The sequence below is a fragment of the Syngnathoides biaculeatus genome, chromosome 15, assembly GCF_019802595.1.
Source record: "Syngnathoides biaculeatus isolate LvHL_M chromosome 15, ASM1980259v1, whole genome shotgun sequence".
Lineage (NCBI taxonomy): Eukaryota > Metazoa > Chordata > Actinopteri > Syngnathiformes > Syngnathidae > Syngnathoides > Syngnathoides biaculeatus.
The window spans coordinates 6,716,212-6,788,300 of record NC_084654.1 but is presented as its reverse complement, the minus strand read 5'-3'; the positions used below and the strand labels follow the sequence as shown (position 1 = coordinate 6,788,300).

Below are 72,089 nucleotides of genomic sequence, written 5' to 3'. Positions count from 1 at the left end.
TTCATTATATATATATATACACACACACACAAATTAGTCATACATTAAGTGAAATGTCTCATTTCCTCTTTTGTATTCAAAATTGTTCTTAAACCACGACAAAACACAGTTTATCTAAATAATAGTTTATTTGACGCATTAATTGGAGACTCTAAATTGTGAGTGCGACTGTTGTCTGTCTCCATGTGCCCTGCGATTGGCTGGCAACCAGTTCAGGGTGTATTCTGCCTCCTGCCCGAGGACAGCTGGGATAGGCTCCAGCACTCCCGGAACCCTCGTCAGGATAAGTGGTTCAGAAAATGGATGGATGGATGGATGGTTTTTTCAGTAGGCTACACATGTACTAAAAAAATTGTTAGCTGCAGCTGTACACTTAACGCCACAATTATACTGTCATACTCTTGTTTAAAAAAATTCTTGCTTCAGCCCCCCCCACCATGCGATTAAGACAGAAAAAAATTGCACCTCAAAATAAAATGATAATGAATATCGTGTGTTCGCATTGCCACCAATACGTCGGACATGTTTCCGATGAGAGTTGGGCTTCGCCAAGGCTGCCCTTTGTCACCGATTTTGTTTGTAACTTTTATGGACAGAATCTCTAGGCGCAGCAGAGGCGTAGTGGCCACAGCATTGCATCTCTGCTCTTTGCAGATGATATGGTTCTGTTGGCTTTCTCAAGCCGTGATCTCCAACACTCAGTGGAGTGGTTCACAGCATTCTGTGAAGCTTCTGGAATGAGAATCAGCACCTCCAAATTTGAGACCGTGGTCCTCAGTCAGAAAAGGGTGGCGTGCTCTCTCCGCGTCATTGATGAGATCCTGCCCCAAGTGGAGGAGTTCGGGTACCTTGGGGTCTTGTTCATGATTGAGTAAATAATAGAGCGGGAGATCGACAAGTGCAGCGTCTGCAGTGATGCAGACTTTGTATTGGTCCATTGTGGTAAAGAGGGAGCTAAGTTTATAGGCGAAGTTCTCAATTTATTAGTCGATTTACATTCCTACCCTCACCTATGGTCACAACCTGAGGGAAGGACAAGATCCCGGATACAAGCGGCCGAATTGAGTTTCCTCTGCAGGGTGTCGGGGAGATAAGGTGAGAAGCTCGGTCATCCGGGAGGTGATCAGTGTTTTGTCAATGCTGCCAGATGAGGTGGCGCTTGGGGAATCTGATTCAGATGCCTCCCGGACGCCTCCCTGGTGGTGAACCGGGCACGTCCCACGAGAAAAAGACCCCAGGGACAAGAGAGTACGTCTCTCGGGTGGCCTTGGGATCTTCCTGTAAGAGTTGGATGAAAGTGCTGGGGAAAGGGAAGTCTGGGCATTCCTGCTAAAGCTACTGCCCCTGCAACATGACCCGGAAAAGGGGTAGAGGGAGGGATGATGGATGTGGAGAAGCACTCATCATTTCGTTGTATGCACAGTATATAATGACATTAAAGGCTTGTGATTTTTTTATTTGATTTGAAAGGAATAGTACTCAGTTTTGTTTCCCTTCAAAAGAAGGGCCTTATGTGTGTGTGTGTGTGTGTGTGTGTGTGTGTGTGTGTGGTGTGTGTGTGTGTGTGTGTGCGTGTGCATGTTACAATCCTTCCCTTAGCCACAAAACCTCCATCGTAGTGACTGTGGTGTGCCTTGTGAAAATGGAAAACTGCAGCCTATTCTCTAAAAATGTCTTCCCACCCAATCTAATGTGCAGGAAGTAAATAATACCGTGAATCCAGAAACTATTCTGTTTAATGCTGTAAAGGAAAGGTGGTGCCTCAAGTGTTGTGTGTGTGTGTGGGGGGGGGGCGTGCACAGAGTTAGACAGCACAAGGGGCCCCAAGCTAGATGAGGCCCATTTTTAAAAGGGTGAGGTTGTTGCTTTTAAAGACAGAAATGGCATTGTGTTTGTCTGATCTAGTTAAGCGGACGAGCCCAACAATTCAAATCACAGCATCAGAGCAAATCTGACTTCAATTACAACACCTAGTATGGTTTGGATTAGGTTACATTATTAACTGTCTGACGTCACACGTCCAACATAATAATAAGGAAATATTAGGGTGGAAATATGGCTCAAAACTTGAACAAAATGTTTGTGATCAAACCACCGCCAGGCATGAGGTCAAGGGAGACCCCCTCAAGCATACCTCGTGAGGCTTATGAGGCAGCAGCTGAAAGTTACAAGGATGGCAAAAAGGAGGATGATAACGATTACGTAACCGGAATAGGACCTTATTGCCATGGCTGCTTAGTACAATATGGCTGAAGTGAAAACAATAAGAATACCATTAAACAAAAGGTCTATGTAGTATGCTTATGTTCACCGGTTTGTGTTTCTTCTCAGAATCGTGTCAGGAAGGGACAGTGCATCAGTTTGGTTTTCAATATTATTTCAGGTGAAGTCACCTTCATTTCTCACTGACAGTATTTAGAGTGCTTAATGTATTAATCCACCACCCAATGTAAGGTTTATGCCTCAGCTATCCCAAATTAAGAGCAATGTTAATTACCAAATTATGTTTTATGTATCCATCAATCCATTTTCCAAGCTGCTTATCCTCAGGAGCATCAGGGAGTGAGTGTGACTTAACCTATTAACTTGACTTAAACGATTTAAAACAACGAAGAATGTTACTTAAAACATAGTCTATATGTTAATGTTTGATGGCAACAGTTTCACCAGATTACTAAATATTGTAATATCCATTAATTCGATGCAATAAATAAATAGAGCGCTGGCCTCACAGTTCAGAGAACAGGGATTCAAAGATTTAGCCGAGTTTGAGAAAAAATGCCCAGACGCATCTCTCATTATTCCAAATTTTAACAAAGCTCATCTCAACCACAAACTCTCTAAATACAAACACCACATGGACTGTCTGATGAAGGAAAATAACACTTTGAACCACTATTATACCACAATAAAAAAAAAACCATAGCACCATTCCCCGGACCACCTTACCCTCCTCTGATCACCGCTTTGTCTACTTAATACCTGCATATAGGCAAGAACTTGTGGAAGCCTTTTGTAAAATCAATGAAAAAGTGAACCAACAGGACAAAATTAGAACTTCAAAGCTGTTTCGACTGCACAAACTGGAGTGTCTGAAAATTCGGCAAGCCTTGATGATACCTCCAGCAGACAACAATAGTGGCCTCGCTGACGAGCTGAACAGCTTTTAGTGCTGATTTGAACAGGAAACTTTCACGCCACACACCCACCGAGTCGCACCACCTCAACATCTCCGACTCTTCAGTTGACCATCCACGAACAGGACATGGGATGCATCTTCAAACAACAAAAGATTAACAAAGCACCAGGCCCAGAGCTTGTGCCCCTATCCTGCCTGAAGTCTGTGCAGCCCAAATTGCTCCAGTCTTCACCAAGATCTTCAGCAGGTCTCTAGAACTGTGTGAACTGCTTCAACCACTCCACCATCATCCCTGTCCCAATGAGAAACCTGTAATCTTGGATTTAAATGATTGCGGCCTGTTCAGGGTTCATACTCAGTCTGACCCAAAAAATTTAAGGACTGATACGAAAAATTTAGGGCCGACACGGAAAAAATTTAGGGCTTACACGAAAAATTTAAGGCCATCGTGGGAAATCACGAGTAAGGAAAAAAGACTCACCCAATGGTGCCATCAACCATTCTTGGTTCATCAAATGTTCCAGTACCTCAGTACCTGTGACAGTGATCACCTGTCGCCCCTTGTGGTAGTTCTCATTGGTATGACCATTGTCAATGTCTTCACATAACAGTCTACAGAAAAACAGATTTTAACTACAATTGCAACTATATACACAAATGTCTTCTACTGATGTCTGTCTCAGCACCCCTACTCTAGCTCCTTGAGCCTACCCAGTGCCTCCTCTATTTGTTGCTGCAGAGGTGCCAAAGTGGCTCTCTTGTCCTTTGCTCTCCCTCTGAGTGCATTGGCCTCGGTGATAAAACTCAGCTTCCTCTTTTCTTCTGCCTCCTCACCACAGCCTGTCAGCCTTCTCAATAAGCGTAGATATGTCAGTCTCTATACTGGCTTTTTTGGCTTTCAGGCAGTAGAGATGAAAAGTTGGCAGGTATGAAGTCTTCCTTTCCCCACAGTGGTAGTTTTTAGCAATGTCACTGTCTGGGAACATGACTGCAAACACTTTCGAATTATTTTCACAAGATTTGTAACTGTAATGGCTGCAGATCACTTTTAAAGTCCACACGATCTCTGCCATTAAACGAGTCCGTCTTCGTGCATTGAACTACGTTCATAAAGCGTGACTTCCGGCTGGTTGAAGTCGATTACTGGACAACTGTAGGTGCGCATGCACTGCTAGTACCACTGCCTGAAGTTGATGCTTCACTATCTTGATATTTTAGAAACAGATTCATACCAATGGAAGATGAGAGAGTCTTCGCCAAATCAGCGTGTCTCCTATATTTCCGGTTCGACTCCAGCGCTTTGACGCCCATCTTTTCAAGATGGTAATTCTGCTTGCACAGATGTCAGTAAAACATGTGCCGATCTTTTGCATCTCGACGAACCCAGCACCCAAACTCCTTACTTTCAATCCAAGCATATTGAAAAATGCACTTCCCCATGATACAAGTTGGATTGATGAAAGAACTACGCTACGTCGTAACGAAGACGAAGTGAAATGCCTACTCACGGAAACAAACAATGGAATATCGACAAGTTGTCAACACGGTGACTTCCGTTGACAATTTCCGGCTGTTTTGGGCGCCAGACGGATCGCTATTTTTTTTAAAATAAATGATAATTTTTTTTAGGGGGAATTTTGGCAGTAGAGGTCCTCTTTTTCATTTTTTAATTTAAGGCATTTTTAGGGGCTTGACCAGTTTTCGCGAAATTTTAAGGACTTTCATGAGCCCCTAAATGCACCTTCGAAAATGTAGTGTTTTTTTAGGGACTTTTAGGGCCGCGTGCAAACCCTGCCTGTTGCCTTGATATTTGTGGTCTTGATGTCCCTTGAATGCCTCATGCTGGACCAACTCAAGAGCGTAACAGGTCCCCAGCTGGAAGCACTGCAGTTTTCAGATCGAGCTAGCAGGTCTGCGGATCATCAAAGACAGTAACAAATCTCTGTTTCAACAGGAAGTGCAGAGGTTAGAGCTTTGCTGTGGTCCTCACAACCTGGGGCTGAAGGTACTCAACACTATATGAGATGATTGTGGATTTCAGGAGGCATCCTTCACCACAGCAGCACTTCACAATGTCCAACTGTTTTGTGTTAACAGTAGAGATCTTTAAGTACCAAGGAATTACAGTTTCACAGGACCTGAAGTGGAGGACAAACATCAAGTCCATCCTCAAAAAAGCCCAGCAAAGGATGTACTTAATGTGGTTTCTGAGGAAGCACGGGGTGTCACAATTGCTGCTGAGACAGTTCTTCACAGGGGTAATTGAATAAGTACCTCCATCATCTGGTTTGGGGCTGAAGCAAAAAAGGAGAAAGTCCAACTGCAACGGACAATCACAACTGCTGAACGGATTGTCGGCACCACCCTACCCTTCCCTAAGGACTTGCATGCCACCCTAACTCAGAAAAGGGCAAGCAGGTTTCTGTTGGACCTTAAATTTATTGGTGGTCAGATATTCACAGTACTATGTCAAAAGACACGTGACAAGATTAAAAATAAACTAGCTTTTGGATTTGAATATACTGTACATGACGATGATGCAGATGAAATATCTTTTGCGGAGCCAGTCGATTAGAGAATTATGACATTTATGATGATCAGCATAAAATGCCAATTATTGGGCCATACCGTTCAGACCAATCCAAACACCGGAGGCCCACTGATTTCTGTGTACAAAACTCAGATCGCAGGTTTATTATGATGATAATCCTATTTTTTGTTCAGGTTATGTCAACAGTACTCGCTAGTCGCGACTGATTGTGTCACTTAAATGTAAAAAAATAATATATATGATTCAGATTTGCCTTGATTTGTTTAACAATTGTCAAAGCACATTTCTCTTTACTGTATCAAAAACAACTGTGCACCCAACTGGGGTTTATCACAGCACTACTTACTGTGAAACATTTCAACCGGAAAAAGCTGGTACTATGTCCAGTACCTGACCAACCATGTTGAGCAAAAAACGTACGAGTGGTGGAAACCATTGCAAGTCGCCCATTAATGAAGAAGATCAATGTTACATATGACAAATATACACATACATGATCATGAGTGTACCGCGTTATTTCTCGACTTGCTCACCCATTCTCCACTTTCTTACTGAATACAATCTCTTCCCATTCTCCACTCTCTTACTGAATACAATCTCTTCTTGGGTCCTGAATACAGAAAATCCTCAATCTCATCCAAGTGTGTCCCTTTAGAACACTGGTGTCAAACCCAAGTCCCGGCACCAGAGTCACCCCACCACATGATTTTATGGGGCAAATAATGTGTATTGACTTCAATGATTTTTTTTTAATCTGCACCAAAATTTTAAATTGCCATATCACAAATAATAATGTTAAGATATTGCAAGCATTTTTGCATTACCAACCATCAACAAGAGTTGAAAAAGCCATTACCCTTGATTTCTGATTCCAGAAAATTCTGATTCTAAAACTAGTTCATAAATTCTTTGTGTAAATATGATGAGGCCGTTAAGTGTTGTATGGTTTTACAGTCAGAACGACCCTTTGAGGGTAACTAACTACCGTGTGGCCAGCGACATCCCTGCTTTAGAATGCAGGCCTTCAATGTGGCTTGGAATTGACAGTATCATACAATACTATATCGAAAACACCTGAGCCTGCACTGTTCAGTGGAAGTCACTGTGTATTGTGATACCTACATCTACAACTGTGAATGCTGCATTTTTATAAGGAATTTGGTTCCTTCATTTCATGAGATAGCCAAAGTATGGCTAAAAATATGTCCAGTAATATAAAAAACATTCAGTCTAAACAGTTTAGTTTTCATATTTTAATAAAACCAGCTCAATCGACACCTTGTTCCTTTCATCTCCTCGAGAATGAGGATCACAGGAGTGACGAACTGTTACACGTTCTCCGCAAAAACCCTAACTGGAACATTTTCCACAAATTAATCCTAATCTGTAGACACTACCCCCCGACTTCAAACTGCACTGTCTATGGTCAGTCTTTTACTCTGGCCTACTCTACTGTAAACCACTAGATTGCCATTTCCATTAAACACACGATAGTGGCGAGATCTAATTATAAGACTGACTGGAAAAAATTGTTTTACGAAGACAAAGTGAACGAGAAAGAACACGAGCAGCAGTCTCCCTAATAACAAGACAAAGCGAACAGTTTAAACAAGTTGAGTTGGCCCAATAACCAACAAAACAGTACGTGTATTTAATATACAATTGAAAAGTCACATTTACATGCCAACAGCAAACATTACTTTCACGGCGCTCAGTTTGTGTCTCGCGTTTCTGGGAGCATGCACTACTACGACATTGTTAATAATGCAGAAGATGCGTTCCACTTGACTTACCAGCAAACTTTCCAGGTTTAACGCAGACCTGGGGTTTCTCATCATATCCTCCAACTTCTTCAACCGGCTTTCCATCCTCCTCTCCGCGCCTTGAGACATGTCTGCGGCGTCGCTCGACAAGTAACGAGAAGGAAAGCCTTTTTTTGTCCCAAAGTCCTTGGGTTTACATGTGAAACTTGGTACTTCGAGCCTAGCGGGGCACCCTTGGGGCTCCCAGCCCACCCAGATCGTCTCTAACAGGAATAGTGTGCAACAACGAGGAGGGAAAATATTTCAACAGCAATGAGACTTGCTACAACTCTGGCAAACCTTAATTCAACAACACGCGAGACGTTAGTCTTTGAAAAAAAAAAAAAAAAAAAAAAAAAAAAACAGACACGACGTTCCAAATTCCATCTCATCTCCCGTTAAGTGGGAGATGCATTTTGAAGTCGACGATAAAGTTTGAATTTGGAGATAACGGTAACAGGCTGTGGCAGCAGGGCGTTTTCTTTGCCGCTCTTCACCTCCCCTTCCCTTCCGTTTTTTTTTTTTTTTTTTTTTTTTTTTTGGTACCTCTACAAATGCCTGGGACTGGTTTGTAAAAAAAACGTAGATTCAATTCACCCCATTCGGTAAAGCTTGGCAGCCAAGTTGGTGTCAAAGTCTCTCCTCTGCGATGCCACAAGTGTTACGAAGGTACAGGGAGATTCGTGGCTGCTCTCCCGCTCGCAATTTTTAATGGCAACGCGGTCTTTTCCTGGATTCCCCTTCGCATTTTCGAACGTGTTCCAACCGTCGTCTCGTCTGGAGTTTTGGCTTTGATCGTGAAAAAACAACAACAACCCCAAAAAACTCCTTGTTCGCTTGGAAGAGAAAACGGTTCAAGGTTCGGTCACATCTCCACAACAACACACATGCATTGCAAACACTGATCCAGACTGTATTCTGCCTCCTCCCATTGACACAGAGAACTGCATTTCCCGTGACTCCCTCTGCCAGTCACCCATCTCCTGATTTACTCATTTTAGAAAGTTCGTATTTTTTTCCCCACTTTATTTTGCTTTTTTTATACAACGGACTATCAAAAATATATTTAGGATGTAACTCTTATTCACGGTTTAAGTTAGGATCAAAACATGTACAACAACAACAGTACATTTCCAATCACATACACGCAAACACCTAAACTGAACAGGTGTATACTTGAACGGTTGTATGTGTAGGCTAAATACAAAAGTGTATGTTGAAAGCAAAGTTCCAAACAGACGTTTAATTATATGGCCAGTCCAGGATGTACCCAAAATTCATCTCCAGCACACGTGACACCCCTTACAGCCCAAATGGGGATGTTTCATGTTTGAAAACAAACGACTGAACACTCACATGTTGGCATGTAATGGCTACGCAGAGAGAAAAATAGTGCAGATATCTCAAGAGAAATAAAAATATATTCATAACTTCACAACTGAAACATTCAGAAAAGAAGCCACCATGTTGAAAGCGTGTACTTGACAAAGGAAACCTATGACTACTTTTGGTGAGGTTATTGATTTCTTGTCTTTCACCAACTGATACATCAATATAGCCGAAAACCTCATCATCTGGGCTAAAGTCAACCTCCCTTCTTGTACACTGCATGATTCTGGCACGATGATGGACATTGACCCTAGTGTTTTAGTGATGTACAAGAAAACTTGTTTGATAGAGCTGGGAAAATACCAGGATACCAGATATTGGTGTCGGGTCAGTACGGACGGTATTTCCAGATATTGGATGCTCATGAAAGCTTCCGATACCAGCCACCTCATACATGTCCACCTGTTCAATGATTCAGTAGTTTTTGCACAACTTTCTTTTGCCAATCAAAGCGCTAAATAACATAATTCACAACAGATGTTTTTTTTTTTTTTTTCCTAAAGACGTCAGCTTTCCTGCCTTTCTGTGACTTTTGTTTTCCTGACTTCTCTTGCAACTTGCCGTTGAAGTGGACCGTTTAAATATCAGTTCTAGATAGAACCAGAGCCTTTAGTGGTCGAATCTTGAATCAAACAACCTTATGTTCTAAGTTTTTCCATTTGTCTTTGTTAGAAAATGGAAAGTTGTGTAAAAGGATCAGGCGTACTTATGCACCTCATGCACAACCATTTTAGTTGTTGCTGCTGTTGTTTTTGTTACCACTGTATGTTGAGTCATTTGCTGTTTCATATTAATAGAGTAAATGTTTGTGCAAGTAAGCACTGCAACCTCAGCATCTTTTTTCAGTCCATTTTTCAAATATTTAACTGGGCAGTTTCATTGGATTCTTCCCTCTAGTGAAGAAAGTGTTGTGTCACCAAGAGACATTAATTAATTTCTCCTATGAAAGAAAACGCTGTACTTTAATTGCAGTACATATCCATCCATCCATTTTCTTAGCCGCTTATCCTCAGGAGGGTCGCGGGAGTGCTGGAGCCAATCCCAGCTGTCATCAGGCAGGAGGCAGGGTATACCCTGAACTGGTAGCCAGCCAATCGCAGAGCACATGGAGACAGACAGCTGCACTCACAATCGCATCTAGGGGGAGTTTAGAGTGTCCATTAATGTTGCATGTTTTTGGCATGTGGGAGGAAACCGGAGTGCCCGGAGAAAACCCAGGCAACCACGCGGAGAACATGCAAACTCCACACATGGAGGGCTGGGATTGAACCCGGGACCTCAGAACTGTGAGGCCAATGCTTTCCAGCTGCTCCACCATTCCGCCTTGCAGTACCCATTAAGCATCAAATCAGCACTTATAGAAGCCATACGATGGCGCTGCAATACAGCTAAACCATTTTTCCCCCCACAACACCATGACCTTGAATCAAGTCCCCCAAACCCTCCAAGTACATGTGCACACGTTGTTCTACTCCACTCCTCTAAATGTTAAATGAATTTTAACAAGTCCAATAATTAAGTCCGTAACGTGATAAAATATAAGGATAGGGCATGGTATAGATTTCATCTGCTTTTGAAATGTTACTTTATCCACACAATATTCCTAAATATTTACGTGGCTACAAATTAGATTTTTTTTTGGGGAGGTTTGTATCTGTAGTTTTATATTTTGATTTTGTTTATATTTTGATTGTGTCTTTAGGTATGAATTCCAAAGATGCAGTAAGTCTTTAAAATATCCTGAATGTAAAAGTTCTGGTATTATAATATTATATGGTATTGTTGTCGATGTATTGTCTATGCATCAAAAATATATCAAAGCGATATCAAAATATTGTAATTGGTGTGCTAATGCCCTTCATTGTGGAGGGAAATTGTGCTTTTGTATAGACACGACCAATGTGAAACAGAAGTGTGTCCCTCTTGTTTATTTTTCTTCATAAGCAAATCACTAACAAATACTGTAACAACACAAAAAAAATATTGTCCAAAGCAACTTTGGCCACTTAATAAAAAAAATTTCTCATACTGTTGTTTCCTCCATTTTAATTATTACAAAAGAATTTCACTCTTTACCTGGCATTTACATTGAAATAGAATGTTCCGCTGAAACCCTTGACAGCGTTTGTTATTTGCTAATGCAAAACATGTCACCAATAAATAATAATGTAAAATGTACACAAAAAGATTGACAGTTCACAACAAGGTAATTTGAATGATTGGTAACAAGGACAATTGGGTTGAGGGCAAAAGTGTGACAAATTATACAAGTTACAGGAAAAAAGCTGACCATATATACAATGAAACAAATAAAAATTCTGTTAAATTTAATTTAGTACAAAGAAAGAAGAGTCCTCTTCAAAGTGTGAACATCATTGTCTTAACTGTAGAGATTATACAAGCAAGAGATAAGGCAACTTCTTTTGTATCTATTTTTTTTTTTTTTTTTTTGAAAAACAATTTTAAGTCTTTGATTCGTTGTCTCTTTTAGGGTTGGTTGTCATTGCATAATTGACGGTGATGGAATTGCCCTGCTGTCTATCATCGAAACAGATTGATAAGATTCGTCTACCTTAACAATGAGTCAGTGCCACGGCATTGTCATGTAATAATACTTGGATATCTTCAGCATCCCTTTTTACTATGGCACCCAAATATTTTCCAAATTAACAGCGGACCAGCTATTTGTGTTTTTGTTTGTGAGAGAGAGCAAGAGAGAGAGGAGAGAGAGACTGTGTGTGTGCTTAGGTGTTTAAAAAGGAGAAATAGCATATATTTGAGTACAATTAGTGATTGCACCTCCAAGAATGTAAATTTATGTCACAAGTGATGGTGACACAAATAATCTGGAAGAAAAATGTCTCCAAGACATTTGTTTTTTAGGGACTGAAAATTTGAATGTTTAAGTAAACATAAAATTTCACCTTTCTTACTTGTTGAAAATAAATTGAGCTAAGGCTCCTTAGCTTAGCTCGGGACAAATATTACAAATTTACAGGGCATAATGTAATTAGACATTGGAGTGCACAGATTTCTTAATATATCAGTTTTTAAATTGTATGCTGTATACTGTTGAACCTCCAAAGCTGAATGGCCCTTAAGTCATATAATTCTGACCTGTGCTTAAACATTGAGGGAAGTGCCTCTTTAAATGTAGCATAAAATTTAAAAAAAAGGTTAAACTGCCATCATGCACTCATATATAACCTTGGCCAACTTTGTGGGAATTCAGCTACGTGAACAGAAATTTCCCAAGTGTCTTTTTCTTTTTCTTTGGCTTTTATACATGCTATCACATAAGGGTAAAAAGCAAAGAGAAAATGTGTTGATGAAAATACAACAGGAAAGAAATAAATTTATTTTAAAGTAATTGGAGAGTGGCACACAAAGCAGTATACAAGTATACAATATGGCAACATAAGTGGACAATTATAATGAATGCAGAAAAAAGAATGCACTCATCAAAACTTTAGATACATTTGGTCTTTTTTTTAATTCGCTATTTCGTTTGTTACTCAAGATATCACATGTCATTAAATTCTATCATTTCAAATTGTATTGTTTTTAGACTTCGTTTAGCAGCGGTTGACACTTTTTTTTTAACTGTGATATATGGAACATGAGAATGTAAAAAAAAAAGTGAAGTGCAGTGCACTTGGTGTGAAATGATTCTTTAAACAGTGCCTGCCTGGGCAGTTGATAAAAGTGGTGTGGCAGCAATAGTTTGAGCCTGGAAATATTTTTTGAAAGTCAGAATAATGTACCAACAAATGAGAGGTCAACCAGCTTTCTCAAAAGACCGTGTGTCAACCTTGGACGCCTCACCATATTATCTCAGACTGTATAAGGCTGTTTTTGTTTAAATTGTGTTTTGTGTATGTCATTTATGGAGGTGATATTGCCTTCAGCGTGTCTTTATTGAAAAGGTCAATGCAGGGATGAATGAAAAAACCTGTATTGTCTTCATTCTACTCAGATACTGGCAGGATTAACATGGATCAGTCTACAATGCCGAGAAAGAACCCCTTTTCTCTTTGACTAACCTCTTCCTCTTGGAATGTCTCACTGCTTTTCACGTTTAGCTTATGCGGAACTGTACACTTAAAACTTTGAGTTCTTTACAGTGCTCTTAATTAACCAATGACAGATATGTTTGATGTGAAAAATAAAATCATGATGGATAGTCTGATGAATAGAAAAATCAGTTTCAAACCAGTCTTATCAACATGGCTCGAATAAATTGGATTTAAGATCGCTTCTGATAATGTATACATTATCATGAATATGGTGGTATTTAATGGAATACAGAAAAAAAACACTGCAAAAACAAGCAGAAGAGGGCAGCTTCAGAAGGGGTTTTACACTGGCATTGACATTGATTGGGGAGAAGTGAAAGAAAATGCTTCAAGTGACACCAAAACAAAGTCTTGGCAAGCAGCTAAGTGAAGCTAAATGCATGACTAACAGCCGGTGGATGATTACACTCTGCAATCTGAACTTGCGTTCACACCCACCTCCCTTGCACATTCCACATGCAAAATAAAGTTTACGCCATTTACTCTATGAAAACCCATACTGCTGATGTGCTCTTCCAGAAGTACGTAAGACCCAGAAATGCTTGGCTCATTTGAACATATAAAAGCTGCACTATGACAGTCAAAATCCAAACAGTAAAGAAAGAAAGAAAGAAAGAATGAATTAAAGAAAAACAAGAAAATGTAAGCTTATTCCTATTGTCATACACAGCGGGCATTTAAAATTACAAGTGCTTGATATTTTGGCAACACCAATTCTTCTGTCTATTTTTTAATATAACAACACAACACAAGCTCATGGTATTTGGTAAAATATGATTTTCTGACACAAGCACAAAATTGCCCATTCGTCGAAGTCCAAACTCAATGCAAGATTATATCATGGTTGGTGCTGGTTCTTGAATTGGATATAAGACATACAATACATTTAACGAAAAAACAAATTGGCAATAAATAAAAGATGAGATGAAATGTCAAGCATGATGCAAACACGTATTCTTCTTAATAATATTTCTGTTGCTCAGCAGGTGCCAAGAGAATTAGTCATAAAAGCTTCTCTCAGCCCTGTCGCAATTCAGAGCATCACTCTCAAAGTGCCCTGTGACAGTAACAGCAGTGCTAATGTATTATAGAAAAGTATTAGCAGTACTGCAGTGGAGTCTCCCCAATACAGGCTGCCATGCCTTCACAGCTTTCAAATAGCAGGGGTCTGTACTAATTTGCTCAGTTCAGTGATGTCCTAACAAAAAACAAAAATAAATGAAAGCAACAGATAAAAAAACAAAACAGAGAATGGACAATACTATGATGTCGTCTTTGCTGTGTTAATATTTGTGTATGATTATTCATAGACTCATTTGTCAGCGTGCACTCATTATATTGTTGATATTTGCAGCTACCCCATCAAAATCAGAAAACAGTATTGGGTTGCCAAGTGCACTTTTCTGGTTGTCATAATAAGTCTTTAAAAAAGGAGAGCAACAATTCTGTTTTTAGAACTGGGTGGGTGAAGAAGCTACAGTAGCACACTGCAGCAATTATTTCTGTATTGTGAGACTCCAGTTAAACCAGAGTTTAGTTGGATAAAATTATGGATTTTAACAAACTTCTAAATAAACAACCTCGCGCACCATGGTGCACTCTATAGATAATAGAACATGGGGAGAACACCTGAATCAACACGGACCATTGGTGGAGTTACTATACATGGGACCATGCAGTGAGATTTGCTGTCAGGTGGTCCCACTGACAGATTCCTCAAGATGATAACGTCAGTTCCATGGTGCTGTCATCTTTTCTATGATACGCATGTTTCATTGACTTGAGAAAGTCAAAGGCGAGTTGTGATGCTGGTAGATCGGATGGTGACAAGTGCACGTGCATTTGTGTGTATGCAGTGTGGGTTGTGGTGTGGATGGCACAGCGGTCCTCGGAGTATCCATCTGTGAAACACAGTTGGAGGAAAACCAGTGAGTGGGCAAATAAAGGAAGTACTCCTCTATTGGAAAAAGTTAGGTCAATGAACACATTCAGTTGTAGCCATTTGATATCTAAATTGGTTAAATAAGTATTATCCACACAAACATGTATTTGTGTTGTCATGGCACTACTTTGAACATCCAATTTGTATCTATTGCATATGAGTATTCAAAATACTAAGTTCATGCTACCACAATGTGAATAGGCTCAGAGGTCTATTAAATACAAATGTGATTTAATGAAAAAATCACAAAACATATTGGCACCACTGGCTTCCCAATACTGTCTTGCATATAATCTACAATTAATCTCCAATTAATGTATGTTTTTGGGAGGTGAGGAATCCAGAGTGCCGAGAGAAAAACCACACAGGCACAGGGGGAAACTCCACACAGGCGGGGCCGGGCTTGAACCTGAGTCTTCAGAAATGTGAGGTCAATGCTTTACAGCTATTCAACCATGCCACCTATTTAATACATATTTGACTAAAAATATCCTTGGCTCACTTTTCTGGCATTTAGCAAATACAAATAATTTTGACAAGTTAATTGATCTAAAATAGGGAAAGTTTCATGAGATTTCATGACAGATAACCTGTCTTTTTTTATTGACTGTACCATTGATATTGGAAATATTGAGCAAATCCATTGACATAGCCACTATGATAGGAACCACAGTGGTATCTGCTTATTAGGGTACTACTGTCTCGTCAGCTTATGTTGAAATACCACAGTGCATTTTTGGGCAATATGTGCTGTTTAACTACAAACATATTAAGTACTGTACAACACCACAATTGAATGTCTGTCTCAAAAAAGATTTTTCCAATTCCATGGAGACAGGAAAACACATACATAACTGAATAGAATCCAATCAGTATTCCAGGTATGTTTTGAAATGTGCTGTATTCTAAATATCTAACTGGGCTCTTCCAAACATTGGTAGATTTTAAATGAAGCACCACATTTACAAATTTACTTTAAATGGAAGTACAATAGGAAGATTTTGTAAAAAAATTGAACCGTTACACAAATTTGGGATATGTTAAAAAGCTAAAACATATTTCAACATTGGGCAACCCACAAGTAAATTATGGAAAAAAAGATTGTGATAGTTTATTTGGCATATAGCATACCAATACTGAAGAGAAAAACAACTCATTATTTGATCCCGAACAGGGAATTACCAAGTACCTTATAGAAATTCATACATCATATTACAGTGCTATATATACAGTACTTTGTGAGTGCTAGGATGCATGTGTCTGAAAACAATGACTCTCTCCCCTGGAATGATGACTCCATCCATCCATCCATCCATCCATCCATCCATCCATCCATCCATCCATCCATCCAACCATCTTCTACTGCTTATCCGAGGTGGAGTCACGGGGGTAGTAGACTTAGCAAGGATGACCAGACTTGCCTTTCCCTAGCCATTTCATCCAGCCCTTCCTGGGAGATTCCAAGGCGTTCCCAGGCCAGCCGATAGTCGTAATCTCTCTAGAGAGGAATCCATATCGGATACTCCAGCAACCTCATCTGGCTCCTCTCAATACATAGGAACAGCAGCTCTCCTTTGAGCTCCTCCTGGATGACCGAGTTTCTCACCCTATCTCTAAGGGAGAGCCCAGACACCCTGAAGAGAAAAGTCATTTCATCTGCTTTTATCTGGGATCTTATTCTTTCGGTCATGGCCCACAGCTCATGACTATAGGTAAGGTAGGAATGTAGATCGACAGGTAATTTGAGAGCTTCGCCTTTCAATTTAGCTCTTTCTTTACGACAATGGGCCAATACAAAGATCATATCACAACTGATCTGCCTGTCAATCTCCTGTTCCATTCTTCCCTCATTTGTGAACAAGACCCCAAGATACAAGAACTCATCCACTTTGGGCAGGATCTCATCCATGACCTGGAGAGGGCACACCACCCTTTTCCGACTGAGGACCATGGTCCCAAATTTGGAGATGCTGATTCTCATCCCAGCTGCTTCACATTCGGCTGCAAACCACTCCAGTGAGTATTGAAGATCACGGCTTGATGAAGCCAACAGAACCACATAATCTGCAAAAAAGCAGAGCTGTTATACTGAGGCCACCAAACCAGACACCCTCCGAGCCTTGACCGCACCTAAAAATTATTTCCATAAAAGTTATGAACAGAAACAGTGACAAAGGGGAGCCTTGGTGGAGTCCAACCCGCACTGTAAGTAAACGAATCTGATTTACTGCCTGAAATGAGAACCAAACCCTGACACCGGTCGTACAGGGAACGAACAGACCGTATGAGAGGGTTTCACACCCCATACTCTAATAGCACCCCCCACAGGAAGGACATGGTCAAATGCCTTCTCCAAGTCCATAAAACAGGTAACTCATGCATCTTACCAGGGAGGCTGAGGACCAACTTATTCGACGGAATACTAGCGGGCGAAAAGATGCCTGAAGAATGGAAGAAAAGTGTTCTAGTTCCCATTTTTAAGAACAAAGGCGATGTTCAGAGCTGTGGGAATTATAGAGGAATAAAGTTGATGAGCCACACAATGAAGTTATGGGAAAGAGTAGTGGAGGCTAGACTCAGGACAGAAGTAAGTATCTGCGAGCGACAGTATGGTTTCATGACTAGAAAGAGGACAACAGATGCATTATTTGCCTTGAGGATGCTCGTGGAAAAGTATAGAGAAGGTCAGAAGGACCTTCATTGTGTCTTTGTGGATCTAGAGAAAGCCTATGACAGAGAACTAAGAGAGGAACTGTGGTACTGCATGTGTAAGTCTGGTGTGGCAGAGAATAATGTTAAAATAGTACAGGACATGTATGATGGCAGCAGAACAATGGTGAGGTGTGCCTTAGGTGTGACAGAAGAATTTAAAGTGGAGGTGGGACTGCATCAGGGATCAGCTCTGAGCCCCTTCCTGTTTGCAGTGCTAATGGATAGGCCGACAGACGAGGTTAGACTGGAATCCCCTTGGACCATGATGTTCTCAGATTATATTGTGATATGCAGTGAAAGCAGGGAGCATGCAGAGGAACAATTAGAAAGATGGAGACATGCACTGGAAAAGAGAGGAATGAAGATTGGCTGAAATAAAACAGAATATATGTGCGTGAATGAGAAAGGTGGAGGGGGAAGAGTGAGGCTACAGGGAGATATCGAGGGTAGAGGACTTAAAATATTTAGGGTCAACAATCCAGAGCAATGGTGAGTGTGGTAAGGAAGTGAAGAAACGGGTCCAAGCAGGTTGGAACAGCTGGGGAAAGGTGTCTGGTGTGTTATGTGCCAGAAGGTCTCTGCTAGGATGAAGGGCAAAGTTTACAAAACAGTGGTGAGGTCTGCCATGACGTACGGATTAGAGACCGTGGCACAGAAGAAACAACAGGAAGCAGAACTTGAGGTCGCAGAAATGAAGATGTTGAGGTTCTCGCTCGGAGTGAGCAGGTTGGATAGGATTAGAAATGAGCTCATTAGAGGGACAGCCAAAGTTGGATGTTTTGGAGACAAGATTCGAGAGAGCAGACTTCGATGGTTTGGACATATTCAAAGGCGAGAGCGTGAGTATATTGGTGGAAGGGTGCTGAGGATGGAGCTGCCAGGCAAAAGAGTGAGAGGAAGACCAAAGAGAAGGTTTATGGATGTGGTGAGGGAAGACATGAAGACATAAAGGCAGTTGGGGTTAGAGAGGAAGATGCAGGAGATAGGCTAAGATGGAAAAAGATGATTCGCTGTGGCGACCCCTAACGGGACAAGCCGAAAGGAAAGGAAAAAGATGAGGGAGGCTGAGCAGTAATGTAGCCTGATGGGGGCACAAGCCAGTGCAATCTGTAGGCTGGTCCCAAGCCCAGATAAATGCAGAGGGTTGCGTCAGGAAGAGCATCCGGTGTAAAACTGTGCCAAACAAATATGAGCGTTCTTCTAAAGAAACCCATACCGGATCGGTTGTGGCTCGGGTTAACAAAGCCTGCCCCCAGCACCGCGAACCTGCAGGAGGTTGGTGGAAATTCAGCTCATGTGGGTCGAAGACAAAGATTAGGAGGAAACTGTATTCTTCAGAAGCAGAAGAAGAGGAAGACCCTATAACTGAGTGTAGGGAGTTTGAAGGACTCGACCCCCCACTCAAAGGCCGAAGGAGGTTACCCTCTGATTCACTGATCCACGCGCCGGGCCGGGGGCAATAAATATACCCACACTTTCTTGGCATCTGGACAGAGTCCAACCCCTCTCCAGAGGACTGGTACCAGTGCCCAAGCGGTGTGTGGCGGCATTGCCAACTATTTCTCGTCAGAACGTCTCAACCTCACACAGCAGCTTGGGCTCCTTCTCTGCCAGAGAAGTGACATTCTACATCCCTAGATGCTTCTGTAGCCCGGGATCGGATGGCCAAGGTCCTTGCCTTCAGCCACTGCCCAGCTCAAAACTGCACCCGACCCCTATGGCCCCTCCCACAGCTGGTGAGCCTCTGGGATGGGGGACCACCGTTACCCTTTTGGATTGTGCCCGGCCCATGGGTGCAGGCCCGGCCACCAGGCACTCGCCTTCGAGCCCCACCCCGAAGCCTGGCTCCAGAGGGGGCCCCCAGTGACCCATGTCCGGGCAAGGGAAAATTCAATCCATTTATATTAGGTATCATCAGGGTCTTTCATATTGCTTTGTCTGGTCCCTCAACTAAGACCTGTTTGTCATTTGTTTGTTAGCTCCTAGGATCATTGGGACACAAACTTTTCCACCACGATAAGGTAACCGCTTCCAGGAGGGAGCCTCCCTTCAATTTGATATCCTATTATACAGACATAATAATCCTCGAACTGTATCACGGTTCTTGCTTCATTGCCCCACTATATTGCAGATTTTTATTACAGTCGAATTTGCAGTATGGTGGATGACTGGCCTGACCTGGGTGGAGTTTGCATGTTCTCTCTGTGCCTGTGTGGGTTTTCTCAGGGTACTCCGGTTTTCTCCCACATCCCAAAACCACGCATGATAGGTTAATTGAAGACTCAAAATTGTTCATAGGTGTGAGGGTGAGTGCGAATGGTTGTTTGTTTATATGTGCCCTGCGATTGGCTGGCGACCACTTCAAGGTGTGGCCTGCCTCATCCCCGAAGATAGCTGTGATGGGGTCCAGCACTCTCCTGATCCTTGTGAGGATAAGCAGCTCAGAAAACGGATGGATGAAAGGGTTAATATATTTTCTTTTTGTACAATATTTTGTTATAAATTGTTCTTCATCTCTCTTTCTGAATTTATTCTGTCTAGGCACATCACGTGAGCAACTTTTTATGACGATATACAGTATTTATCATAATAAGTTTTTTATGCCATTGATATAATGATGTAAGAGCATAACAACTCAAGTACATCCTTTATAAGAACAATTCACTTTTAGTTAGAATGAAGAATATTTAAGTGTCACTGTTGTATGCATCTATGAAGGAAATGCTGTTCCGCTCATGGCTCAATGCATTATGAGCACGCTCGGTGTTACCACAACAATGAAAAATTATCGAGTCCATAAAAAACTGTCCTCTCTGTTTTATTGACTTAACATTAACCCGCTCTAGTCTGCCTTTCACTGGCTTGGACCTAATGGTTGATTTCATACTTTTGGTGGACTACATCTCTGATTTGCTGTTTTAGTTCAAGAACTTCAGCAATACACGCATGCATTCTTTAGGTGTTAAGCCATGGTTTGTGTTGATGGAAACAGATTGATGATGTTTTATGTGTCCCTGCTCATTTTTGAGCATCTTAAATGCTGGGCATACATCAAAAAAGATTCCCGGAAATCTGAATAAATCCACACACAAACATCTGTATGAACAGTTAGTGTGAGGAAACAATGGTTAACCAACCTCATTTATTTTGATTGCGGATTCGCAAACACCTCCTCTTCATTGGGGGTTCAAGCTCAGTGCTTCCAGCAGCTGGTAATGGTGCACTGATGGAACAGGACAGGATGGCTGTCTTTTCAGCACCAGGCTTTGGCACAGGCTGGATAACCACACAAGCCCCCGTAGATAACAGTGGCAGGTTGTAACCATGTTCACCCTCCTCCAAGTTGGAGTCAGGGTCTGGCTTACCCTCTGTTGCCTCTACTAGCTGGTCTTGTGTCGAGCCACGCTTCACATTTTCCCATTCTCTCAAGGAATAGCTATTCTCTTTTAGGGATTCTCGTTCCAACTCACCATTTGCTAAGTCCTCACCTGTATTTCTCTCAGATACGATTTCATCTCCTGTTTTGTCCGACATGAAAGTAGGATTATGAAGAGAATGCCACCCTGTGCCATTGAGAAAGACATTACATGAGGCAGAAGGGTTAGTTTGGATCTGTGGAAGAGGTTGTGGTGGGGTCCTTGGTGTGCTGGGAGCAGGTGGTAGGGTAGTGTTGGTTTCAGTATTAGTGTTGTAAGAAAAGCTTTTTTTGCTAGAAGCTGTGTTAGATGTTTCCAGCGTTTCTATGATGGTGGCCACCAACACCTCTGTATTAGGGAGGGGTTGCTGTAGTGCAGCCTCTTCACCTTGATCATGACAGCCATTGACTTCCCTTTCAACCCTAATGACTGGTGAAGATCTTGACTCAACCTCTGCCTCTACTTTGACATGAACCTTAGGCAGAATCCTCTGAATGACGTGCTGTTGGTATGGTTTCTGGCTTATAGTAAGATCAATAACTCCTTCTAGGTGTTCACTGTCACCAGTTGGACATATGTTTCTCATATTATTCTCTACCTTCACAGTCATATTCATCACTGCCGACCTGTTTATATCTGGGCATCCAGGAGAGAGACAATCTACACTATCAGGATATCTTTGTTTGGGTATCTCTCCTCCAGAAAGTCCTTCAGACTCAGTTAACCCAGATGTTAAAACATGTGAAGATAAAAGTGTGCCGTCACGGTTTTCTTGTTGGTTATTAGAAGATTTGGAGTTGAAAGGTATTGGAATTGGAATGGGAATTGGGACTGGAAGGGGCACGATGACAGGGTAAGGTACCAGAAGGGTTGGCGGCGGTACTAATGGTGCTAAGGAGGGCATGCCATAATTCATCATTGGTGGCAAAGGGATGGGTCCATTGGGCATCATGTTGACTGGGGGGAATGGGTGAAATCCTGGTGTGTGGAGTCCAGGGTGGGGAGGGATCATACCAGGATTGGCATTGGTTGAGGGATGGACAAGTGGGGACATCATGGGTCTGTGCATGGCGCTAGAAGCAGGACCGAGATTCCTGGGAGGAGGGGGGGGACCTATCCCAGGGATGATAGGGTTTGACAGGGGACTGTTGGGTCCACCCGGATGGACAGATGGACGGAGAAATGGTTGCCGGAGTGGCTGCATCATCTGATGTTCCATAAAGAGAGGTAAAGGCATTGGCCCTCGAGGAGTCATCACCATTGGAGGACTCCCTGGAGGGACCCCAACTCCGGGATGCAGAGTAGGGATGGGAAGGGGTGGTAGTGTAGAGTTTTCATGAGGTCGAGGTGTGGGGATCTTGGCAGAGGAGGAAGAGGAGGGTGGAGAACATAGAGCATCTGAGGACGAGGTGGCAGATGAAGTGCAAGGAAGTGAAGAGTTGGGGGGGCCTCCAGGTGAGGGAGCTTTACGGCGAATGTCTGATAAAGGTGTTCCCCAGGATTCAGGAGTGAGCAGTTGTACACCACTGCACTCTGCTTTACCCTCACCTCCCACTCCATGTCCTGGGTTACAGAGAGCTCCAGGCAATGCTGCTTGGGTCTCCTTATAAAAAATGTCCATTTTATATTGGTTCAAGCATTTGGCACTGCAAAATTGCAGTCGTCGTTCACCAGCCCCAAAGTCCAGATACTCCTTAGTGTGGCGGATATGCTTGCACCAGTCACATACCTATGAAAAAACATACATATTATACATTCTATATCAGTCACACTGCTTTAAAAATAATTCCTTGTTTTGAATTAGGTCACATTCTCCTTTGAAGTAGCCTGTTAAGCAAAGACAGCATCTAAACCATCTGCCAGTACACATAAAATACAGGAAAATGAGCCATTATTTTCACAGAAAACGTTTAACTTTGACTACATAATGTTCATGCTTGTATTCAAGAGTGCTGTCTTGGATTTGTGCCCTTGTTTGTGTATATACTGTATGTCCGGTATTCATGTGTGTCAGTGTGTGTGTGTGTGTGTGTGGTGTGTGTGTGTGTGTGTGTGTGTGTGTGTGTAAGCGTGTGCGCCTACTGTATATCAATATGATATTAAACATCTCTACAATTTCTACCACACTGTGTGTGGCCAATACAGCACACTCACTGGTAAGCACAGCTTACCTTTGATTAAAATGTACTTAACCATCCATCCATTCTCTGAGCTCCTTATCCTCACAAGAGTCGCCGGAGCGCTGGAGGCTATCTCAGCTGCTATCGGGCAGGAGGCAGGGTACACCCTGAACTCATTGCCAATGAATCGCAGGGCACATGGAGACAGACCACAGTCACACTCACAATCACACCTAGGGGCAATTTAGAGTTTCCAATTAATGTATGTTTTGGGGATGTGGGAGGAAACATAAAAAAAACCTATGCAGGCATGGGTAGGCTGGAATTTGCACCCCGGCCCTCAGAACTGTGAAGCCAACATTCTACGGCTGCTTCACCGTGCTGTCTGTACTTAAAAAAACATAATTACCATGGGTGACATGTTAGTGGAAGCTTACCATCGACAGTTAAGTTCGAAATTCTTTACACCGTGGGAAAATTATTAGTTAAAGTGAATTCTGTAAAGTGAAATCCAGTGGAACCTCGGAGTTCAAAAGACTCAAATCGGACAAATCAGACATCGGACAAAAAAATCTGTGTAAAAGATGCCTCAAAGTTCAACCCAATTCTCAGAGTCTGAATACCCGAGCAAACCTGAACCCACGTTGACAAGCCGAGTGATTTCGAATGTTCACGGACAGTGCCAAGACAGTACCCACTTTGAGTCAACCAGGCAGTCATAGTGTGAGCAGGCACCTTTGTGAGTCCTTCTCAAGATGGATTTTTTCCAGTACTTTTTTTGGCATGGGCCCAAAGAAAGACAGTGGTGCTACCAGCAGCAAAGGAAAAGGAGAGTTGAGCGGAACACAGTAGATTGGAGGTAGGAGATAATCGATAAGTACGAAAATCGGATGCCCGTTTGTTACGGCTCCTGCTAGCTAGAATAAAGCTCGTGTTGCTAAAGGACTGACAAGCATTACAAAGCAGAGGCCACAGATAGAAGAAACTACTGGAGAATCTAATCATGAAGGGTGACTTCGATGTAACACTTTCTCCTTCCCTCTCTCCACATCCATCGGCTGAGTCCAACACACTGTGACGCAAAAGTTGCTTTAATTGTATGCATTTTTAATTGTTCCAATAGAGGGTGTACATGTTAATACATAAATAGAAATTAAAATAGGAATTTACCGTTTTTAGATTAAACTTGTTTACATTTTTTTTTTCAGAGGTTGAACAAATCTGGCTTTCATTTCACAAGAACAAATTATGTTCCAACTGTGAGGTTCCACTGTATATGATTTTTTTTTTTCATTTTTAAAAACGATAGTGAATAATTCACTTTCTTCTGCTCAGTCTATATGTCTTCAGTTTCCTCTCAGTGATGGTGTGAATGTGAATAATCGTCCATCTGGGTTTTTATTCAGATCCATCATTTTGAGCTTGGGTAAAGGCTGCGCCATTTTCAAAAGACCCCAATAATTCCCAGCATAATGACCATTCTGAATACAGTGAAGAAAATAAGTATTTGAACACCCTGCTATATTGCAAGTTCTCCCACTTAAAAATCATGGAGGGGTCTGAAATTTTCATCATGGGTGCAGGTCCACTGTGAGAGAGATCATCTAAAAAGAAAAATCCAGAAACCACAATGTATGATTTTTTTAACGATTTATTTGTGTGATACAGCTACAAATAAGTATTTGAACACCTGAGAAAACCAATGTTAATATTTGGTACAGCAGCCTTTGTTTGCAATTAAAGAGGCCAAACATTTCCTGTAGTTGTTCACCAGGTTTGCACACACTGCAGGAAGGATTTTTGCCCATTCCTCCACACAGATCTTCTCTAGATCAGACAGGTTTCTGGGCTGTCACTGAGAAACATTGAGTTTTAGCTTCCTCCAAAGATTTTCTATTGGGTTTAGGTCTGGAAACTGGATAGGCCACGCCAAAACCATGATATGCTTCTTACAGAGCCACTCCTCAGTTTTCCTGGCTGTGTGCTTCGGGCCATTGTCATGTTGAAAGACCCAGCTACGACCCATCTTCAATGCTCCGACTGAGGGAAAGAGGTTGTTCCCCAAAATCTCACAATACATGGCCGTGGACATCCTCTCCTTAATACAGTTCAGTCGTCCTGTCCCATGTGCAGACAAACACCCCCAAAGCATGATGCTACCACCCCCATGCTTCACAGTAGGGATGGTGTTCTTGGGATAGAACTCATCATTCGTCTTCCTCCAAACACGGTCAGTGGAATTATGACAAAAAAGTTCCATTTTGGTCTTATCTTAACACAAAACCTTCTACCATGACTCCTCTGTATCATCCAAATGATCATTGGCAAACTTAAGACGGGCCTTGACATGTGCTGGTTTAGGCAGGGGAACCTTCCTTGCCATGCATGATTTCAAACCAGGATGTCTTAGTGTATTACTGACAGTTACCTTGGAAACAGTGGTCCCAGATCTTTTCAGGTCATTGACCAAGTCCTGTCGTGTAGTCCTGGGCTGATTCCTCACCTTTCTAAGGATCAGTGAGACCCAACGAGGTGATATCTTGCATCGGGCTCCACTCCGATTGAGATTGACCGTCATATTTAGCTTCTTCCATTTTCCATTGATTGCTCCTACAGTGGACCTTTTTTCACTAAGCTGCTTGGCAATTTCTCCGTAGCCCTTTCCCGCCATGTGGAGTTGCACAATTTTGTCTCTGGTGTCTTTGGACAGCTCTTTGGTCTGGGCCATGTTACAAGTTTGAGTTTTTCTGATTCTATGGGATGGAGAGGTGTCTTTATGCAACTAACGACCTCACACAGGTGTATCTGATTCAGGATAAAACATGGAGTGGAGGTGGACTTTTAAAGGTGGACTAACAGGTCTTTGAAGGTCAGAATTGGAGCTGATAGACAGATGTTCAAATACTTATTTGCGGCTGTATCACACAAATAAATCGTTAAAAAGTCATACATTGTGATTTCTGGATTTTTCTTTTTAGATTATCTCGCTCACAGTGGGCATGCACCTACGATGAAAATTGCAGACCCCTCCATGTTTTCTAAGTGGGAGAACTTCCAATATAGCAGGGTGTTCAAATACTTGTTTTCTTCACTGTAAATATACATTGAGAACATTTCATATTCCTTAGTATATGCCTTATTATCTGAATAATTTTCAAAATGAACAAATCTAAGTTTGGGGTTCGACTCTTGTTTTCCACTGTGGCGTTGGCTTGTTCTTGCTGTGTACTTCAAAAAATTAAGTATTCAGTGAAAAGAGTACTAAAGTAGTTACTAGTAGTAACTTCTGATCTATTATCATTTTTAAATTAGAGCAGGAATCTCAAATTTACGAAAATACAAACCAGGAGTCTGCAAATTCAGATATTGGCAAGCAATATTATTTTTACTAAACCAATTATCAATTCAATCTATATAAAATAAATGGCTACATGGTGGAACAACTGGTTAGAGCATTGGCCTCACAGTTCTGAGCACTGGGGTTCCAATCCCGACCCTGCCTGTGTGGAGTTTGCATGTTCTCCCCCTACCTGTGTGGGTTTTCTCTGGGCACTCTGGTTTCCTCACACATACCATAAACATGCATTAATTGGAGATTTTAAGTTGCCCCTAGGGTGGGATTGTGAGTGCGGATGTTGTCTGTCTCTATGTGCCCTGCAACAGACTGGTGAGCAGTTTAGGGTGTATCGTGCCTCTTGCCCAAACATAGCTGGGATAAGCTCCAGCATGCCCGCAATCCTAATGAAGGCAATGTCATGGTCCAGCCCTGGCTGGGCGGGTCCCAGCACAACGGCGCTGATTAGGAAGGGCACACCTGTGCCTCATCCTAGTTGATTAACCCCTTTATTTATAGGACCCAGGGGACGACTGGTCTTCGCCAGATCGTCGTAACTCATGCCCCGTTCCTGCACTCCCGTCTTCTTGATCAAGAACCCTGTTGTACCGACCTCTGCCTGTCCTCCAACCGACCCCGTAAGCTTGACGTCTTTGATACTCCTGCCTTCTCTCATCGATCTCCCGTGTACCGACCCCTGCCCGCGGACCTGCTCTCTACGCCCGACGTCCTAACTACCGCTGCTCCACTTGACTGTCTGCCTGATCCCCGACCTTGGAACGAATAAACACTTTTCCCGAACTACCTCTGCGTCTCCGAAGTCCTGGATTTGGGACCTCCTCTGTACTGATGGGTCGTGACAGCCAAGTGTTAATGAAAATGAATTAGTGAATGAATAAAATGAGGAGATGAGTGCTCTTTTTTTCTGGCCTGACCTGTGCACATACCGTCATTTCTCGAAAATAATGTGCAATTTTTCTCCCCAAATATTTTCAAAAATTCAATAGAGTGCATTATATTTAGGTATGAATGGAAAATAGAAAAATACAATCACATTGTATAATCGTGTACAGGTTGATAGAGTGATAAAAAAAAGGTATATAGATACATTTTGATCTGATAGTCGATGTCTTATATTAATTACAGTAATGTGCGCCACCAACCTGAACTCTGACCTCCTTGGGGGGGAGCTTTGTATTTTATGATCGTAATCGTAGCATATTAGTAGCATTTGCTGCTACTGCACCAAACATAAGAAACGACTGCCCTTCAGTTTGTTTTAACTTAAACGAAGACAAAAAATGGCGACTACAAGGGGTAGTTGTGCAGCCGCTTTTAAAAGAAAAGTGTCATTGCTGCTGCCTATGATGTAGCCAAACCAGAAGCAAAACAACGTGAGTTGAAACTACGTAATACGATCATACAATCATTTAAAAAAAAGAAAAACGGTATAGCGCACAAAACTGAAATGCTCGCTTTTTAAAAAGTGGCCATTATGCTCATTTCTACGTAGTTTGTGCTCTCATTGTGATAGCGACCTGACGTTATGAAGAGCTCCTACAGATTGTCGCTGTACGAGGTCAATAGGTTGTGCTGTTAGCACAGTGGATCTTCCCCTAAAAGCGCTGACAATAATGAGGAATAAGATGGGGACCAATAAGGGAACCAAGACTCTTAGGATTCAAAAAATGTTTCCTCACAAACGCCATGGATGGCACAGAGGATGGCATGCTGTGGGAGCAAGGTGGGATAATTGTTCATAAATGCAAGAGGCACCAGAATTGGACCAAGTCATCAATGATGAGTTTGACAGTGATGCACCAAAGGTAGCTACGATGGATGTTTTTCAAATGGGAGATGAGTCAGATGCTTCTTTTGAAGTCTTGGCCAAGGATGTGTCATGTCGTGGATAAACTGGACTCTGCACAAACGTTTTATGCACAAATATGTAATGCAAAAAAAACTGTTTCAGTTAAACAGTGTTAAATAGTTCGTTTATTTATTTAAGATTGTAATGTGTGTTATCAACAGTATTAATAAAATGTTGTGCCATCGTTGAGTATTTATTTTAGTTGTTTGAGGGATTATGCTGTGACAATTGCAGGGACCAGGACAAGCATATCCTGTGGCCTGTCCCGAGATTACATTACTTCTACATTAGCACATGCAGAATGATTATTATTAATTATTGTTGTACAGACAGTTTTTTGAAAAATAATACAAGGGCAAACAAAAAAGTACAAACCTAGGAAAATGGAAATTCAGACAGATCCAATATTTTGAGCATATGGATAGCAGCAAATTGGTGGTGCGCTGCCATTAGCAAGGCTAGGCCACTGCCAAGAGAGGCGTGGCCAAGCCACTGCTCTGGGCGGTGACAACTGTCACTGCTCACAGCTGTTTTACATTGGGACTGTAATTAGACGGTTATTTAAGTTGGAGTTTTTGTCACTGGCATTTGCCAGTTCATTGCCTTGCATTAGTGAGTTGCATTCACTGCCTTTGGGACTCTCCGCATCTACGCGTAAGTTAGAGTAACCCTAGTCACAGCGATTCTGTGCCTTTTAGTTTAATCCTGTCCCGTTGAGTGAGTTAGTTTGCTTCAGAGTCATCGAACCCTTGCTGTATGTCTTTTGGATCCCGTCTAGCCTAGCGTTTCTATGCCTCGGCCTTGTCGGACTGCTACACTGTGTATGACCCAGTTTCCGGAAATAAACTTCATTGAACACTATGCCTCTGCCTTGAAGTCCTGCATTTGGGTCCACCCCCACACCGAAGGTTTGTGAAAGTGCACATTGTACATTGGTAGAAGGGTTTTCTTGATTATTTTTTTTAGGCCAACCTTGGGGGTGCTCATTATACCTCAGGCCACATTATACTTGAGAAATTACAGTACGTATTAGTGAGGACAAGCAGTATAGAAGATGGATGGATGGATGGATGGATGGATGGATGGATGGATGGGTGGATGGATGGATGGATGGATGGATGAAAATGTGTTTATCATCCATTCAACCTATTCAGGGTCACAGCAGGGACTGCCTGTACCTAGTACCAGTCAATCGCAGGGTGATCACGAATGAGACTGAAAGAATGCCAACAGTTGAATGTAACGTAAGCCATCAGGTTACCAATGGCCCCATCCATTGGCAACCAGTCACAATATAACTTCCCTTTGTACTTTGTCTAAACTACTACCATAGTTATCATAGCAATTGTTGATCTTCAATTTCAGAAGGTTCAACATGCTTCATTGACACCAGGCTAGAGTTGATTAAAAGGGCCAAAAATACAAGTAATTATCCTTGTTCTTAACCCTTGAACAACCTGTTGCTCAGTGTCATTGCTGTTTTGCACCCTGCAAACCAAGCGCATTCTTCTTGAGGAAGAGAATGAATGTGACCCTGGTAGAGCAGATAGCAGTGGGCAAGCCCCAAACAGCGTGATACTTGTTAGACCACACACAGCTCACTCTGTCAGCTCTGGAAGGAGTGCCGGGTCCTTGCTGGAGATAATTAAGGCATTAATCAGTTGTCAGACCCCTCAACGACAAACATCCATCACACACATCCTTAAGATCCCTGGGTACTGAATGTTAATAAGCCAGAGGATGCAAACAGGCGATGGAAAACGGTTTTAGCTGACTGCATAGCAACATGGTTTATCTGACCTCATCCTCTTTAGCAGCAACGAAAAGAGAGAAAATCAAAGGATCTTTCTACTGAATAGTAACGGATTGATTCATTGATCATAATTTTCTTCACTGCTCAATATTGGGAGATACAGTACCTGCTCTTCATTAGACAGTAAATATTGATAAATTTCATCAAAGAACTGTGTTTTTCAAAGATTCCCATCTAACTTAAAATATTTTAGTAAGCATCACTCAAGGAAGATGACTCCCAGCAAATGCAATTAAATGGGAGTTTACGCAATGTGATTTCTGCTTACTGCGTCATAGAGTATAAATGCTGCAGGAAGCACAAAGATTTCATTCATCCAGCCATTCTCTGAGCCACTTATCCTCACAACGGTTGTAGGAGTGCTGGACCCAATCAGAGCTATTTCGGGCAGGGGGCGACAGACAACAGTCACACTCAAAATCACACAGAGGGGCAATTTAGAGTCAACAATTAATGCATGTTTTGGAGATGTGAAAAGAAATCAGAGTTCCGGGAGAAAACCTACGCAGGCACAGGGAGAACATACAAATTTCACACAGGCGGAGCCGGGATTTGAATACCAGGTCCTCAGAAGAATGAGGCTGACGCTCTAACCAATCGTTCCACTGTGCCAGCTACAAAGATTTCTGTCCAAGATTTTATAAAACTCAGTCCCCATTTCCTGTATACCTGGTTAATGCAACCAACCATGTCTAAGTGTAAGTCAAAAAGGCCATCTTTATTCATTACATTTGATGGTAAGTCAAAAAAAATTTGAATTATAAATGTGCTAAAATGTTCCTTCACTCAGAAATACAGATGGAGAGCACTTAACGACAGTGCGCTGTGAGTCAAACTTCGCTGCACATTACGCTAATGGAGTAGTGCTCTTCACATCCTGCACACAGCTGTTTGCAGTTGAATTTAATTATGGTCATTTATTTCCACTGTGGCCGAGGAACAGACATCGGTGATGCGGTTTAACCATTTCCAGTCCGGCAATCATTTTGCTTTTCGCCAGTTTGTCGTATCAGTCAATCTTCATTTGTACACCATCCGACCTAATGACAAGGCCTAACGACTGGGTTAGTGACCTCAAAGAGTTCAGTGATCCGTTCCTGCTGAATTTAAAAGACTGGATGTGGGCATTTACTTGAGCAGTTAGCGACGGCAGATATTTCACAAGAGAAATAGACCTTGACCAACAGGTTGCAGGGGAGGATGAGGAGGTTCCGTGCAAGAAGAAATTGTTGATGTTACACAACGCTGTGGAGGAAGTGGGGGATGAAGACGGAGAAGAGGAGCTTGCAGAGGCTTACGGGGCTAAATACCCAAAGACCGAGGATAAAGAGATGCTTTTTATTGTCCTCTGTTGAGGTTTATGTCGTTATTTGTCATATTACTGTAATTTAATGCGTCAGCACAAAACACAAAGAGGCCTGTGTCAATTTCTGCAATTCTCGAAGGTTCAACCAGACAGGGACATAATTGATTTTTTGCATTAGCAGTGATGGTTATAATTACCTAAAGTAGAGCTACTCTTCCATTAAAACATATACAGAACCATGCAATGTTACATGTGATGATAATTTCTGAAGTCTCTAAAATGACACACAGCTATTGGCCAATTCTTCAAGATAATATAAAGAAATGTGTTTTGGTGGCGCAATGGTGCCGCAGCTATAAAGCGATGGCTGTAAAGCGATTCTGAGTTCCAGGGTTCGATCCCGGCCCCGTCTGTGTGGAGAATGCATGTTCTCCCCGTGCCTCCGTAGGTTTTCTCTGTGCACTCTGGTTTCCTCCCACATCCCAAAAACATGCAACATTAATTGGAAACTCTAAATTGCCCCTAGGTGTGATTGTGAGTCCGACTGTATCTATGTGCCTTGCGATTGGCTGGCAACCAGTTCAGGGTATGCCCTCCCTCCTGCCCGATGACAGCTGGGATTTGCTCCAGTATGCCAGTGACCCTTGTGAGGATAAGTGGTTAAGAAAATGGATGGATGGATGTTTTGGAAATATATCAGCAGTAGTGATTACCTTCCAAACTTGGAGAATTCCTTAGATCTTCCTCCCCTCACCCCCAAACCATGACTAATTCAATAAGATGACATTTTTTTTACAATTGTAACTTTGCATTGTAATACTATGCTTCGGTACGTGCCACTGGTTTTGTTACCAATGGAGTTGAAATGGGCTTAACAGTTTCCTCTTTTGTCCAATCAACTATGCAAATGTAAATGCATTGTCTTTTCCTTATTTGGAAAAAGGGAGTCATTTTGAGGGCGGTATGCATTTGTCTTAAGTGGACCATAATATTAATTAGAAAGTTGTGGCATGGTAAAGGACATGCTTTGTATTTAAATGCTCTTTGTAGAGAGCTGGGTAAATTTTAAAAAATGCGACTCATATTTATACATTGCTTTTGATGGTTCCAACATCCATCATCTCATTAACAGGTTTAGATTATTGACAATGTTTAATTTGAGAAAATGATGTACAAGAACTAATAACAAAATAGGTTTGTTTATAAGAGTTTTTGTAACTTCTTTACTTCTTTGCTGGAAGGATCCAAAGAATCTTTGCTGGTTCCTATAATTCCTTCCAGGAAGAAATAATGTATGTATGTATGAATGTATTGATTTATTACTTGTCAATGCATTAAAAAATGATGTCTGGATCCCATTGACTGTAGCTTATGATGGTTTTGCACTATCTCTTGCTCGGAAACTTGCATGAAACATGCACACTAAATAATGTTGTCATTTCTTCTCTTTTGCTGCCTGCAGAGTGAAAAAGGTCAACGAGGAACATTTGTTGCCTTAAAAAAATGATGTAAAACAACTCCCACAGTGCTTTCGCTGAAATGACAGATCCAACACTTCCCAATAATAACTGTTTTAATGTCAAAGGAAAAAAATGAATAGGGATGAGTTACAGAGGAAACCCCCAAAATTAAAAAATGCAAATGTAATGGAAGATGTAATAAAAAAAAAAACAAGTTGACGATAAATGGCGCTAGTGGCTCCAGTGTATGTTTAATTTTTAAATATCCTTGTACTCACTGTTCAAACTTGGAAATTTAAATACACAGGTTTAAGCTCATTGAGTTTGACCTAGACGTTATGGTGTACTTATTAATATTTGTAATATTATTACATCTCTTTCTGGTGAAAGCAAACAGCACTTCCTCATCTGTTGTAACGTGCCACGTTAACTTCCAATCGGCGTGTAAACGCATCACGACAAGACAGGAAACGTTACAAATCATAACCGACTTGAACATATTGGCTCATTGCAGTGTTGTCATCTATGAAAAGCAAAAACCTTCGATGCCATTTTGACCTCGAAAAGTGGTGCCAATGAAATGTTGAATATAACTATTACACAACCCCAGGTTATCACAAATTTATGTTTATTTTCCAGTCAGATGACATCCAGTATCTGGTAATGTATTGACAGCAGAAACATTTTGTCATCTGACCTTTTCACGCCTTGCTGTGCATTATTGAGCTTGCACAAGAAAAGTGACTTAATCTTACTCCAAATATAAAGGTACCTGTCTTTGTGGAAGACATGGCAGGAAAATGGCCCGCTCTCCTTTAATTCAGAACAATATGACAACATGTTTGCGCAGAAAGACATCAATCTGAAGCGCTATCTGGTGGTAAGTGGTTAGGGTCCTTACAAGCACATCGCTGTTTGTCTTGAAGACAAGCCTGGGCGTGTCCTGAGTAAAGCTGTGCTGGAGTAATTTCCCACCGAGGCCATCGTCGTCTCTCGCCTGGGGAGGGAGAAATAATGGCTGCTTTTATGGATGGACAAAATGAACAACTGAACAGAGGCAACAGGGAAACTTAAGAATGGAAAACAAATGAGGAACAGAAAACGTGACTTTAACATGTAAATACTTTACTTTGGTCTAAGGGTAAACCAAGAAAAAGTATTTGAAAATAAAACTGTGGGAGGCTAGAAGTGAGTGTTCATGCATTGCTAAGAAGAGGGTCTTCCAAGTAACCATTTATCTAAGGCCAGATTTTAAAAAAAATGTAATGATGAGAAAATGTAAATGATGCAACACAGTTAAACTCTACAAAAGTCTCCCGAATCTGTAAAATATTACACTTTTCTGCTGCAGTGCTGCCTCACTAAAGGACAGTGCACGAAGCAAAAGCCATCAGTAAAACGCCTCCTCGTTTATGCTGATGTAATATTCACAGAATCCCATTTGGAACTTCAGTTCTATATTTCCAGGCAAGACCAGGGACGTCAATCATACGGTCTGCGAGGCAAAATCGCCTTCCTAGGGTGTACAGGATGAATTTGAAAAAAAAAAAAAAAAAAAATTATTAGAAGAAACTAAGGATCATTTTTATGATTGTTATGCTCATGTGTAAAATGGAATGATAATCATTTCTAGTTCTACCTAACTTGGTTAACAAGTATATTACTATATTTTCCAGTTTGAAATAAAGCGCCTGTGACTTAAAGTGTTGTGCTTTAAAATACAGTCAGCGTCATCATCATCACTAATTATGCACAAAAGTACATGACAAACTAAAGCACGAAATCTGAGGTGGTTTTGTAAAATAAGAGATAGAAAAGATCATTCAGTGCAAAAATTTGTCTTGATTGGGAACCGATCCAGAAACGAAGTATTTGTTTGCGTCCAGACTTTTATACGCTTTCAAACTTTTCAGTCGAGCACATGCTGGTTCTCAGTAACCTACAGAGGTATGTAGTAACACGTTACATTTATTGCATTACACTTACTCAAGGAACATTTTCCATAAACTGCAGTTGTTAGACGCCTTTAAATGCACCATACTTTTGACTTTTACTTGATTATTCATATAAGGAAGGATCGATACTTTTAGTCTGTTACATTGAACGAGATGCCATTTCCTACTTTTATTTATTCACTCTAGCGTGTGTGTCTACTTTTATCAGACTTCATCTTTGACTTCTGTCTAGGCACATGTTGCAGCAATCAAACGGGACAAGCAATGTCATTTGATCTCAATTCATCAATCAGACAAAACAAGACAGTCACATGAGCGTGCAGGTGTCCTCAAGCAACCGATCAAAATGAAAAATTTTTTTTTTTGGGGGGGGACACACAGCCACGCTGTTGTTTATTTTAAAGACACATCCAACCACTCTGAAGCTCTGCTTAGCATTTAACATTATTGTCTTTTTGGGTAGTCCGGCCATCCCTGGGAAGGGAAGGAAAACGCTGATATTCACACAGTTGAGCTCTCGGGCAAGATGGACAATATTGGTTTGCGGAAGTAAACCAGAGTAAAAACATGCTACCATGGGGAGAACACACTAACTCCACACAGAAATGCCAGAGCTGTGATTAAAACACCGAACCTCTGAATTGTGAGGCAGACCTGCTAAACCTACATGCTACGTGTTAATTTAGCCTCTTTGCTTAGACACACGATATGTTTGTAGACCCAAAGATGACATTCCACTTGTAAATTTACTGCAATAAGACACTTATTTGACAGTGATGGGTGAAGTGAAAAATACTGAAAGACATGCATTTATATGAGATATACGATCTGAAAGACTTTGCAGTTTTCATTTTATAATACAATGGGAACATGTTGGAATGAAACAAGGGATTTACACAAACAAACAAAAAGACACGGTCAAGTGAATGAGCCATGTCAGTCTGTCTCTCTCTCTCTCTCTCTCTCTGTCTGTCTGTCTCTCTCTCTCTCTCTCTCTCTCTCTAACATACAAACACAGAGACCTTGGTGGATCTTAGTGTGGGCTTGACACCACACACACGTCCATACACTTACACACTATTATTTCATTCCCACTTTGTGCTCTGAACCGCTGGCTCAATGCCATTTTATTTGCATATTGTACTAATGAGTTCTTGGCACTCTGTGAATGGGGAGTGAGTCGTTCACTGGAAGCCACGCAGAAAGACTACAGACAGAACGACAAACAGACAGAGAGGAGGGGAGGCATAGATAGATAGATAGATAGATAGATAGATAGATAGATAGATAGATAGATAGATAGATAGATAGATAGATAGATAGATAGATAGATAGATAGATAGATAGATAGATAGATAGATAGATAGATAGATAGATAGATAGATAGATAGATAGATAGATAGATAGATATAGATAGATAGATAGATAGATAGATAGATAGATAGATAGATAGATAGATAGATAGAGATAGATAGATAGATAGATAGATAGATAGATAGATAGATAGATAGATAGATAGATAGATAGATAGATAGATAGATAGATAGATAGATAGATAGATAGATAGATAGATAGATAGATAGATAGATAGATAGATGCCATCTGGGCTCATATGGCCAAGTGTGTGTGTGTGTGTAAGCATGTGTGCTCAGTACCTGCCCACAAAGCTGCATTTCCTGCAGAAAAAGAGTGTTGACTGGCATATTCCAATATCCAAATTCAAACATAAGCAAGCACAGCAGCACTTATTCCAAATCCAGCCACCGAGAAATCAAATCAGCCATCATCAAAATTAAGGAGGATTCTATCAGGAGGAATCAAACCATTACATACATTTTTGTTTCATTCATCCCTTTTAACTGAGGGGGATCCGGAGTCTCACTCGACCCTTTTGAAGCATTGTAACTTGATTTTCTTTTTTTTGCCATATTCAATAACTAAATTTAATCATCAACTGTGACACAGTAAGGTAAGAACAAACAAAGGTTTTCCGGAAAAAGACTGAATGTTAGCAAATGAAACTTGAAATGTTTTATGTGCGTCATAACTACTTTCTCTCACAAAGCAAATTGTCAAATATCGTTGTTTGTATATCTGCTCTTTTCTCCTATATTTGAAAAAGGTCTTGAACAAGCTCTTCCACCTGCCTACGCTAATCATTCCATGTGTTTGTGACTCAATCCGCTCTTGTTTCTCATAAAGTGAGGATCACCCTACACATTAAAAAGTATTTCATCATTTTTTTTCATGCTTCTTATTATTAAGTGTGACTGCTTAATAAGGTGATATGGGTACAAAGAACGTTTTTGAATGCCAGGCCTTCTATAAAGAAAGCGAGAAGGATGACAGAATTCAAAAGATTATTAGCAGAATAGGAAAATGGCGTACATGTGGCCGATATTACCAGTTTGTATGGAAAATGTGCAAAAACAGTCAGTCATTATTTGGAATGGGATTCCTCTTCAAAACAAAACCCTCCTTGATGTCTTCCATACGCCAAAAAAAGTCTTCATTCAGGATGAAGGTATTAGTAAATGCTAAAAATCTATGTCACAACACATTTATAGCTGTTGACATTGCTCTTTTTATGCAAAGCGAGAAAATTTGTCTTTTATTCATTTTTGTGGGGTGTTTGGAACAAACATTGCATTTGCATGATTATTTTAATGGGAAATATATTTTCAGTTCTCATATCTCATGTTTTGTCAGACTACTTTAAACACTAATCGTGAAAACAGAGGTTCCATTCTAGTGAGTAGACACAAAGCTGAGTTTCATACAGTTTATGTAGTCCTTTAAATATATTGACTTGGTGACCATACATTGGATTGTTTTAGCATGTTAAGTAAGCAAAAGGTGAAGAATGTTAGTGGTCATCGATCTATCCATCCATATTCTTAGCCGCTTATCCTCACAAGGGTTGCGGGACTGCTGAAGCCTATCCCAGTTGTCAACAAGCAGGAGGCAGGGTTTACGCTGAACTGGTTAGCAGGCAATTGCAGGGCACATAGAGACAGACAACAGTGGCACTCACAATCACACCTAGGGGCAGTTTAGAGTGTCCAATTAATGTTGCCTGTTTCTGGGATGTGGGATGAAACCGAAGTTTCCGGAGGAAACCTATGCAGGCATGGAGAGAACATGCAAACTCCTCACAGGCGGGTCTGGGACCTCAGAACTGTGAGGCGAATGCTTTACCAGCTGATCCACCGTGCCGCCTATCTTTAATTTTTTTCTCTCTCCCTGGATATGATTCCACGGTGGCTGGGATGCTGAGTTATCCATCCCCAGCCAGTCAGACCATTGTGGTAGTGGTATTGACCTGGAATGTGAACAGTGATTGAACCACAAACAAGTCATTTTTGTCACATTACAGTTCTGGAACACCTCAGAGGGCCATTATGAACCCTATAAATGTTTGATCATCTCGTCATATTATCACATAGACATTGGATGCTGGGTTTTTGTACTTTCTAGTTTTTGTAGGATACTGTTTTCAACATTTATTTCACAGCTGTTTTGTCACAGTTATTGTACATCTATCTTGGGTTCCTAGAGTTGAAAAATGCTTCAAACACTAAACATATCTGCTTGCCCACACCACACGAAACTTTATTTTAAAATGTGTCATTAAAGGAGACAGCTATTGAAAACTTTGGTCCGGAAGAACATGAAGTAGATCCACATGATTTGCTCACAATGACTACATCAAAAGGTAAGAATGTTGTGCGGCCTTCCGGAAAGAGGTGAGACAGGCACTCGATGGACAACCGAAGCTCCCGGAAGACTGGACGACGACAGTCAAGGTGATCAGAGAGACAGGCAGGAGAGTACTTAGTGTGTCATCTGGTAGGAAAGGGGAGAAGGAGACTTGGTGGTGGAACCCCATAATACAGGGAGTCATACAAGGAAAGAGATTAGCGAAGAAGAAGTGGGATACTGAGAGGACTGAGGAGAGGCGAAAGGAGTACATCGAGATGCGACGTAGGGCAAAGGTAGAGGTGGCAAAGGCTAAACAAGAGGCATATGAAGACATGTACACCAGGTTGGACACGAAAGAAGGAGAAAAGGATCTCTACAGGTTGGCCAGACAGAGGGATAGAGATGGGAAGGATGTGCAGAAGGTTAGGGTGATTAAGGATAGAGATGGAAATGTGTTGACTGGTGCCGGTAGTGTGCTAAATAGATGGAAAGAATACTTTGAGAAGTTGATGAATGAAGAAAATGAGAGAGAAGGAAGAGTTGAAGAGGCAAGAGTGAAGGACCAGGAAGTGGAAATGATTACTAAGGGGGAAGTCAGAAAGGCATTACAAAGGATGAAAAACGAGAAGGCAGTTGGTCCTGATGACATACCGGTAGAGGTATGGAAGCAATTTGGAGAGATGGCTGTGGAGTTTTTGACCAACTTATTCAACAGAATACTAGCGGGCGAAAAGATGCCTGAAGAATGGAGGAAAAGTGTTCTAGTTCCCATTTTTAAGAACAAAGGGGATGTTCAGAGCTGTGGGAACTATAGAGGAATAAAGTTGATGAGCCACACAATGAAGTTATGGGAAAGAGTAGTGGAGGCTAGACTCAGGACAGAAGTAAGTATCTGCGACCAACAGTATGGTTTCATGCCTAGAAAGAGTACCACAGATGCATTATTTGCCTTGAGGATGCTCGTGGAAAAGTACAGAGAAGGTCAGAAGGAGCTACATTGTGTCTTTGTGGATCTAGAGAAAGCCTATGACAGAGTACCAAGAGAGGAACTGTGGTACTGCATGCGTAAGTCTGGTGTGGCAGAGAAGTATGTTAAAATAGTACAGGACATGTATGATGGCAGCAGAACAATGGTGAGGTGTGCCTTAGGTGTGACAGAGGAATTTAAGGTGGAGGTGGGACTGCATCAGGGATCAGCTCTGAGCCCCTTCCTGTTTGCAGTGGTAATTGATAAGCTGACAGATGAGGTTAGACTGGAATCCCCTTGGACCATGATGTTCGCAGATGATATTGTCATATGCAGTGAAAGCAGGGAGCATGCAGAGGAATAATTGGAAAGATGGAGACATGCACTGGAAAGGAGAGGAATGAAGATTAGCCAAAGTAAAACAGAATATATGTGCGTGAATGAGAAAAGTAGAGGGGGAAGAGTGAGGCTACAGGGAGAAGAGATAGCGAGGGTGGATGACTTCAAATACTTGGGGTCAACAATACAGAGCAATGGAGAGTGTGGTCAGGAAGTGAAGAAACAGGTCCAAGCAGGTTGGAACAGCTGGCGAAAGGTGTCTGGTGTGTTATGTGACAGAAGAGTGTCTGCTAGGATGAAGGGCAAAGTTTACAAAACAGTGGTGAGGCCGGCCATGATGTACGGATTAGAGACAGTGGCACTGAAGAAACAACAGGAAGCAGAACTGGAGGTGGCAGAAATGAAGATGTTGAGGTTCTCGCTCGGCGTGATCAGGTTGGATAGGATTAGAAATGAGCTCATTAGAGGGACAGCCAAAGTTGGATGTTTTGGAGACAAGATTCGAGAGAGCAGACTTCGATGGTTTGGACATGTTCAGAGGCGAGAGAGTGAGTATATTGGTAGAAGGATGCTGAGGATGGAGCTCCCAGGCAAAAGCGAGAGGAAGACCAAAGAGAAGGTTTATGGATGTGGTGAGGGAAGACATGAGGGCAGTTGGGGTTAGAGAGGAAGATGCAGGAGATAGGCTAAGATGGCAAAAGATGACACGCTGTGGCGACCCCTAACGGGACAAGCCGAAAGGAAAAGAAGAAGAAGAACACTACATCAAATGGTACGGCGGGTAAGATCTGGCCCCCGGGCCTTAATTTTAACACTGAGAAAGACAACCATTCACACCATCACTGAGAGAGAACTGAACCCACAGTGCCAGCACGGAAGTCAGGTGAGTAACACACTGCACTACTATCAGTAACAACAGTACACTACATACAACAATAATCCATCCATCCATCGATCCATTTTCTTTGCCGCTTATCCTCACGAGGCTCGCAGGGAGTTCTGGAGCCTATCCCAGCTGTCAACGGGCAGGAGGCAGGGTACACCCTGATGTGGTTGCCAGCCAATAGAAGCAAAAGGTGAACAATGCTAGTGGTCATCCATCTATCCATCCATATTCTTAGCCGCTTATCCTCACAGGGGTCGCGGGACTGCTGAAGCCTATCCCAGCTGTCAACAAGCAGGAGGCAGGGTTTACCCTGAACTGGTTGCCAGCCAATTGCAGGGCACATGGAGAAAAAACAGCCGCACTCACCATCACACTGTGGGGAACTTTAGAGTGTCCAATTAATCTTGCATATTTTTGGAATGTAGGAGGAACCGGAATACCCGGAGAAAACCCATGCAGGCACGGGAGAACATGCAAACTCCACACAGGCGGGGCCAGGATTTAACCCTAGACCTAAGAACTGTGAGGCCAACGCGCTCCAGCTGAGCCACCGTGCTGCCTAAATCAGAGAATGCCTCGTAAAAAAAAAAAACAATAAAAAACATGACGTTGCGTGAAAGTGCAGCATCTAAATTAGGTAGTGGGTGTATTTGTAGCAATTTACTAACAAATTGAACTAAGTTGCTGTGCTTCACCACAAAGCCACACATTCCGCCCCTACATACAACAATCTGTCTGCTAATTAAAAGTATTCGTGGGTGGTTTTTAGACAAGAACATTTCTATCACAATGTCTTCATGTGATGCACAAATTTGAAATTTGCTGTTCTTTTCACAGCAGTTTTTCTAATTCACTATTCGAACAAGTTTAAGAAGTGATCCAATCCAAATGCCAAGTTACTGAGTTATTTGAAGAGAATAGCTGGCAGCTACAATATAATCACCTTCCCCTCAATGCCCTGAAGCTGCGAGAGGCAAGCCCTGAGGCTTCTTTGCCACCACTCAGAAACAGCACACATGCCACACATCTTGCTCATTCAGTCATCCTCGATGCCATGCCAACCACAGGGAAGTGTAGGAGGGAGCAGACATGTCCGTGTTTGAGGCACTGTGACAATTCTGGGATGACAGGAAGCGGCACTCTGCACCCGCATGCCAGGAGGGAGCTCCTGGGGTGAGATGTTGATGGGGGCCAGGGGGGTCTGAGGTCTCCAGGATGGATATGTTGTGGTGGCAAACAAAAGATTGATGCTGTGGCAGCAACAACTCACGAAACAAAAGATGAGCGATTCTTTTTCATCTCCATCAAGTAGAACATTTCCTCTCTATTTCTACCAGACCACTTGATGACTTGCATCAGCACATATAGATCCCATCCCAATAATTTAATTGGTGACTCTAAGATTCTAACTATCACACAAAAAAGAATTTGAGAAGGTAGCAAATACTTTTTACAGCACTGTGTCGGTATAATAAGTACATGAAGTAATAAATTCTGTAGCTAAGTATATAACTACAAGACTCAAAATATACATAAGTGGTTCACTCGATAAGTCATAAGTCGTGAACTGCAGTGCTTAATAATGTACAGTTAAGGCCTGTGGAGGTGTTTTGTTTTTCTGTTTTTGAATATACTGTACATATCTGCATCTGACTGGAAATAAAGGGGAAAGCAAATCCTATATATCATTTATATTTGTTATTATTTTTTGGGATTGCAGTATTTTTTTGTAGCCAGTTTATGATAATGTTTCAAATAAGTTGGAATTTATTGAAGGGATGACATCATGATTGTCACCAGGCCTTAGAATTGTAACAATACTGAACAGGGATCGGCAGCTTTAATAACGTGGAGAGACAGTAAAAAAAAAAGTAAAATACTCTTCTGAACGAGTGTGCTATTGTCAACTTTCACCCAATGTTAAATTATCCATCCATCTATCCAACCAACCATTTTCTTAACCGCTTATCCTCACAAGGGTCGCGGGAGTCCTGGAGCCTATTTCACATGTCAACGGGGAGGAGGCGGGGTACACCCTGAATTGGTTGCCAGCCGATCACAGGGCACTTTGAGACAAATACTCGCACTCACAATCACATCTAGGGGAAATTTAGCGTGTCCAATTAACGTTGCATGTTTTGGGGATATGGGAGGAAACCGGAGTGCCTGGAGAAAACCCACGCAGGCACGGGGAGAACATGCAAACTCCACAGAGGGGGGTCTTGGATTAAATCGGGGACCCTAGAACTGTGAGGCAAATGCTTTTCCAGCTGAGTCACCGTGCCACCCAATGATAAATTATGACACAAAATACCAAGCATTTTTAACATACCTACATACAATACATCCAGCATCTCGTGCTTTGTTATGTAATGCACAACTTGATAGTTTGCTTGTGTCCTGTGATTTTGGACAATTCTAAGAACTATGAGAGCGCTAGCTTGCTTACTATACCTGGACACCAAGCATTCAATGTGCTCTACTCATGCTTCATCCAAAAATGCTGCTTATCCCTTGATGTTTTACACAAGTAATGTTTGGCACACACTTTTGGAATGTGGGCCAAACCACAGCTACAGCGTTGCAGGGGTTGTGGGCAGGATCTGCCACTCAAGCCAACTAAATCAGAACATAGTAAAACAAACGAACGTCATTACAACTAGTGTGCTGGTGTTCATGCTATGGAGTCCCACCTGTGGCACTGGTGCCAATGGTTGCCGACCTGATGTGTAGTGGATGAGGAATTAGCTTCTCCAGTACGTTTCAGAAAGCGATGATGGGTTATGTAACGGTAATTTCCCAGATAACATTACCCCTAAGAAACATCTAAGGAGATGTTGTGCTTTGGCTCTATAATACATCATCAAACAAAGCAAATCTCAACAATTTTCCATCCATATGTTTTCTGATCCCCTTATCCTCACTCGGATCATGGTTGTGCTAGTGCTTGTGTCACCTGACTTCGTGCAAGAGGCGGGGTACTCCCTGAAATGCTCACCAACCAATTACAGGCCACATGTAAACAATCAACCGTTCGCACCTAAATAATTTATAGTCTTCAGTTAAACTAGCATCCGTGTTTTTGGAATGTGGGAAATCAAACTACTTTGAGAAAACCTATGCAGGCACAGGAGAATTTGCATAATCCACACAGGTGAGGTCAGATTTGAACCCTGGACCTCAGAAATGTGAGGTAGATATGCTGATAAGTCGTCCATCGTACCATTCCATTTCCATATCGCTTATCCTTATTAGGGTCATATGTGTGCTTTAGCTAATCCCAGCTACCTTTGGGCAAGAGGCAGGATACATGTGGAATGGGCTGCCAGCCAGTCACTGGACACATGTAAACAAAAAATCATTCACTCACAATCACACCTCGGGGCAATTTAGAGTTTCCAATCAAATTATCATGCATGTTTTTGGGATGTGGGAGGAAACCTGAGTGCCTGGAAGAAGACAACACAGGTACTGGGAAAACATGCAAAATCCACAAAGGCAAGGCTGGATTCGATCCAACATCCTCAGAACTGTGAGGCGGCTGTGTGTGTTGTAGATTACACCGCCTGTCAATTAATATTCTTGTTTTAATTTTTCTATTTTCAGCATTGTCAGAAAACTATGAGGTTGTAAGTCAGTGTTATGAAATTTATGTATTGCTCATCAGCTATGGATCTACAGAACCCCCGTGGATAGCATCCTCACATACTGCATCACAGTGTGGTATGCTGGATGCACAGCAGCAGACTGGAAAGCTCTGCAAAGAGTGGTCAACAGCGCCCAGAAGATCACTGGCTGCTCTCTGCCGTCCCTAAAGGACATTGCCAATTCCCACTATCACAGCAGAGCCACTAATATTGTAAAAGACTCTTCACATCCTGGTCATCACCTGTTTAACCTGCTGCCCTCTGGCAGCCGGTACACAAAACACAGACAACCAGATTCAAGGAATATGATTTCCCGATACCCTTAACACTAGACACTAAATGAAGCATTCACACTAACAGATTGCACGTGATGTTGATGGTTGTGTTGCACGTAATCAACAAAGATAGAGATCTTTCACTAACATCCCAATTAATGAGCGTGAAATTATATGTTTACTCGCTGTAAAAGATTATGCTGTTGGAACAGGTGGAAAAGTGATGGAGACAGTTAAGAGATCACCTTATTAAAAGGGTTTTACACTTTAGAGAGCACCGCATGCACAATATAAAGTTTGAAGCGATGGGATTTGAAGAATTAGTGGAAGAGGCAAACAAAGATATTATTGAGCAGCAGAAAGGAAATCTCTCTCTTGAGGATTTCCCGTGAGTTAGCAAGCACGTAAAAGCCATGTTTTGTTGATTGAACTCATCCCGAGTATGTGGGAAATTGATGGATAGTATCTGCCCATCCTGTGTAACATTGCATTTAAAACTGCATTCCAAAAAAAATTTCTGCAGTTGGAAGGACCAATTGTCAGGTCAAACAATAGTAGATCAGCTTCCTCATTTGTATGCATGAACAGTCAAGTGAGCACAATCTAGGCCAATAGATGTCAAATAGGAGAAATAAAATGTCCTTAGGGCAGCACAGTGGAACAACTGGTTAGAGTATTGGCCTCACAGTACTGAGGAACGGAGTTCAAATCCCGGCCCTGCCTGTGTGGAGTTTGTATGTTTTCCCCATGCCTGCGTGGGTTTTCTCCAGGCACTCCGGTTTCCTCCCACATCCCAAAAACATGCATTCATGGGAGACTCTGAATTACCCCTAGGTGTGATTGTGAGTGCGACTGTTGTCTGTCTCTGTGTGCCCTACGATTGGCTGGCAACCAGTTCAGGGTGTACACCTCCTGCTCGATGACAGCTGGGATAGGTTCCAGCCCTCCCGCTACTCTTGTGAGAATAAGTGGCTTAGGAAATGGATGGTTGGAAAATTACTTTAAATTGAGCAGGCTACCACTCATTGCTGAGTGCAGCCTGATGTACTGGTAGATAAAGTTAAATGTGCTTCTTGCTTTGTGTAATAATCTTCAAATATGGGGAACGACACTTTGATGCCACACAGTTAATGTTGTGTAGCGTTTTTTAAATTCTTTTTTTCCAAATTTTTATATACAAACAGAGAAAGAAAGAAAACAGAAATTAAAAAAAAAGAAAAACTAGGGAGAAAAATATACGATTAATTTACATTCATTATCAGTGGGATAATAGTACCTTTATTAAGAACCGAATAGGAGGGTTTCTCTCATCTCCAATTATCTGATCTAGTAGGTCATCCTCAACCAAGATCATACCCATAAGTGAGCAAAAAAAATAACCGTAAAAGGAAAACAACAATAATAATCATCATCGTAGTCAAAAAAAGAAGAAAAATAATATCACCTCAAAGCACCTTAAAACAAATGTTCCAAAAACAATGTACAATGATTTGCATATTGGCTTCAAGTGAAAATTTTTTTGAGGTTTCAAATTTTCTTGATATCAGAACCCTTGGGTGATACCTGTTCTGACAACGAGACAAGATGCAATACTTATGAGTTTAAAAAAAAATACACTGCACAACACGCTAAGAAAAAAAAAAGATAATAATAATAATGATAACAACAAAAGGAATAAGTGGGGGGAACAAATCAACAAAATTAAGATAAACTTGATTTCACATTTTGTTGTAACATCTTATTGATGTTATGGCATATTTTGCCCAGTTTTCCCAATGTCCCTCAAATTTGTCTTGTTCTTGCCTCAAGATGAAAGTTTACCTATCCATTTTAAATATATGTTGAACCAATTTAATCCAATCCTCAACTGTGTTGCGTTTTTTTACATTATTTTGGTGACGTGACTTATTAAGACGTGGATTCAGTCACTGTAGGCCCCGGTCCCAAACTCACCATTCCCTGTTAAGGTCTTTCATTCACCCATTATTACATACACTAATACATTTGGGGATTAAAAACAATTTGTCTAATTTTGAAAACTAATGAGTTCATACAGATACAGTACTCCTATATATTACAAATTATTGTCATAGCAATGTTACATTTATAGGTAGCTGTAACTCATGGAAACACACAAAAAAACATAGTCTTTGTATTTTTCTAAATGCATTCATATACGTATTGGTTCAATACTCTAAATTGTTGTTCATTCAACATTTTAGAGGTGAAATTCAAAATAAATGTTTTGAGGTGATCAGTTACTTGACTGTTTTGATTCTCCACACCCCACCACCCCCACCCCAATAACTTGGAACTCAATTGAAATTTGATGGTTAAGACTTGAGTCTTATTCGCTAATGGCACACATGTGACTAATTCCCAACCCTGGGCATCAAAATGTCAACTATTCATTGGCAGTGTCAAAACATTTGCAGTAAGTGCAGCAATGTAAATTAAAAGAGCTGAAATAGTCATATCCACAATGAAATTCAGACAATGAACAACAATGAAAGAAAAAGGGGAGAAGTTGATATTGCAAATGCTGCTTGCTGTGCTGGTGGGGTGCAGAGAAAAGTGTTCGTGTTGGATGGATAACTGACTTCAGGACAGAAAAGCAGGAGAAGAAAACACAGCACAAAGTATACTCACTGTGTAATTCCTTATATATCCCAGCTTTAGTACGTACAAGACACAGAGGAAATTGTATAACCAAATACTGGTAGAATGAGAAGGACTCAATATCAAAACCGATGAATGCTATCATACAACTACGTATGTTTTTTTTTATTGAAAAGTCAAAATTTGTATATACAGTATAGGTAAGTATGTATTGTATGGATGAAACGGACGTTAACAATCTTTTCATCACTTCATCACCTAAAGAGGAGACCATAGAAAATCCCCTAATGCTTCTTTCATAAAAAAATTCAGTAATAAGCATTTTCAATTTCCATTTTTACATTTGAATTTTTCAACACATACATGCTCTGAAGTGAGCTAATCTCACAACAGCGTTAGTGAACATCATACACCCTAAATCACGGGTGTCAAACTCAAGGCCCGGGGGCTCGTATCCGGCTCACCACACGATTCTATGAGGTCTGTTAAGGCAAATCATGTGTGTCACCTTTGATGATTCCTGTGCAAATCTGTGCCAAAATATCATTTTGTCATATATCATAAATGAAAACACTGAGATATTGCAACCATTTTTGTGTTACCAAATACCAACAATAACTGAAAAACCCATTATCCTTATTTCTGATTCCAAAACTAGTTCATAAATTTGACGTGTAAATATGATCAGGCGATTAAAGATTTTTATGGTTTCAGTCATAACGGCCCTCTGAGGGAAACTAACTACAATGTGGCCCGTGACAAAAATGAGTTTGACACCCCGCCCTAAATAAAGATCTATTGCGATACCATCTTGCTCATGATATTGTTGGGATTTCTTATACCTTATTCCTCTTGAAATAGGCTCTGCGGCAGGCGGCAAAGCACTTCTCGCTGCAGAAACTCTTTAGCTCACTCCCCATGCTCAGAGAGTAGCGTTTGACACCGATCTTCTGGCACCAGGCGCACATGATCTGTACACCGGTTGCATCTTCGTCTGTTGGAAAAGCATCCGGTTGTTGACTGTTAAGATCCAGTTGCAGCGTCAATGAATTCAGAAAGTAACGTAAATTTGTTGTGCAGCTGTACATTTCGTCTACGTAAATTCAAGACGTAAAAAATGACCTGAAAAGTGTGCTGTTCACCCTGAGCTTTTTAGAAATTATTATGTCTTTAACAGCAGTTGTTTTCATAGTACAAACAGTGGAATTGTGACTTACCTGGCAATTCTAGGTAGGAGGATAACGATGACAACAAAAGATACCCCAAAAACATAAAAGAGGGGTGGTTGGTTAATGAGACATGGACGAATCCATGGCATTTGGATGAGGATCTGGATAAAAAGCAAGAATGTATTTCTAGTGTATGAGTCAATATGACAATGTGGTATTGATTAGTTTTTATGACCCAAAGTTAAATGACTGAATGAAGAAACCGTTTCCTGTGCAGACGTATTAATAATTGTGTGAGTTTGTGTTTGTGTTCATGATCCTGTGTATGAGAAAGCGAGGGATTAAGGTTACACTTTCGTAGATATCCCCAAGAAGTATGTTCCACAGTGATTTATGACCATAAAATAGGAATAATGTTGCTATATCCACTGTCAAAACAACAATAGAACCATCTGCAACTTACTGCAAAGTGTATTCTCAAGTTACAATTGGGCTGAAATAGCTACATTTGGGGACATGCAACTATACACAGCATCATAAAACTGTTGTTTTTTAGAGTCTGCCAAAACTCCCCTAAAATTTGTCATTTTGATGGGTCCATGAAGTTTGTGTGTGGTCATGTGACTTGACAATAACTTGACTATTGTAATGCTCTTCTGACTGGGCTGCCCAAAAGAGCATTTAACAGCTATTGCTTGTTCACAATGCTTCTGCTCGGGTTGTGACTAGAACAAAGCAATCAGAGCATGTAATTCCAATTCTAAAGAATTTACACGGGTTTCCAGCCAGTTTTAGAATAGGTTATAAAGTTCTGATACTGGTATATAAATCATTAAACGGTCCTGAATACATGAAAGAAATGCTAATGGAATACAAACCCTGTTGAACTCTGAGATCGAGAGACTCAGCTCAAATAGTGGAAAGCAGAGTCTAAAGCAAACATGGTGGAGCAGTATTAAGCTATTATGCAGCACACAAATGTAATAATGTGTCAACAAAGGTGACGTCATCCAAGTGTGAGTATTTTCAAATCCATATTAATTTTTTCTCATGCGTTTTACAGTACTTGCACTTTGCAGTGGCATTTCTTGCACTAAAAGTTGGTATAATTGTTCTTTTTCCAATGTTATTATTTGTGTAGTTGAATGCTTTTAATAATTTAAAGCGCATTGAGTTACCTTCCGTATGAAATGCTCTATACAAATAAATTTGCTTTGCTTTGCTTTACAAAGGTATACCTAATGAAGTTAACAGTGACTATAAAAATATCTTCAAATAGGATTCTGAGTTTTCCAAATGTTTAACATCCTCATTGAAATGTATGTAGCAGAGCTGCATTGTGGTTAGTGTGGACAGTAAATAATTGGAAGAGATCCCCAGTGACACCGAAAAGCCTCTTTGGTGTTAAATTGTGACCAGTGGTAAGCAGCAGGCTTTTAGTGCTGATGCTGTTGTAATAAGTGAAGAGAGATCCTCTGAGAGTCACTCTGTGTCTCCAAGTTTTCACATTATGACTATGCGGTTGTGAAGGAAAAAAAAACACAGCCATTAGTCTCTCGCCCCCACTGAAACCCTTGTCATGTGCGGGCTGGACTTTTCACCCTTTGTTGGGATTAATGTACCTACAGGGCCATCCCATTTGAAGTTGAAGACTAACTTGCAATTAAGAGAATCACTCCCTCAGGCTCATACGACAGGACAAAGGACACCAAGTACATAGCTGATATTTCTCCTCTCTTCTACATCTTAATCTAAGAGTCTTCATCTATCTTTTTGTTCTATTTCTGGACTGTTGCCTACTGGTCATGAAAAAAAAGAACAACAAGATTGACTCTATGTGTATAAGGCTTGGAATAAAGGATTGCACCATAGCGTAATGAACATTATCGAGGGCCCACATGGACTCACAATACAATCAAGTCTTCATTTTCATGAAAAGACGCATCTTGAAGTGGACTGTGATTCAATTTTCTCCACCTGCCCTCCCCCTCGTACCGAGGGCATCTCAAAACGTGCACATCTGCATTAGGAAGGAGAATGTCCTACTTTAACAATTATTCAGACTTTTCTGATATATGTACCTGCACTTCAAAAGGGCCTTTGTCAGATTTTTTGGGGTACATGAATAATTCAGCGTATAAGTGGGGGTTGGGGGCAGAGCTGTTCGAAGGAGATGTTGGCCACGTACTGGGCTTTAAGTGGGAAGCACACCATCTGTTTCCCCCCTGCCAAGGCAGGGGCAGCGGGGACTCCTCTTCGGTGATGCCAAGGCAGCTCGTACTTCTAAAAGGCATACCAACCTCCTGTGCATCAGCAGACACAAGAGATAATGATGCCGCAGTCTGGTCGAAGAGCACGGACAGTTCCTTTGAGATATTATGGGGCAACAGTGACACTTGGAGCAGGTGGAGCAAAACGAGTTGTACAGTACGTAATATACTCATTAGATCTGTCCCTCTGTCTGCCATTGGAACATGGAAAGTTTGAATGTGAATTCACTATTCTTGTCTCCGGGTGCTGCAGAATACAATGGAATCTCTGAAGACGAATGTCCCTGAAGCTGTACAGTTCAAATTTTGACCGATCATTCTTTATTAAGGAGTAACTGAATGCGTTATTCCTTTACACTGACTTCCTGTGTCATGCCCCTGGCATCCTCCCTAGGCTGGGCATGGTCAGCCAATTAGTCGGCACACACCTGCACCCTGTTTCGGCTGATTACACCCGGTACTTATAGGACACGGGGGACAATTAGTCCTCCGCCAGATCATTGATTCTCGTGTCTCGTTCCTGCACTCCCGTATACCTGACGTACTGTGTACCGACCCTCGCCTGTTCCCTGACCATCCCAGTAAACCTGCTTCTTCTGATACTGCTGCTTTTCCTGACTGACTCGCTGATCATTGACCACGGACCGAATAAAGGCTTTCTGTACTCTACCTGCTTGCCTCTGGAGTCGTGCATTTGGGTCCGCCCTCAAGCCCCGGTCATGACATCCTGTAACTATTCCAAAAGATGGACAACTAGTCCAAAAGATGGACGGCCGTCAATGTTGATGTAATACAAGACATCAGCCTTGTGTTCTGGGGTTTGTACACTCTTTCTATTTGTGGGTGGTTTCTCTTTATGTCCTCCAGTTTCCTCCCACACTCACAAAACATGTAAGTTAGGTCAGCTGGAGCTTTAAGTTGGTTAATTGGCAGAATGTGACTCTAAGTCAACGAGATTCACTGTTTTGGGAGTTAAAAACTCGTGATGTCACATTAGACATAATGAGGTGTTGTGCATCCATTCAGGTGGGATCAGTTGTCTAGATATATAAATATTGTGCTTATAAGATTTGTATTTTTATGAAGACCAGTCGGGATTCACACACCTGCCACTCATTTCCTGGAGCTTATCTTTATCCCCTTTCTGGCGGTCATTGAAACAACAACAAAGTCATCTAAAAATGATCTAAACATTGTAATATGGCCCCAAGAACATTATTAAGGTGACTTATTGCAGGAGTTCAATTGACTTGAGATAACTGGTAACTGAATTTGAGGTAATCTGTGACTTGACCATGGCTGACATGAGAATTGCTTGAGACTTGCTCGTGTGAGCCCAACTCTGATAAGTATAAAGACTCATGTGTCTTTCCATATGACTGTGTAAATGAAAGAGCCTACCACCCACCCCTCTCCTCAAAAACAAACAAAAAAGCTGTCAGTACCTGTTGGGGGCTTGATCAGTGGCAGGGGCATCACTGGGCCAGTGATGGGCTGGTTGCCACGTTCCTTTGTGCTGGTTGTAGAGGAGGACGGCATAGTGGGGTGCTCTGATATTCCGTTTCTGCAGATTAGCAAAGATTGGGACCTGTTGGCTCCATCCGGAGACACTTCGTTGCTCTGTCTTGAAGATGGAATTTTTGGCAACAAGTTTTCTGTTTGATTGAAATTGAGGGAAAACTCATGAGATGCTGTAGCCCTCACTGAAAGGCCATCAATCATGACAGAACAAAGAATCCAAACATGTGAAATACGGGGTACTTTTCTGTTCGGTGCATGCCAGAATTAATAGATTCCCTATTTTATTGACAGTGGGATTTGGCCTTCACTCAATGGCATGTACTTTTTCAAACACACTGCAATGCTCTGACTATCACGAAATGTGAACTACGAGAGGCCAGCTCACACCATAAAAGACATTAAAAAGGCATTTTAAAAAGTAAAATGTTTTATTTTATTACAGGCTCATCATGTTAATGTCAAAAGTCCTTTTTGTTTTTAAAATAAACACCCTCTCTTTGTAGTGTGGACCATGTCATTTTTTGACAAGATGATAAATATTGTACAGAGTACTACTAAATTATTGGTGCTTGAATGTAAATTTTAAGCGGTGAGTCATCTGTGAACTTTGTCAGATAAACACGAACAATACTCTATACTTGGCTTGTCATGATAATTAATTATCTTGACTTATATTTCAATAAAGAAAAAGTACATTATTGATTCTATATTTTTTCTGGACTCGATAAATTGTAATTTTTGTAGTGAGCCAGCATCGGATCACACAATGAGCAGAGTTCGTCTGTGTTTTAGCCGCTAGTGTGCTCATGTGTGCTGGTGTTAGCTCAGTCCAGTATTTCACTGCCTTATCCCATGTTCAGCGCATAGATTACCATAATACAGATACTTAAGGGAAAATTGACTGTTTGTTGAGTTTGCTAGGCCAAGCGCTAACAATCTAGCCTGCAAGTTAATGAACTAGCGAGCTAAGGAGCAAAACTGCTCACTCCACTACGGCGAAGTTGATTCAAACAGAGCCCCTCCAATTTCTTGTGTGTGTTAGTCCTCAATTAATAGAAACACGGGAATATTCACTATTTACTAAGCATAACCTCAGTGGCACACGTTTTGCAGCCAGTACTACAGCAAACGACAGAGTATATTTAATTGACAGGTGTAGGTCTCATCTTCAGTGAACCACCAGTAGCCGGGTTTACATGGGGATTTTTTTTTTTTAATTCAGATTGAAATCATTCTGATCTCGTCAACTTTTTACATCTGACGTGATTATTTCTGATTAAGTGTGTACAAGATGTGCACTACATTCAATTGAAACAGTCACATGACATGCGTACTTCATTGTGAATGTCAAGATTCGTCATCTAGTGAGCACAGTAGTTGGGATTGCTTTTTTCTTTACTTGAAAAAAATGCTTGATAAAACAACTTATACGTAGTTATCTCTGTTGCATACGAACAAGGTCAGGAGCTGCCATATTTCCATCAGTAAATATCTATTTATCTGAAAAGTAAAACACAATTCTAGCCCTCTGCACAAATGAATACAGTACATTTAATAATCAGTATTTTTGGTATTTATTATATATTTTATTAATTTAAAAATATAAAAAAATATATATATATATAATTATTATTATATTAGATAATATAATATTGATTCTGAACTGCTCCAGATGATGGCACCATATTAGACAGTACTAGTTTCATTAGTTTCTGTAATTGCGACCTCATTGTAGTGGTTTTCAAATTTGAATTAACTCAAGTAAGACCATTGGACAAGACAATTCTGCTCAGGTAACAAAATGTATGACCCACCAATGTAATCTACAGTACTTTGTAATGCAGTTTATGTGCATCCCTCATAGTTATTAGTATCTTGCACCTTTAAGGACAGAAATGTGCTGCGGTGTTTCGCCTAAATCCAAGTTGTCTGAATCCCGCAGCTCCACCTTGTCGTAGCCGTACCACCCCAGCAGCTCGTTCATCGTGTTCTCTGCAAAATTCTGCAGACAAGCAAGAGGTGAAAAGGAGTTACAGAATTAGACAGTTTGTGGAGTGTGTTACAAAATATAAAGCACCATGTAAGGAATTACAATGACTTCAAATAATTAATTAAAGAATTAACCCCATTATAGTATTAAACGTTATTTTAAAATGTATACATGCATCTGATATTCTCTGTTTAACAGTGAGGCAGAACAATTGAAGGGATGAACCATTTGTTTAATAGTGTTGCTTTCAGGACACAAAAAAAAAAATTCTCCTTCATTGTATAGTGGTGCATTGGCTTAAGAACATTTCTAGTAACAAAAAATTCACGTTATTAAAGGCCCCTCAGAAAAATACTGTCTCTAGTTATGAAGGAAAATTCATGATATGAAAGCCCCCAAATTCAGACAAACGTAAACATCCTTTTTCTTGATTTAATAGTATGATAGAGCTGCTCTCCCATTGGTTATTACCATAGCATCTTCCTGGAATCCCATTGGCTAGGAGGAATGGCAATCTTTACCATGATGCTTTTCATTTCCCTTCGACCCTTGAGCGTCACCTACCACCACATACACGACAGATAGCAATTTTCTGGGCAAAATAACCCACCATACACAGTCTCACGTTGACATTCCCGGACTCTCATTCAAAACGCATGAGCTTCCCTGTTTTTGACACCAAGAACCATAATATAATCTTGGGGGGTCCATGGCTGAGATTACATAACCCCCACATAAACTGGTCAACTGAACAAATCAGGTCTTAAGGAACCAAATGCGTGCTAACGTGCCTCTTGTCCCAGAGGGCGGAGATGGAAGAGGCCTTTGAACTTCACGAGATGAGCGAGACTTGTCTTCAGTCCCCTCCTGTTACTATGACCTGAAGGAAGTATTTTCCAAGTGCAAGGCCAAGTCACTTCCTAATCACAGGCCATACGACTGCACCACTGACTTGCTGCCCGGCTCCTCACCCCCTCGCAGAAAAGTCAAGGCAGAAGAGCGTGAGTTCCACCAAGCCTCCTTATTCTTATTAGGCTTTGTCCTGGCAGAAGGGAACATACGCATGGATCGGAGCAAGGGCGACGCCATTCTTCATTGGTGCACTCCAACTACCTGCAAATGGGTCCAGATATGTATTGAGTTCGCCAACTTCTACCACAAATTCATCCGAAACTTTATTACGGTTGTGGCCCCATTCCATCCACTAACCTCACCCCACAGTTCCTTCATTTGGAACCTGGCATGTCAAGCAGCCTTCCATAAGCTCAAGGCCAGCTTCACCTCAGCGCTGGTCCTCACCTTGCCTGATCCCGATGGGCAGTTTGTTGTCAAGGTTGATGCGTCTGATTTAGGGATAGGGGCGGTTCTCTCACAGAAAAGTCCCAAGGATGGAAGATTACACCCCTGCGCATTCTTATCTAAAAAAAAATAACTCCAGCAGAATGAAATTATGAGATCAGAGACCATAAACCTCGAGCAGTCAAGTATGCTATGTCGGAATGGAGACTTTGGTTAAAGGGGGCGCAGGTCCCATTCTTGGTATTAACAGACCACAAACATTTGGAATATATTAGGTCAGCCAAAAGGCTTAACGCCAGCCAAACTAGGTGGGCACTCTTCTGTACACTGTTTTGCTTTGTGATGACCTATCGCTGTCACGTGTACAGGATGGGGAAAGACCAGAGTCCGACCCCGTGCCTATCCTCCCCAACGCTTGCTTCGTCTCACTCTTCACCTGGGAAATTAAAACTCAAGTCAAAAACGCGCTAAAGGACTCTCGCAGTCCTGAAGGGGGCCCGATGACAGGTTATATGTCATTACCCCTCAAAGGGGAAGAGTAATAGACTGGCCCCACACCAATCGCACTGTGTGTCACCCCGGCATGACCAAAACATAGTTTGTGATAGAGCAACATTTCTGGAGGCCGAATATAAAAAAAAGACATCAGGGAGTATGTCAACGCGTGTCCCGATTGCGCAGCAAATAAACCCTCCCGCCAACACCCCTCAGGGGAGTTATGCCCTCTATCCATTCCTCAATGACCGTGGTCACATATCTCCATGGACTTCGTGACCGGGTTACCGGCTTCGCAGGGTCACACCACTGTTCTCAGTGGGGGGCCACTTCTCCAAAATGGTTCATATCATTGTGCTACCTAAAGTCCCCTCCGCAAAACAGATGGCCGACCTTATGATAAATAACCCATTCAGGTTGCACGGCCTTCCCAGTGATGAAGTTTTCGACAGGGGCCCCCAGTTAATTTCCCAGTACTGGAAGGCGTTTTGTTCCTTAATAGGGGCCACCATGAGCCTTTCCTCGGGCCATCACCCAGAAACCAATGACCAGACCGAGCACATAAATCAGGACTTGGAAATGGGAATCCTGTCTCTCACTTTTCATGACCTGTGTCAACTGTTAATCTGGGTCGACTACTGGAATAACTCTCTTCCCTCAGCGTCCACTGCTGTGTCCCCTTTTCACGTTGTGCACGGTTATTCACCCTCGCTTTTTCTGTCCATTGACTCAAACTCGTCCGTGCCATCCATGTTGCCCGTTGTAAGGTGCTGCAAGAGAACCTGTGAGCGAGCCCAACAGATGCTACTAGGTCGGAGGACGCTGGCACCAGTTTACAGGGTGGGTCAGCGTGTCTGGCTGTCAGCAAAAGGTCTTCCACTCCGAGTGGAGTCACGGAAATGCGCTCCCAGGTTTGTCAGTCTGTTACTGATTACAAAAATTATCAATCCAGTCAACATGTGATTGAGGCTTCCAAAATCGATGTGGGTCCACCCAGTCTTTCATGTCAGCCTGCTCAAGCCTGCTCGGATGTCTCTGTTATGCAAGGCACAGAAACATACATTAACATGTAAAGAATCCTCAATATACTTTAAAATAAATATGTTTTGTATTTTTGTAGTGGGTAGATCTTTGTGGCTTGGTCATTCTATTTCATCATTGGTCATTCTAAAAAAAAAAAAAAACGTCAGCCCCCCGACTCCCCCCGTCAATCGCAAGAGGCTGGATGCTTGAGAAGTAGATTTTGGGGTAAAAAGGTCTGGGCACCCCTGGTGTAACCATTTAAAATGTGATCATTTAGAACAAGGTGCCCAAACTTTTTTGCCCCAAGATCTATTTTTCCAGCACCCAACCATCTACCTGCAGGGCGAAGGGTTATGATAATACGTTTAGTACGTCCGTCCATCCATCCATCCATCCATCCATCCATCCATCCATCCATCCATCCATCTATCCATTTTCTTAGCCTCACAAAGGTCACGGGAGTGGTGGAGCCTATCCGAGCTGTCGACAGGCTGGAGGCGGGGTACACCCTGAACGGGTTGGCAGCCAATTGCAGTGCACATCGAGAGATACAGCCGCACTGACGATCACACCTAGGGGCAATTTCGAGTGTCCAATTAATGTTGCATGCTTTTGGAATGTGGGAGAAAACTGGAGTTCCCGGAAAAAAAAAACCCACGTAGCCACGGAAAGATGAGATACATGTATTGGAAACTCCTGAATCAAGTGACGAAATGGCTGATGTCTTTTTTTTTCTTAGTTTTTACTTTTGTTTTGTTTTTTGTCACATGGTAAACACTCCCTTCGCAATTGACTGGTCGATTGCGATCAACACACTGAGCACCCCTGATTTAGAATCTCGGAACAGGAAATCTATTCCAGACTAAAAGGCATATAAATCCACCAATATGCATGATCATGCAGCTGAACAGCACAGGCTAAAAATATTTTTGGGCAAAATCCTGGAATTATTAAAAATTTGCATTTAAACCTTATTTTGGAACAATGGCTAAAGATCCATGAATCAATTTTCTATACTGCTTTTCTTTTTTATGTGGTTGCCAGGTGAGTTGGTGTGTATTCCAGATGACTTTGGGTGAGAAGCAGGTTGCAACCAGGACTGATCGCCAGCCAATCATAGGGCACACATGGAAACTTGCACACACATTTCCACACACATTGACAACTTTGGAGATTTGAGTATTCAATTAACCTCACATGCGGGGGCACAGTGAAGCAACTAGTTAGAGCGTTGGCCTCACAGTTCTGAGGACCAGGGTTCAAATCCTGGCCCCACCTGTGGAGAGGTTGCATGTTTCTCCCGTGCCTGCGTGTGTTTTCTCCAGGAACTCCGGTTTCCTCACACATCCAAAAAACAATCAGTTGGACACTCTAAATTGCCCATAGGTGTGATTGTGAGTGCCACTTTTGTCTGTCTCCATGTGCCCTGAAATTGACTGGAAACCAGTTCAGTGTGTACCCTGCCCTCTGCCTGATGACAACTCCAACAAGGCCTGTAGAAAATGGATGGATTGATGGATAACCTAACTTGCTTGTTTTGGGGAGGAAGCTAAGATCAAAGAGAATGTGCAAACTTCACATAGAAAGAACAGAGCCAAGATTCAAACACCAAAACTCGGAAATGTGAGGCAGACATGCTAACCACTTGTTCACTGTGCTGCCTAATGTCTCAACAGTAGCTCTAAATGCGTGTATTCAATGTTCTTTTTTTAAATTTTTACTTCATGATATAGTTTGTAGAACATCTTTAAAATTTTGAATTTTGAAACGTTTATCCACTACAACTTCTGGCCACGCTCCACCACAAACACCTATGATCCTGACATGAGTTTAGTGCATAATTCAAAATTTTCAGCTGAGTTCATTACTCTAAAAATGAACTACTTTAGAGTTCTTTTTTCCCCCTGTATGTTGCTGACGGGGGTGCCATTACACATCTGCCTCACAGTTCTGAGGTCCCTTGTCCACATCTGGCCTCACCTGTGGGCAGTTTGCATGTTCTCCTTTGCCTGTGTGGGTATTCCCGTTTCCTACCACCTTCCCAAATCATGTATGGCAGGTTAATTGGTGACCACAATTTTGAGTCTGAATGATCTGAGTCTCAATGATTATTTGCCCATACAATACAGTGAAGAAATGAAGTATTTGAACACCCTGCTATATTGCAATTTCTCCCACTTAGAAATCATGGAGGGGTCTGAAATTTTCATTGTAGGTGCATGTCCACTGTGAGAGAGATCATCTAAAAAGAAAAATCCAGAAATCACAATGTATGATTATTTTCAACGATTTATTTGTGTTATACAGCTGCAAAAAAGTATTTGAACACCTGAGAAAAGCAATGTTAATATTTGGTACAGTAGCCTTTGTTTGCAATAACAGAGGTCAAACGTTTCCTGTAGTTCACCAGGATTGCACAGCCTGCAGGAGGGAATTTGGCTCACTCCTCCGCACAGATATTCTCTAGATCAGACCGTTTTCTAGGCTGTCACTGAGAAACACGGCATTTCAGCACCCTCCAAAGATTTTCTATTGGGTTTAGGTCTGGAGACTGGCTAGGCCACGCAAGAACCTTGATATGCTTCTTACGGAGCCACTCCTTGGTTTTCCTGGCTGTGTGCTTCAGGTCAATGTCATGTTGAAAGACCCAGCCACAACCCATCTTCAATGCTCTGAATGAGGAAAAGAGGTTGTTCCCCAAAATCTCACAATTTATGGCTGCGGTCATCTTCTCCCTAAGACAGTGCAGGCGGGGCCGGGGTTAAACCCTGGACCTCACAACTTGAGGCCAATGCTTTACAGCTGTTCCATCGTGTCGCCCTGCAGAAGTCTTTCATCCCAAAACAAAGAGAAATAAGGATCATGGAAAAAGTTCAAACTAAATAAAGTCCTAATCAAATAAAGACCCAAAACTGATAAAGTACCAAAGAAACACTGGAGTAAACCTAAAACTGGAGGGAAAAAAAGACAAAGACATGAGTATATATGCTGTATAGCTGAACAACAGAACTGATGACTATGACATATGACAATAAACCAGCCAGAACTGGACCCAGCAACATGGGGAATCACTGGCCTGCTCCCTGGTAGCTGCAGCAGGATCCTATCCCGGATCCTCAGCAGCTCCAGCAGGGTCCCATTACTGCTCCTCGGCATCTGCAGCAAACTACTGTGCCTGCTCCATGGTGACTGCAGCAGGCTCTGAGGGTGCTTGTCCAGTGGCTGCTACCCAACCCTAATGCCTGGCCCCCGATTTGATATGGGCTCACGCATGCTTAGCAACCTGGCTGACCTGTTGAATTTCCAGGCCAAGCACCTCAAATTGGTTGGCCTGGACGGCCACCAGACTCACCCTGAGGGGCACACCTACCTCCAGCCTCCCTTCCGCCCACCCTGGTTTTTTTTTTTTTGTTTTAGTTGAGGGCTGGGGGGTGCACTCTCATGGTCTGTTTTGATTTGGTTTGGGTTTTTTCCCCATTTCATGTTTTCTCCTTGTCCCATGTTTTTCATGTATTATGCGCTCATTTATTTATTCCTTCCATCTGTTGTTGTCCCTCCCCCCACTCCTGTCTTGTCGCAGTGTTCCTCGTTCTTGTGTCTTGTCAATTTGTTTGTATTAACTTCCATGGTTGCTTTCAGTCCTGATTGATTCATTGTCATATGTCGTAGTGTTCAGTTACAGTGCCTTGTGAACATATTTGGCCCCGTTGAACTTTTCAAACTTTCGCCACATTTCAGGCTTCAAACATAAAGATATAATTTTTTTTTTTGTCAAGAATCAACAACAAGTGGGACACAATTGTGAAGTGGAAAATAAATTTATTAGATATTTTAAACTTTTTTAACAAATAAAAACCTGAAAAGTGGGGTGTGCAATATTATTCGGCCCCCCTTGCATTAATACTTTGTAGCGCCACCTTTTGCTGCAATAACAGCTGCAAGTCGCCTGGGGTATGTCTCTATCAGTTTTGCACATCAAGAGACTGAAATTCTTGCCCATTCTTCCTTGCAAAACAGCTCATCCTCAGTGAGGTTGGATGGAGAGCGTTTGTGAACAGCAGGCTTCAGCTCTGCCCACTGATTCTCGATTGGATTCAGGTCTGGACTTTGACTTGGCCATTCTAACATCTGGATACGTTTACTTGTGAACCATTCCATTCTAGATTTGGCTTTATGTTTTGGATCTTTGTCCTGTTGGAAAATAAATATCCGTCCCACTCTCGGGTCTTTTGCAGACTCCAACAGGTTTTCTTCCAGAATGGTCCTATATTTGCCTCCATTCATCTTCCCATCAATTTTAACCATCTTCCCTGTCCCTGCTGAAAAAAAGCAGGCCCAAACCATGAGGCTGTCACCAGCATGTTTGACAGTGGGGAGGGTGTGTCCAGGGTCATGAGCTGTGTTGGTTTTACGCCAAACATATCGGTTTGCTTTTTGGGCAAAAAGTTCGATTTTGGTTTCATCTCACCAGAGAATCTTCTTCCACATGTTTGGTGCGTCTCCCAGGTGGCTTGTGGCAAACTTTAAACAAGACTTTTTAAGGATATCTTTGAGAAATGTCTTTCTTCTTGCCACTCTTACAGTCAGGCCAGATTTGTGCACTGTACAACTGATTGTTGTCCGATGGGCAGACTCTGTCACCTCAGCTGTAGATCTCTGCAGTTCATCCAGGGTGATCATGGGCCTCTTGGCTGAATCTCTGATCAGTCTTCTCCTTTTTCGAGGTGAAAGTTCCTTGGTCTTTATGATGCTCTCTGCACTTTAAACAAAACCCTGAGACTATCACAGAGCAGGTGCATTTATACGGAGACTTTATTACAGACAGGTGGATTCTATTTATCATCATTAGTCAACATTGGATCATTCAGAGATCCTCACTGAACTTCTGGAGTCAGTTTGCTTCACTGAAAGTAAAGGGGCCGAATAATATTGCACGCCCCACTTTTCAGTTTTTTATTTATTCAAAAAAGTATAAAATATCCAATAAATTTCATTCCACTTCACGATTGTGTCCCACTTGCTGTTTATTCTTGACAAAAAATAAGAATCTTATATCTTTATGTCTGAAGCCTGAAATGTGGCGAAAGGTTGAAAAGTTCAAGGGGGCCCAATACTTTCACAAGGCACTGTATATTTCTTATCATATCTTGCTTCCCGTTGAGTTTACTCCAGTATTTATTTATCAGTTTGGGGACTTGGTTTAGTTGTCTCTTTCCATTATCCTTGTTTGCCTTTGTTTTGAAATTAGATATTTTTTAGACAATTGTCTTGCCTCCCTGCACTTGCCTCCTCCAATACCTCAAAACCGCCCTCTACATACACTGGATTTTGCACTTTCTCTTAATTGTTCATCAGCAGTGTTGTGCAGCAGTGATGTGACAAACTTAATTGCATGTATCAGTTTTTAACATCAAATAGATTTTCACTAGTAATGCTACTTTTGTGATCACTATTAGTCGGATCCTCAGAAGTTACAGCTTTTCTACATCAAACCCCACCTACTGTAGGTCCTGACTCTGAAGATAACCACCTAACTGTCAGAGAGGAGTTATCACTACTTTTCTAAGAAAAGGTCAAAATACAATTTGTTAGAAATTATTACATGAGAATATTTCCCAAGTGTCCTTGACCTTGACAACACATTTAAGTCAACTTTGCAGTTTTTTATACCACTTTATTTTTCTGAAATTCAGACAAGTGACTTTATTGTACGAGGCCCTGTAGCTCAGCGGTAAGAGCACTGGTTTGGTAAACCAGGGGTTGTGGGTTCGTATCCCACTGGGGCCTCCACTCCCTGAGAAGGGTTGCGTCAGGAAGGGCATCCGGCATAAAAATTGTGCCAAACATATATGTGCGTTCATCTGAGATGACACGCTGTGGCGACCCCGAAAGGGACAAGCCGAAAGATACTTACTTTTAGACAAGTGACTTTATTATTTTTTGTTTACATTTTCATCTTCATGATGTGACTTCATGACGTCCTTTTTCTAGACAATTGTGGCTTAATATTGTGAGAAAAATACAGAAATCTGATGATGCATCCTCCTTGGTCTTACTAATGCATTTGCCATTGATCAGGATTCAGCCCACAGGTACTGTGTTGAAGTGCACACTACAAGGCACAAATACAGCATCAAAGCAAAGTTTCCAATTGAACAAGGAGTGCCAGTCACAAATCTAATCTGATGCAAGAAAAAAAATGAAAAGGAGAGGAAAACAGCATCATTTTCTTTCGTTCTCACTTTTCTTCCGAGCACCCTGTCCCTTGTGTCACCCCACAACGTGGAGAAAGTGGGAGGATTAGAACAAGTGGAATCTAATCCTGCTTGGCGTCTCATTAAAGCAGATACTTTTTCACAGCACTGTTTACTAGCAGCAAGTCAACTAATTCTACTGTATGAAAGTCAACATGTGGATGTAGATAAACTTGACTGGCCTGCACAATCCTGACCTCACCCCTATAAAACACCTTTGGGTGAATTGGAGCAGAGACTGAAAGCCAGGCCTTCTTATAAAACAGCATTGTGTCACCTCACATATGCACTTCTGGAAAAAAAACATTGCCATAAAATACCCTCCTAAACTTTATGGAAAACCTTCCCAGAAGAGTGACAGCTGTTAAAACTGCAGAGAATGGACCAATGTCGTATTAAAATTTAGAATAGGATATCATCCATCCAACCATTTACTGAGCTCTTATCCTCACAAGGGATGCAAGATTGCTGGAGCCTAACCCAGTTATCTTTGGGGAGGAGACAGACAACACTCTGAACTGGTTGCCAGCCAATCGCAGGGCACATAGAAACAAACAACCAGTCGCACTCACAGTCACACATCAGAGCAATTTAGAGAGTCCACTAAATGTTTTTAGGATCTGGAAGGAAACCAGAGTACCTGAAGAAAACCCACACAGACATGGAGAGAACATGCAAACTCAACACAGGTGGAGCTTGGATTTTGACCCCTGTCCTCAGAACTGTGAGTCTAAGAATAGGATATCACACAAGAAAACCCACACAGACATGGAGAGAACATGCAAACTGAACACAGGTGGAGCTTGGATTTGGACCCCAGTCCTCAGAGTGAGTCTAAGAATAGGATATCACTTAAAGCCCAAGTGACATTCCCATAAACATTCTAAAATGGATATTGTAATGAAAAATACAGATAAAATTATTTACTTCAATGTCTATACAAAAAATAAATATGAGCGGAGAGTGTGTCCATCTATGCGCAAATCTGCAGAAGTCTCACTCGATATTGAAGTGGTAGCCATATTGCCTGCAACGTCATCAGCAGATGTCACACTGGGACATTCGCCATTGAAAACACATAGTGGCACCTGCTCTGGGAGAGGAAGGAACAACAGAGATTTCAGATTTTTCCGGCGCCCCTTCTGACATGGAAGCTCTTTTTGAAGAAGAGAACATCTCACAATCGAGTGACGTGACAAGGGCAATATTTAGATGATATGCAGATCACTTCTAACTAACAACACACTCCCCAACAGTATGACAGTATGTAGCATACTCAGCCACGAGCGACGACAATGCCGTGGCCTGGGCGTGACGAGCCAACGCGGCCCGGCCACGACGAGCTGATCACGGCTTTGGCCAGGGTAGCTCATCATCGTGGCGCTCAGCCGGGCTGCATTACGGCGTTGTCGTCGCTCGCGGCTGAGTGCGCCATCGCCGACGGTGTCGGTGGCCATTGTTCATCACCGAAGGTGCTGCCGTTGGTGATTAACAATGCAGATGAACAACACCGATGAACAACACCGATGAACAACGCCGCCGCTGTCGGTGGCAATGAACAACGCCGTCCGCTGCCATCAGTGACCATGGAGCACTCAGCCGCGAGCAACGACAACGCCGTAAAGCGGCACGGCTCAGCGCCGCGAAGACGAGCCACCCTGGCCGAAGCCATGATCGGCGAATGCGGTGCCGAAGCCGTGACCATATACATATAGCACCCCTGACTTACGTATGCGGCTCTTTTGTTATGTGCTAAGAGGATTACCTCCCCCCCAACTATTGTTTTTTTTTTTTTAGTAGCTCTATACACACCAACCTGTCATTTGGAACCCATGCCGCTCTCGTCCTTTGCACCTGTGTAATCCATTTTTCGACAAACCGAGTCTTTTGGAAACATGAAGAGTAAATCCATCTTCCCGAGTGTTAGAACAATATCCAGCAATACAACAACCTGGCATTTTGGCTAACACGAAGAACAAAGAGCTACCTTCCAGCAAGTAAAACTAGTCAATAGTTTTACTAAAATCATACATTTCATGTCAGTGGAGCTTTAAATTCATATCTGAATCAAGGCAGCTGAGCAAATACCTTTGCCTCTTTTGTGTAGCTGTTGTTTGAATACTTGTTATAATAGGACACTGGTGGGCAACAACAAAAAAACATGTCACCCAATACATTTGCTCACATGAAAAGTGAGTTGTGTATCAAATCCAGACGTTAATACATTGCAATAAAGGAGGATGCACTGTTGTCTCATATTCATCTTCTGCTGCCAAACGCAAATATTTTTGTTCAAAAGGATTTAGCATCACAGTTCCAATACTTCTGAAGGTGAGTGGACATTTACATGGACTCTCAGAAATTTTCCCCGTAAGGCCCAAGCCAACAACTATAATTCTTCCCGTGAGGTGACATCACTGAGCATTCTCCTTCAGTCTTGCCATGGAAGACTTGAGCAATCGTCTACATTTACTCAAGCACTGCCATGAGGTTGGCATGTGATTTTGAAGCGTTGCAACATGGAATGACAGATTTGGTCTGATAACAATTTGAGTATACTGTATGTTGTGTGTTTACAGTGAAGAAGATAAGGACTTAAACACCCTGCTATATTGCAAGTTCTCCCACTTAGAAATCACAGTGGTCTGAAATTTTCATCGTAGGTGCATGTCCACTGTGAGAGATATAATCTAAAAAGAAAAATCCAGAAATCACAATGTATGATTTTTTAACGATATATTTGTGGGATACAGCAACAAATAAGGATTTGAACACCAGTCTATCAGCTAGAATTCTGACCCTCAAAGACCTGTTAGTCTGCCTATAAAAGTCCACCTCCACTCCCATGTATTATCCTGAATCAGATGCACCTCTGTGAGGTCGTTAGCTGCATAAAGACACCTGTCCAACCCATACAATCAGTAAAACTCAAAGTTGTAACATGGCCAAGACCAAAGAGCTGTCCAAAGACACGAGAGACAAAATTGTACAACTCCACATGGCTGGAAAGGGCTACGGAAAAATTGCCAACCAGGCTGGTGAAAAAAAGGTCCACTGTTGGAGCAATCATTTGAAAATGGAGGAAGCTAAACATGACTGTCAATCTCAATCGGAGTGGAGCCCCATGCAAGATATCACCTCATGGGGTCTCAGTGATCCTTAGAAAGGTGAGGAATCAGCCCAGGACTACATGACAGGATTTGGTCAATGACCTGAAAAGAGCTGGGACCACCGTTTCCAAGTTGACTGTTGGTAATACACTAAGACGTCATGGTTTAAAATCATGGATGGCACGGAGGGTTCCCCTGCTTAAACCAGCACATGTCAAGGCCCGTCTTAAGTTTGCCAATGACCATTTGGATCATACAGAGGAGTCATGGTAGAAGGTTTTGTGTTAAGATAAGATCAAAATGGAACTTTTTTGTCATAATTCCACTAACCGTGTTTGGAGGAAGACGAATGATGAGTTCCATCCCAAGAACACCATCCCTACTGATGAAGCATGGGCGTGGTAGCATCATGCTTTGGGGGTGTTTTTCTGCACATGGGACAGGATAACTGCACCGTATTAAGGAGAGGATGACCGCAGCCATGTTTTGTGAGATTTTGGGGAACAACCTCTTTCCCTCAGTCAGAGCATTGAAGATGGGTGGTGGCTGGGTCTTTCAACACGACAATGACCCGAAGCACACAGCCAGGAAAACCAAGGAGTGGCTCCGTAAGAAGCATATCAAGGTTCTGGCGTGGCCTAGCCAGTCTCCAGACCTAAACCCAATAGAAAATATTTGGAGGGAGCTGAAACTCCGTATTTCCCGCCCGGAAACCTGTCTGATCTAGAGAAGATCTGTGTGGAGGAGAGGGCCAAAATCCCTCCTGCAGTGTGTGCAAACCTGGTGAACAACTACAGGAAACGTTTGACCTCTGTAATTGCAAACAAAGGCTACTGTACCAAATATTAATATTGGTTTTCTCAGGTGTTCAAATACTTATTTGCAGCTGTATTCCACAAATAAATCATTAAAAAAAAATCATACATTGTGATTTCTGGATTTTTCTTTTTAGATTATCTCTCTCACAGTGGACGTGGACCCATGATAAAAATTTCAGACTCTCCATGATTTCTAAATGGGAGAACTTGCAATATAGCAAGGTGTTCAAATACTTTTTCTTCACTGTATGTAAACCTACCAATGTTGTGTGCTGCTGCCAAATGTAATTTTTTTTAAAAATCCCCTAACTCTAACCTCAATCAACAAACATTTAGGCTGAGATTCTTTGATCTTGAGTTCTTTGTTATGACTCCATTATAAAAATGAAATTCTGCAATTGTCAACATACTTTTGTAGCAAATTGTCTCTTGAAGTGTTTTTACAATGGAGCAGATGCACGATTCTCACAGTAAGCGACTGTCATACTGTAACTGCTGACAAACAGTCCTCGGTCATCCATATAGATGTGGATTGCACGTTGGCACTTATCGTAAGTATTTTGATGAGCTGATCATTTAAAAAAAAAAACACATTCCAAATCCAGCCAGCTTCTCAATCCCCTTTGAATTCTGCAGCTTCCCAATGTAGCCATTATGGCTTGCACTAATGATGACAGCGGGTAGAAGTCACAGCAAGTCACAGAAGCCAAAATTCCCGAAGCCACATCCAAACTTTGCCTTTTGCTGATATCTTATCCACCTTTCCCTGTGCTACTTTCCTGACGTTTTCCACGCTCTGCTTTCATTTCCCTCTCCTTTCCTTGATATGTGATCTGCTGGAGACGCTCAGGTTACAGTTTTTACAGCTTAACAAGCCCTGTGCACCATACATTCCTTTCTCCTCTCCTTCTTTGCCTCTCCTCTACTCTCCATGCTGACTCCTTCCTCCCCATGATTACTAACCAGGGCTTAGTTTACCATGACACACATTAAGCTGCAGCCAGATGAGGAAACACTGTCAGACTGTTAAGATTTCCAGTGGAGTACTCACAAGGGAACATTGTGTATTTGTGTATGTGCCTATGTCCCCACCCCCACACCCCTCTTCCAGCTTTGGGATCAAATATTCAAGATGAAATGATGTAGAAATACAGAATAGAACATGTTCTTACATACAATGTTAACAATTTCTTATACTTTCTCAGGGTGAAATTTCCTTTTGTTTTTTTTTTGTATGGCTGAGCCCGTTTGGGTCTTGGAACAAAAAAACAAAATTTAAGGTTGAATTTTGAGCTACACTTGAGTGTGTCTTTTCTTTGTAGGGGTGTTTAACCACATCCATCCATCCATTATCTGAGCCGCTTATCCTCACTAGTGTCACGGAATTGCTGGAGTGCGAACGTATATCCTGAATTGGTTGCCAGTAAATCGCAGTCCACAGAGAAACAAACAACAATTCCCCCTAACATTCACACCTATGGGAAATTTAGAGTCCCCAATCAGTGCTTGTTTTTGGGATGTGGGAGGAAACTGGAGTTCCCGGAGAAAATCTACACAGGCACGGGGAAAACATACAAACTCCTTTTAGGTGGGGCCAAGATTCAAACCCCTGTCGTCAGAACTGTGAGGCAGATGACCTAAGCAGTCATTCACCATTCTAGCACCCTTTTAGATCCAAACCAAAATTTCCCCCAAATTTTTACCTCATCTGCTCAGTTCAGCAGGTCGTCAACACATCTACATCCACTGAATGCAAATTCTATTTGCATTGAAAAAAAATCTGTAGTATTTTCTCTACACTTCACCATTTCATATTGACCGAGTAGTAATTTGGTGAATTACAATGTATGTAGAAGATTATTTGCCTAAAAAGGATTATGTTGTACTGATACTGCATTTATGAATGGCACTGATGACTAATTAAGATGACCTCTTCTTGTATAACAAAGGTCAACATAAAAAGAAATGTATATTGAAATCGTTCTAATTCACCGCGCACTAAAAGATTGCCTACAGTATATGCCCACAAAAGACAAATCATTTGAGGTAGAGGGCTGATATTTTGTATAAAAATATACAATACCTCTTACAGTGGCCTTGTCAAAATATTACAGCTCTTGCATCATTTTTAAGATAAGACACCAGGTTTGATTGACACTGTCAGAGAAACATTAATTTATGTGGTTGTGGCAGTTTGCAGGAACTGTTCTGTGTTGCGCTGACAGCTATCTAATGTTTTGATTAATCACGTGTACTGAGGCTCACTAGGATGGTGCAAATTAGTTTTTAAATTCCATTAATTTCAGTGATATTTGCTAATATAAATGTTGTATTGTATTGTAATAACATGGCATGCAATATGTCCCTGATAGTTTTTCCCGTCTGACACGCCACTGAGAATGAGCAGGTAAAAGAAAACTATCTTAGCAAGGAATGATGAATGAAACGGTACGCAACAAAATTATTCAAATGTACAATGGTGATAATATATCTGTAATAATTATGATAATGACAAAAATTATATCAATGTCACATCGGAATTTAAAAATACATGTATATTTGACACTCATAGAAGCTTTAACACATGGATGCGTCCTCAAATCGGATGTGTCCAAACAAAAGGGTTGCTTGAGGTCTCGCAGAGAGCCAGCAACCCACCGCTTTTCCTGACAGCCGAAAAGCCCCAATTTCCACAATTAGCCCACGTGTGATCGCCGTAATATCATATCAGTGTTTTGAATGTGATCGGTCGAAATGTATAAAAACAATGCCGAGATGGGAGACAAAGCGACACACAAAAACGTCTCTCGCGCACATACGCCAAACGTCGACATCACTTTGTTTCTCCTCAATTCACCGCACCGGAATCAAATATTATAACGTGTACTGGGGGAAAAGCCACTCGTGGAAACAACGTGTTTTGGGCATCGAACCTTGCAGGGCCAACACGGCAGACAATGTGTTGTCCTTGTGGACGAGTGCGTAAAGCTGGCAAGAGACGCGCATCTGGAATCACACGCCTCTGGGCAGCCGCGCGGCACGCACGCACGCTCCAATTTACTCAGCCGACTGGCACGTAACCGCGGCACCAAGAGGCGAGTATTCCCCCCCATTGATTTGTACTAATTGGGCTCGCTAGAGGCTCTCCATTGAGCGTTTGTAGTAATAATATAGTAGTAGCGGAGGCATGAGGTGCCATCAAGGCGCACGGGATTTTCTCTCAAGCGTTCTTTAAAGGTGAAATTGGTGTCAGTACAAAGCAATAAGAAACAAACGCGTTGTGATTCAAACTTGTTCCAATGAACAGTGATAGTGTACGGTGCGTGTGCGCGAGTCAAACAATAGAACTTGGCTATTTAAATGAAAGCAGAGATTTTAAGTTGCTGCATAATAAACAGCAAGGGCGACTGGTGCTTCAACACGCATGCTCCTCACACGCACTCCAAGCGTAAACAGCATGCAGATCCGTTACCTTCATCTCGTCATTGATTTCCCTTTTCACCGGGTGAGCTGGTTTTCTGCTCCTTTTATTTTCCGGAGGTCTGCCCTCCTTTTCCGTCTCTGCCATGTTTCCTCGTTGCTACTTCTGTCAATATTTGCGGTGAGGAGGAAGGGGGGTGGTTTCGGGGGTTGAGGGGGTTGAGGCGGAAAGGAGCGGGGACGAGAGGCGGTTCTCTACAGACGCCAAACGCCGGATGTCTTGCAGCTTCTCAGGGGCTCGTGTGAAGCTGGTGATGCCGCCGAGGGCTTGCCGTGCCGGGCTAAGTCAGCCATCTTCTTCCCGTCTCCTCCGCGGTCCGTGTACCAGTGTTGTGTCGCCTCTGTCCAAGAGTCAAAGGAGAGGTTGAGCGAGGGGAAAGGAGACAGGGGAGGGGCTTATGCTGAAACATTATATGACGTGTTGACGATTAGAGGAAGACTGCGTCTTCTCGGGTTCTCTTGGAGCTGAATCAGTGCAGTCCAACTCGCATCCATTCAGCAGCTACAGCTGGCGTGGGGGGGTCTGCAAGAGGCGAACAGGTGCCCTCACATCCAGTGCACGGTATTGGTATCAGTGAGTGAACTGGTCCTCGAGGTCTTTGGTAACGCTGCCTGGAAGCAGAGGCAGCGCAACAACGTCTGGAGTGAGTGGCATTGGGGTCACAGTGCTCAGAAGTTACTTGCAACAAGGAAGGCAATGGTTCAATCCATGAAGTGCAGCAGATACAACTTCATATAGCACCACCTACAAAAAAAAGTTTAATTATATTGTACAAAACAATTTACCAGAACAATTGTGTATTACTGTCAGGAAGTCGAAGCTCAGATTCAGGAGAAGCAATGTGGTTTTCGTCCAGCCCGTGGAACAGTGGACCAGCTCTACACCCACGGCAGGGTCCTCGAGGATGTATGGGAGTTCACCCAAACAGTCTACATGTGTTTTGTGGACTTGGAGAAGGCATTCGACCATGTCTCTTGGGGAGTGTTGTGGGGGGCATGATATGAGCTGTTCAGTCCTTGTACGAGAGTTTGGTCCGCATTGCCGGCAAAAAGTCAGACTCGTTTCCGGTAAGAGTTGTACTCCTCCAAGGCTGCCCTTTGTCACTGATTTTGTTCATAACATTTAGGCGCAGCCGAGGCGTAGAGTGTGTCCGGTTTGGTGGCCTCAGCATCACATCACTGCTCTTTGCAGATGTGGTTATGTTGGCTTCATCAAGCCGTGATCGCCAACTCTCACTGGAGCGGTTCACAGTCGAGTGTGAAGCAGCTGGGATGAGAATCAGCACCTCCAAATCTGAGACCATGGTCCTCAGTCGGAAAAGGGTGGGATGCCCTCCACG

General features: G+C 42.0%; 2 protein-coding genes across 2 annotated transcripts in view; both read right to left on the bottom strand.

The window, feature by feature from the left end:
• The window catches only part of rock2a (rho-associated, coiled-coil containing protein kinase 2a), a 62,313-nt gene extending 53,760 nt beyond the window's left edge, over positions 1 to 8,553 (bottom strand). The window contains exon 1 of the mRNA XM_061844863.1: positions 7,484 to 8,553. Within this exon, the coding sequence (XP_061700847.1) occupies positions 7,484 to 7,582 (99 nt within the window). The 5' untranslated portion in view covers positions 7,583 to 8,553. The remainder of the gene's footprint in view (positions 1 to 7,483) is intronic.
• Positions 8,554 to 14,261: 5,708 nt separating this feature from the next.
• sobpa (sine oculis binding protein homolog (Drosophila) a) lies at positions 14,262 to 71,093 on the bottom strand. Its single transcript, XM_061844865.1, has 8 exons — positions 70,742 to 71,093; positions 54,162 to 54,282; positions 52,205 to 52,414; positions 48,163 to 48,314; positions 47,351 to 47,374; positions 33,832 to 33,927; positions 20,749 to 22,756; positions 14,262 to 14,858 (listed from the first exon to the last, which is right to left on the bottom strand). The coding sequence occupies exons 1-7, from the start codon at positions 70,835 to 70,837 to the stop codon at positions 20,750 to 20,752; spliced, it is 2,706 nt and encodes a 901-aa protein (XP_061700849.1). The 5' UTR covers positions 70,838 to 71,093; the 3' UTR covers positions 14,262 to 14,858; position 20,749.
• Positions 71,094 to 72,089: the final 996 nt, after the last annotated feature.

Coding starts and splice junctions, on each gene's coding strand:
- sobpa (XM_061844865.1), bottom strand. CDS start 70,837: ATGGCAGAGACGGAAAAGGAGGGCAGACCTCCGGAAAATAAAAGGAGC. Junction 54,283..70,741: donor AAATCAATGACGAGATGAAG/GTAACGGATCTG, acceptor GCTTGTCTGCAG/AATTTTGCAGAGAACACGAT. Junction 48,315..52,204: donor ACTGATCAAGCCCCCAACAG/GTACTGACAGCT, acceptor CTTTTCCAACAG/ACGAAGATGCAACCGGTGTA.